The following is a 71,555-nucleotide window of genomic DNA, read 5'->3' as shown; positions in this document are numbered from 1 at the left end:
TTTCTCCACATTCACACTTAGGTGCTTCTGATCACAGTTTGATCTCTCTAAAACTAATTTCTCATTCTTCTTCATCACCTGAATCCCCCTATTATCGAACCTCTTACAACTACAGTAAAGCTGACTGGGATTCTTTCCGTGATTTTCTTTGTGATGGCCCTTGGGTAGAAATCTTTTGTCTTCTTGTCAACAAATGTGCTTCTTACATAACTTCATGGATTCAGGCTGGCATTGAATCTTTTGTTCCCTCTCGAAGATTCCAGATCAAGCCTCACTCTCCTCCATGGTTTTCCTCACGCTGTGCTGCTGCGATTGCCAATCGAAACCGTTACTTCCATATTTATCAGCAAAACAATTCTCCAGAAAACAGACGTCTGTTTATTACTGCTAGAAACAATTGTAAAAAGTTTTGTCTTACGCCAAAACCCACTAATCTCAGGTCATGAAATCTCGTATCTCATCGCAGAAATTAGGCTCTTGTGACTTCTGGAGAATCTTTAATAGTATTAATAATAAGGGCTTGTGGTCCAGACAGCATACCTGTTGTAGTCATGCAGAAGTGTTCTCCGGAGCTGTCATCTATACATTCAAAACTATTTAACAAGTGCTTATCAGAGTCTTGTTTTCCATGCTGCTGGAAAGCGACATTTGTTACCACTATTTTCAAAAATTCTGGAGAGCGATCTGACTTGTCTAACTACCATCCCATTAATCTTCTTTCTATCATAAGCATGGTTTTTGAATCTGTAATTAACAAACACTTAATCTTTCATCTTGAATCTAATAACTTACTTTATGATCATCAATATGGATTTCAATCTTCTCATTCTACAGCTGATTTGCTAACAGTAATAACCGATAGGTTTCATCGTGCATTAAATAGAGGTCGAAAGGTTAAGACTATCGTTTTTGACATTTCAAAAGTTTTTGATAAAGTTTGGCATGCTGGTCTTCTCCATAAGCTTTCTTCATACGGTGTATCTGGTAACATCTCTAAGATTATTGAGTCCTCTCTTTTCTATCGTAGTATAAAAGTTGTTCTCGATTGATAGCCCTCTTCCTCATAGCCTGTAACTTCAGAGGTTCCTCAAAGTTCAATCCTTGGCCCTATACTTTTTTTAATTAACATAAACTGTCTTTCAGATATTCTCACATCTAAGGTGGCATTGTTTGCTGATGACACTACCATTTATTTTTGTCATGATAAGAAGCCAACACTTTCTGGTTGCTTTGAGGGGGCATCTGCTTGAAAAGGATCTCACTTTTGATACAGCTTGGGGCTCACAGTGGCTGGTGAACTTTAATACAGATAAAACTCAATTTTTTTCAGCTAATCGTTATTGCAATAATTTAGATCTTCCTCTATTTATGAACAGTGATGTACTCGATGAGTTATCTACCCTTCATCATCTAGGAATAACTCTTACTTCCGACCTTACTTGGATACTGTATATCAAATCCATTGCAAAATTAGTATCTGCTAATTTTGCATCTCTTTATCGAGCTCGACACTTTCTTACTCCGGATATCTCTATAAATTTCAAATCCGTCCTTGTATGGAATACTGTTGCCATATCTGGGGCGGGTCTTCTAATGATGCCCTTTCTCTTTTAAACAAGGTGCAAAAACGCATTGTATGAATAGTTGCACCTGCTCTTACAGCCAACTTCCAACCATTATCTCATTGTCGTAATGTTGCTTCTCTTTCTCTTTTCTACAAATACTATACGCAACCCTGTTAGCCGCGCCTAAACAACTATTACATCTATAGGACTACACTTCAATATCAATAAGGATAAAAATTAAAACGTTTTTTTGCGTACAATTAAGATTTTTATTATGTAAATATTATTTGTACGTACATACAAATAATTTTAGCAACGATGTAATGAGAACGTACAATTGTACGTGTGTACAAAAAATGACCTGCTTGAAATAAAACATTAAAATTAAAAAAAAGCTCTTTGAGTAGGACTTGAACCAGCAATACTATCAAAAGAAGAACGTTATAACATACATAAATTGGTGACGTAGCAAATAAAAATCAAATTGCTTGATGACGAGTTACTCGCTGAAAAGTTCTGGACAAGAAAAGATCATAAAAACCGCTATTACAAATTCATAGCATTAAAACAAAAATGAAGTAATTGCAACATAACAGATTCAGACCTGATTAGGTTAACCAAGGACGTTTTAATAGATGGGCCTTTAATGCATTGTTTTGGATAAGAGCCAATCGCGCGGGTTTGAATTCTTAGCGTCATTTTTTGAAATAATTTTACAAAATAAACCGACATTTAACCGATATTTCTGTTTTGCTAAGTTCTTTATTACTCTTAAATGTTTTATTACTCGTAAATTACTAACTTTTGCAAAATATTAATGCATTTTATATAATTAAGAATGTCTCATCTATTTGAAAATATTTTATCAATATGCAAGCTTTGTTTAATAATAAGTTTTTTGTAAAAAAACATTGACGTCAAAACTATTGTTTGTGTCAAAATGCAATATATGATATACTAATATGAATATTGTAAAGTAAAAAGAATTTTCTACGTGTTGTAGGTCATATCATAGATCATTTAAAGATTGAACTACTCCCTACACTTTGAATTTATTTTCTTAATGATTTAAACTTCTAATTTTTAACGGAAATCAAATTGTTTTTTGTCTCACAACTTTGTTTTGGTTCTAATCTAGTTGAGTTCTAAAATGACTATATGATTTACAAAATTTTTGTTGTATATTTATACCGGAGTTATGCAAAGGTGATTGAATAGATTGAATATTTTTTAACAAAATCGTAAATGATATTAATCACTTTGCATAATAAAGTTTTTTTATTTAAACGGATAGATAAGAGACTGTTGTCGTTTTCATGAATAATCATATAAAAGTTTTTCCACGTGCCGCAAAATGTTTCCTATTGTTATTGTTAGCTTTAATAATTGCAAACGCGCATATCTTGACTTTCAAACAAGAAGTTAAACGTCCATCTATTAAAACATACTTGGTTTAACCAAGGATTAAATTAAGTTAAAACATCAGTTTATGGTAATATTATGGCGTTTAAACTTATCCTTACACAATTCTTTTTGATATTTAAACAAGGATGTATTAATAGATGGACGATTAGCCGCTGATAAAACACTAATCTTCAGCGAATTATTTAAAGCCGAGATATCCGCTCTACCAATTGTTTTAAATAACAATTGATAGAGCGGATATCTCTAACAATTTATATATACTTTATATATATATATATATATATATATATATATATATATATATATATATATATATATATATATATATATATATATATATATAAATGTTAACTCTCAGAATCATCATGTAATGAAGAACAACACCTCAGATTTCAAGAAACATTGCAATTGCATTATTAAAAGCAATTGCCCTTTAAATCAATAATGCCTTGTAAATAACATAGTTTATCGTGCTACTATATATCCAGGCACTCCGGACGGGTATGAAAAAGTATTTAATATAATAATATTTTGGATTTACTGAAAGCGTATTCAAACTTAGCTAACCATACAAAATCTATTAATACCAAAAAATATAAAAACGATACTGAATTTTCTAAAGAAATATGGAGGTTATAACTCCACTTAAGTGGAGTAAACCCTACAATTAACTGGAAAATTGTGTAACGTTGTAGATCTTACAATACCACGATAAAAAGATGCTACTTAATTCTATATGAAAAGTATGATCATATAACTTTAAATAACTTTATATTTTAATAGCTTTTTGTTACTTGATTTGTATTACATGGCTTATGATCATGCCTTTAGGCATGAAACGTTTAATGGTTTACTTCATCATACTTCGAGTCTCAAAATAATAAATAGCAAAAAAATTAGTGTACCTTATTTTGTTTATTTTCATAAAAAACGTCACATTGACGTTGCTGTATTAACGTTTATTTCGGGCCTTTGAAATTTAGGGCTTCTTCATTTAACAAGCTATTAATTAAATCTGATTTAATAGAGAGAATCATTAAGTAGCATGATCGCTCTTCGTCAAATGTGTAACAAAGATAATCCTTAATAATTGTAAGCTTTCTAAAAGATGAAAAAAAAGCTTTGAAAAAGTATAAAATGCAGTCTGATTGCATAAATTTTATTTAGAACTTCAACAGGCTTTTTGCTAGCTCAAAAATATATTCTAACATAAAAAAATGACAAAATTCCACAAAAAGTTTATTTTTACTTATGTCTACTGAATAGAGTTTAACAAGATTCACAGCTTTTAATCGTAGTTCTTAGTCTTTTAGCAATTTTTGAAGACCATAGAAAAAATGCTACATTTTTCTTAAACAACTGTAAATCTTCTTCTAATTTGTCAAGTAAGATTGTCCATTGCAATATTGATTAATGATTAAAAGGTTTTGGGTCCTTTTTCGTGGTTTTAAACAGCAGTTTTATCAGTGAGTTTCTTGCATTCTTAGAGTTTTTGCATTTTCTAGTCAAAAAACATTGTTTTAACAAATTGAAAACTCTTTGCAGCTTCTGTTGTCTTTACTACAATCAGGTCCCATGACAAACGGATTGAATCCAAATCCGTAAAAAGGCCCGTGAAAATTTTCATTTTATCATCAATAGGACAGATTAGGATAAAGAAAAAGACTCACGTTGTTATATGCTGCCAAACATTTAAATCAAAATGTAATGAAAACTAAAAACTAAAAGGTATTCATCCACTTAATTAGATAGTGCAACTAAATATATATATATATATATCATTATTCCTTTCAAATAGATATTCTAAACCTTTTAGACTATGTAACTCTTTCAAGATCTTTGTTGGGTTTTTTTACAAGCGGCTTGACTGATAGCCCTGTCTCCTTCTGAAGGACTTTCCTACTAGCTGGACTGAACAAATAGTTTTTTTTCTTAATATTTTCAAAATAGGATTTTATAGGAGCTGTTGATTTAATTTGAGTTATTAGTTACGATGAGTAACGCTTTGTTGGTGACCTTTAATGCGATCTAAAAGTTTACTCTTATTTCCACGTATATCTACATGGAAATCCTTGAAAACAAGACAAGAAGATGGATAGAACACCTGGACTAGTTAAACTATGCAATCCAAAAAACCACAGAAAACGCAAGAGAGATATCACGAACTACAGGGCTGACTACGCGGGTTTCAAAGTGAAGGGGCACAATCGTCAATTTTTAAAAAAAGTCATCATCATCAATATCTAAAATTTTCTTTTTCTTAAAAAAAAAAGTACCACCCTATAATTTTTTGTGCTAGCTATAATTTTCTGCTGCCTAATCTTATATGGGGTAATAGCGTGGGGTACGCTATCACCCCATATAAGTGGCGTTCTTGAGTCAGCTAGGTTGGCATTACCAGGATCTGTGCTGACCGTGATTTAATGGCAGATTTTGAAGTTTTTTTAGAGACCATTATTAGGATTTGTGCTAACCGTGATTTAATGTTTTGCATCATACAATAAAAAACATCTTTAAATTATAAATTACCACAAAAACTTTACGTGAAAATACATAAAAAAAAGAAATTAGTACCACCAATCTGTTGAGTAACATAACTTATTTAGAAATGTTCTAAACACTACTCGATTTATATTACTGTATTTATGACATTTAAGAGATGCGTATCCCATGTTGATTGTACCAGCATGCCCAGTGAAAAATAAAACCGCGTCCCTCATGGGTTCCGCGTGGGTTTCGTGTGGGATTGATGGGATTTACGTGGGACGGATGTGGTATCCGTATGGAAATTTGTGGTATCCATATGGTATCCGTATGGAATGTATAATCCATGTGGTATCCGTATGGAAATTTGTCACCTTAAACCCATATGGGCAATCCTACATGGATTACATGTGGGAACCATATGTTATTTACACACATGGGAAATCCCACGTGGGTTTCCTGTGGGATTTGCATGGGAATTAATTTGAAAGCTGGAAACTTAAAAATTTTTTTTTTTTAAAAACTAAACAAAAATTTTTTGAATCGACATCGCATTGCGTTACGTTTATATTGTGTGAAAATATTTTATAATAATATAGAGAATGGCAAGCAAGTATGTAAGTACCACGAATAATGTTTATCTTTCTTTATAGAAATAAGATTAAGATTTGTGCAAATAGACGTATTATTAGGATAATATAATAGTTATTTGAATATAGATCTTGAGTAAATTATTTGCTAACAATTAACTGATGCAAGTTGAAATGTTGTCAAAAACTAATCTTGTATGCATGGGACACTGCAGTGTCCCACAAAGAAATGCAGGTTTGAAAGTCAAAGAATTCCCAATTTTCTTTATTAAAAAAAGAAAAAATAGGATGGAGATGGGTTTCTGTAACTTTTTTTATGCTCCAAAACTTTTAACTTTAGATATAATAAGGTCCTTAAGACTAGGTACGTGACAATTGCGTTTTACGGAACCGAATTTTGTGCTAAAATTTTGTGCCACGATTTTCGCAGTCTCTTCAAAGTTAGCGTGCTTGAGGAAGGCTTTCTGAAATAACTTTTTAGTATTCGTTATCAACATAGAGTATTTTTAGAAAGAAGAATAGTTGAAGCTCATTATTAATTTGGTTTTAATTATACTCAATTGATATATTACCGAGTTTATTGATGTCAAAGTTTTAGTTGTACTTCTGTGGTGAAATTAATGTCCAGGATATAGTCTATATTTTATCTATTCAATTTTTATTTTTAAGTTATTCATTTATCTATGCACCTGCCAAATTTCGTTGAAAAATATTATGTAGCAGTCACCCTATTTCTTGCTGCACTTTTGTTACCTAATTTACATTTTCCCTGTTGTTAGCGCGGGAGACAGAGGGGTCCATTGATTATTTGGAATCGAGTGTAGGGGAGAAATACTCCTATTGAATTTTAAAAAACCCGTACCGCGTCCCGCATTGCGCATAAATCTGTGATAATTTTACATAAGTTATTTTTTGTAAACAACATGCGTAATTTATTCAATGATATATTAAGAATATTCTTATTCTTATTATATCATTTATTTAAAATATTTTTCAAAATATAGCCTAAACAATAATAGTTTTTTAATTATAAAAAATATCCACATTTTATATCGGATTTTTTATTGAGGAGATTTTTTAGAATTAAAACAAAAAAATGCAAAAAAACTTTTTTTCTCTATTTTTTTCTAGAGTCTTTTTTTAAGAGATTATTTTTTCTTTAGGCAAAAGTTTTGTTTATTTGTTTGTTAGAAGGGGCGGATAGGGGGGGGATAGGGGCGAACGTTATACCGTGGATACTCTACTTTTTGTAAATCTATAGAAGAGAGTGGTCTAAAACGGGCCTCTCTGTTAAGACAGGCCCCCATCTCATCTAATCTTATGCTTAGCCAAATATTAATGAAATTTAACATTCGTATGTTGTTCAGCTAACCATAAGAAAACTATTCCCGGAAAGAAAAAAGCCCTGTTTCACCCTCACTGTTAAAATTTTTTTTAATCTATTCTTTTATAAGCAATATTGAAAATAATGTTTTTAACAAAATGTTGATCAGATATTATAAAAAGGTAACAACTAGAGGAGTACCGGATATGATATCCGACCGGATAATTCGGTCAAATGCCGAATAATTGTATATCATATATCTGGCCGGATATATCACTATAATATCCAACCGGATATATCATATGAATCGATGTATACAAAAATGTTCTAAGTCATAAAAACTGTTTTTTCGGGGAACGAGAAAAAACTTATTAAATCCAAAACTATTACTTTAATAATTTCAAAAAAAAAATTTGGGTGCTTTTTGACATCTTTAAATATTAGATTTGTTAAAGTATATATATATATTTTTGTTATTTCAGCTCCCCAAGGCCCAGAAGGCCACTACAGATGAGGAGGCTACTTAATTGTGGTTATAACCCTCTCTCAACTCTATAACTACGAAACACGAACCTTGACAAACAAGGCCGCTGCGCGGAGAAACAAGTTGATATATCAAAATTTGTGATATTTATATCAAATATCAATATACATATATCAAAATTTGTGATATTTATATGGGTTATACATAGTTAAAGTTGTCTGACTTAAAAATTGTTTTTATGACTTAGAACGTTTTTGTATACATCGATTCATATATCTTAGATAATCTCTCATCCCACCTGTACACATGTTGTTACGCTGAAGTAGTTTCTATGACTCAGTTACAGAAGAGCTTTGAGCACATTCTGTCTTAATTGAGTTTACTTCGAGTGTCAAATTTCTAATATGGTTAAGGAACAGATGATTATTTATTACTAAAATATAAGTAACTGTCAGTTCTTGATTAAAACTCGGGTTTTATACAGGAATTAAATAAGGAAACCATTTTAGGCTAACACTAGGGTGAAATGGGCCCCTGGCATCTCTCTTTTTATCGGTTGCTTCTTAACGTACGGCATATATGCACCTTTAATTTTCAGATAACAAATTGTAGAGCATAAATTAAATATCCTTAAAAAAATTGTTTTTAGGTTTGTGTGTGCGAGGCTAGTTGATTATATCATTTTTTGAAAAGGGGGATATTTTAGACCACTCTCCCCAAATATTTAATAAATCACGTTGTTTAAAAACTGAAACAAATTAGGCCTATTAAATAGGCTATTTAAAAATGATATTTTATTAAATTTGTTAAGTTAATGCCTGATTCAAAACTTAAAAAACAACTAGAATTAGACAGGTCCGTACCGAGCCAACTTAGCGCTTCGGGAAAGCAAGAAAAATTGTGCTCCCTTCCTCTTAAAAAAATTAAATGTTTGTGTCTTTAACTCTGACATAGTTTTTATTTAAAGAGAAGGGGGCGCAATTTATCTCATTTACAGAACAAAAGAGCGCTCTTTTGTTCACTAAATGAGCTTTTATTAATTAGAGTTTATGTAAGGAGGCGCAATTTTAACTATTTTTCGTATCGACATCAAAGAGACTAAATTTATGCGCCCCCGTCCGCGGCCGGCCTCGCCCTCAGTACGGCCCTGTAATTAGAATAGAATGGAACTAGATTTTTCATGTCATATAATGTTTTTAAAACGATTTGTGGCTATGAAAATAGCCGTTTTTTAAACTTGATAGAGTTGTATCATTGACATTGGAAAGTATCACTGACATCCGCATCTTTGATTGAAATGTGGGCACACTCGCAATGATACCATTGTGGACATTTTGTGCATTGCAACCAATCGTTCTTTTTAGAGGATGTGTTCTTGCAAATCTGTAATAATAAAATATTAAATGTCATCCTTGTAATCACTACTACAATATCTATTACTCTATCAATTTCTCAAATTTCATAGACAGCTATAATTTAGATATAACTGTAAACAACTCAAAGAAACAAGGAAACATGTGTTTATAAGGATAGGACCTAAAATGCAACAACGGTATATATTTATTTTTCGCCAACCAAATCGCATTTAATTCAAAGTGGACGAACAAAATAGTAAAGGAACAGGTTATTCCCTAATACAATATTGGAATAAAAATTTCAGCTTATTATTATGTTAAAATAAAATAAACACTTGCCCTGCAAATATCGTACAAACGTTCAAAACCACTTTCAAGGTTCTTTAAACACCTACCGCATAAAGTATCGTATATATATTTACAAAATTGTACTTCATTAAATGGATCATTGATATTTTTTTCCGAAAACACAATTTTAAAGAAAGTTAAATAAAATAGAAAATAAAAAATTCGTGTAATGATGCATTTTTAAATAGTCGCAGACAAATTATAAGTTATGCAAACTCTAACTAACAATTATAATTTATTGAACAATTACAGAATTAAATTTATAGTTAATAATGCATAAATGAATTTATATATGCAATCAATTAAATATAAGCAACATAATAAAAAATTAGTTATAAAATCGACAACTAAAAAAATACTAATATATAAATATTACACAAGATGCACTCTGTATGCAGAATGCATATTGTGTAAAAATAATTATACCTTCACAAAGTTGTAATGCATAATAGCATATGTAAACACCACAGTTGTAACTATCCTTCTGTAAACAATGACTTGGGGCTGAAATGACGGTTGGGTTTAAAATGTTAAATTTTAGTCGAAAAAGATCTTTAGCAACAGTAATGGATTTATTGTGTGATAAATTATTTGGCATAATATTGCAATGGAGTGGATCAAGTACAGTTACTTATTTTGTTATAACTTTTAGATATATTAAAATCCAATGAGAATTAGTTGGGTTAAAAGGAATAAGGACTTGTTCTATAACTTTAGTATCAACATCTCTCCATAAAAGCCATAAACTTTTTGAACAGCTTAATGCTAAACAGATTAAGCAATGAAGAAAACTTCCTATGACTTCATCTTGAAGCCAGTCTTTTTGAAAGCCTGGAGTGCTTTTTTTTAAATTAAAGGAAATGTCAGATGGTATATTGTTTTCTAATGTCAAAAGGGAAATAAAAGATATTTGGTGAGAGCCATGTCTAAATATATCAATAAATTAAAAAATAAATAAATAAATATATATATATATATATATACACACACACATATATATATATATATGTATATATATATATATATATATATATATATATATATATATATATATATATATATATATATATATATATATATATATATATATATATACACACACAAATATAACTAATATACTAAAGGAAATATAGTTTATTGTTTTATTTACTGTCTAATATATTATCCATAACATCAAATTACCTTAAATAAGAAAATTTATTTAAAAGCTAAGATATTCGTAGAAAAATTGAATAGTAGCAAGTATTCGAAAATGTATTTAATTAGCTTACGTAATGAGAGTGTTGGTAAAGTAACAAGTTTCAATCTTATCGCATATTATTGTACTTAGTTTATCATGAATTAGATCAACATGTTGCTGAGACAATTTCAGAAATATCTCTTCTTTTTGGTTTTGTGCAGGATATTGATATGGTTTTGTTTCCTTTTTCCTATTTTCTTTTCTTGTTCTCTTAAATTCATTAGGCTGCCATTGATTATCCAACTTCTTATTTGGTTCAAAATTTAAAAGGTTATTGTGTGGCTTTACAGGTATCTCAATTGAATTCATATTTTTGATGGCTTCAGCTTGACTGATCATGTCTTCCAGTTGTCTGTTCATTGAAGGAAGTTGCAAACTTATTATCATGGGATGAGAAATTAATGTAGATATTTCATCAATATTTTTTTGAAACCTTTCAGTCTCATTAATAAATGTTTTTGATTTTTGCTTCACTTGATTATTACCAGTATTAACAGCTTAAGATACTTTTTCTTGAGTTCTTAAAAGAAATGATCGTAACTTATGAACATGCTTGCAAAGGATTACGATGTCATTACAATTACACCTATATAAATGCTGACACAAACCATTACTGGTGGGATTTAGACATGATTCTAAGCACAAACTTTCCTTACAAGTGTCAGTTAGAATGTCAACATTATATGTTACATCTTTTGATTGACTTTTAACTGTGTACTGAGTTAATGAACATTTAATAATACATTTATCTGAAATCAACATTCCTTTTTCATGTCTTTTTTTGTACTTTTTTGGGAGAGATATTGTTCCAAGATAAATGGAACAATATCTCTCCCAAATCTTCCTCGATTGTTAAAAGTAAATTGATTAAATCGTCTAACCTTTTATTAGGTGGTCTTTCCATATAAAGTGTTTTCAATTTGTTATGAAATGACTCACATAACATATTAGTATCAGTGTCAGCATGTTGAAAGTTGCGATAACAAGAAGCCCATTTTATATGTCAAGGAGCATAGTATGGAACAAAGTAACTAATGAAGTTAGGACATTTATGTTCATATGCCTTTACAAACCCATTCATAGTTGATAAAAAAACATCAGGGTTTTTTTCGTCAATGATTGTCTCTAAGATCCTAAAAACTTCTTCTTGTAAATTAGATGGACAGACTAAAGGAAGTTTATTGCGCCATGCACGTTTTACATGCCATTTGCATAGCAAGTGGCGCACATCTCCAAAAACATTATTAAAAGAATTCCAGCCTGACAAATCATCATCTGTCATAACAGCATTAACTTTTACAGAATGATTGCATCTCCTTTTTATTTCCTCTAAGAATGGTGTTATGGTTTGTTCATCTGCATGGTTAGATATAAGAAAAGCTACTGGATAACCCCTTTTAAAATCATCTCGAACTAGTAAAGTTACAAGAGGAAATGCATACTGATTGGTGCAGTGTGTAGCATCAATACAAACAATTTGTGATGAATGCTTTTTAAACATTGATAGTTGATGCTTTGTTTGTATACCAACCACAAAGGAATCCTTATTAAGGTCAATGTCGTCATACACTTTTGGGCCGATAACAGTTTGCTGTCCTTGTGGCTTATAAACCAGAATGCTATTAAAATTTTCAGACTTCAACTTTTGAACAAGTAAAAAAGTTGAAATGCTATCATCAGGGTGAAGTCAACATCCCTTTTTTACTGCTCTGTTGATATCAGAAATATTCTTTTTTGTAAGAAGATGTGATTTAGTTAAAACAGCATCTTCATCATTTCTATTTTGTCTGTCTCCAAAACTTTCCCAAAGACACGATAAATCATATTTACAGATCAATTGATGACAATGCTGAAAAAAAATAATGTAATTTTTGTTTTTAATTCACCACAGAAAACCACTAAAAAGTTTCATAATATCAACAAAATGGTTCTTTTAACTATTTAATTTTAAAAAGGGGCGATTTACTCTCATATGAAAAAAAACCTTGAAAGAGGAGATTTATTGTTTAAAAAAAAACTTGACAAAAGTAAAACTTACTCTTATAACAAAAACTTTAAAAAGATGAGAATTACTCTCATATGAAAAAAATTATTAAGAGAGGAGATTTACTCTTTTAAATAAAACTTGACAAAAGTAAATATTACTCTTACAACAAAAACTTTACAAAAGGGGAGAATGACTCTTCCACACCGCAAAATAGGTTAATTTTATTAATAAAATGATTCTCTTTAATAATTTAATTTTGAAAAGAGGAAAATTACTCTCATATAAAAAAAATCCTTAAAAGAGAAGATTTATTATTTTAAAAATAACCTGATCAAAGTAAAACTTACTCTTAAAACAAAAACTTTAAAAAGGGGAGAATTACTCTCATATGAAAAAAATCCTTAAAATATGGGATTTATTGTTTCAAAAAAACTTGACAAAGGTAAAACTTACACTTTTAGCAAAAACTTTAAAAAGGGGAGAATTACTCTTCCACAAAACACCACCAAAAAAGTTCATTTTATCATTAAAATGGTTCTTTTTAATAACTTAGTTTTGAAAAGGGGATAATTATTCTCATATAAGAAAATCCTTAATTTAAGGATTTTTTTATATGAGTATTAAAGCTTATAAGAGGAGATTTACTTTTTTATGGGACTTACTCCCACTATCGATATTACATAATAACTCAAAAAACTAAAACCTCTACCTTCATAAGGATTTATTTCTGCAGCATTAACAAATGATAATTTATCACTAAGCTTGTTAAACATTTCTTTGTTTAATTTCACAATAAGTTTATTTACTTTAACAACACCAGGAATTCAAAAACTTTACTATTCACGACAAATTTTCACGATTAAAAAATGCGACAAACTTTATGCAGGTCTATTTACGGGCTAATGTTTACGTCGGGAGTATTTCTCCCCTACGTAAAATTCGATTATTGGTATTTTTTTTATATATAACATTCATATTAATAATATTATTAGCAATATTTAACTTATTTCATAAATTGATATTATAAACCTTGATACTTTATAGTGAAAATATGATTTAAAAATATGTAAATTTAAACAAAATTGTTTTATTAAAAGGATTTTTAGTAAATAATAAAATAAGACTTAAGTTTTATATTTCATTTAGAAACAAAATGGAGAAAGAAAATAAAGGTTTTACATAGTATTTTGTATCATATTCATAATATAGTTTATATATGAATCAAATTAGTTATGGATCATATTTAATTTGAAGTTTGAACGTTGTCTTTATTTAACAAGGAAAGCCTTTAGGTTATAATTTATAACTAATAAATAAGTTATTTTTATATAAATTTATTAAATTAATTTTAAATTATTATTTGGCCACTATCTAAACCTTTATGTATAACTTAAATATTTCTTTCGCTGTTTTAGATGCTCTAAGTTGTGAAATGGCGTCAGCCAACAACATCAGTTAGTTACTTTCTTTTTTCAATAGCTAGGTAGTTATTTTTATTATATATATATATATATATATATATATATATATATATATATATATATATATATATATATATATATATATATATATATATATATATATATATACACACAAATGACTTACTATATGCAAATTTTTATATTGCTTTGTAAAAATAAAGTTAATTTAATTTGTTTAGATGAACTTGCTTTACAGAGGATCAGTCAGTTATATCCCTATTATATGAATTAATTTAGTATTTAGTCATTTACTATTAGTTTTCAAATACAGTTCTTTATCAAATACAGTTCTTAGATCAAAAAAGAATAGGACTGTTGACTATCTAGACACTCTAGATTTAAGTTTAAGAGAAAAGATTGTTAAATGGTCAATTAATGTAGCACGTAAAAACAGATTTACAAATCGACTCTATCGATGCAAAGTAGGAGATGAGATTTGCAAAAGACAAAAAATCAAGCGCCAAAAAATGGATGAAAAAGAAAAAAGAAAGTTAGAGTGTGACCTATCTAAATTAAATTTTGAAGAGATTATTAATTCATATAAGCACTTATCCAATGACCAACTATTTGATTTAGAAGATGTCATGTCAGATAGAATTGTTGGGAAGAAACTAGAACATGAATGGTACGATCCAAAGACATGCAAAAGTGTTTTATATCGCGGCAGAGTAAAAAAAGTTAATAAAAGAAAAAATGACTTCATTTACACCATTTCTTACTGGAAAGATGATGAAACTGATAATGAAGCTGTTAACTATTGCATGAAAAAGATCCAGCTTGCTGCTGATGTTGTTTCCAGTGAGTTACAATTTAATTAATTTAATAACACTGCAAGTGTTGTGACTTGCCAAAAATGTATTGCAAATGTTGTGACTTGCATAAATAATACAGCAAGTGTTGTGACTTGTATAAATTATATAGCAAGTGTTGTGACTTGCCTAAATAATACAGCAAGTGTTGTGACTTGCCTAAATAATATAGCAAGTGTTGTACTTGCATAAATTATATAGCAAGTGTTGTGACTTGCCTAAATAATACAGCAAGTGTTGTGACTTGCCTAAATAATACAGCAAGTGTTGTGACTTGTTAAATTTTTTGAAAGACGGCTCTGGCTTACCTTCACGTGGTGTCTATCGTTAAAAATGGTTAAAACAGTTTCATTTTTGGAATTAATTATTTTAATCATTCACTAAAAGCCAAGACAAAAATATATTGTATTTTCTTTAAAATAGTTTTATATTATTATTATTTTTTAATATTTTATTTATTTTTTATTTTGAAACAGAAAATTTGTTTGTTAACCAAACAAAATGGCTAGCTCGTTAACTATACTGTATGGTCCTTACTTCTGTTAATGTAATAATCACATGAAAGACTTTATTATATGTTTTTGCTATACTTGGTTAGAAAGATGACATGTTTTGTACAGGTGGTGGTTTGGTGCCCCCTCTGTCCATCCGATACACCCGGTGGTTAGAGTTTAACATAAAGTTGTAACCCACTCTTACACCTATCTTTTGACACCAAGATATTTGTATTTTGATAAGAATTGGCAAAGTTATGACAATTTAAGTGAAGAAAAACATTATTTTGACCACAGTTTCTTCAACAAATCCATATATAGAAAAAATCGCTACTTAAACCATCATAACTTTTGAACCAATTGTTCGATTTTGATAATTTTTTCACCTTTAAAATACTGTAATAATCCTCTTTCTAATGATATGTAACATTATAGTATTCAAACAATTTAAAATTTTTTACTCACGTACCTATTAAGACTTGAGGGAATTACGAACTACATTGAGGAACAAAAACAGGATATTTACAGAAACTTTTCAATTTTTAATCTGGAGTACCACAGTGTTTTTGGGAATAAAGCCTCTGGGTCCAGTTTTCAAAGTAATATGATCTAAAGTAATGTTTAAATAAAATAATATGCTTTAAAATGCATATAGTTATACATATAACTCCTGATAGTTAACTATATGTATAACTAGTTATACATATAATTTGATATAAAAACTTATTTTTTAAGGTTATGCTTGAACAAATTAGTACCAATTAATTCAAATTCAAGATTTAGTTAAAGTTCAAGTTCAAGTTCTTATTTATTCATTGGTTTTGTTAATTTTATATTTATTTGTTCAAATTTATCAGTTAGTACTATTTTTTACTACAGTAAGAATGTTTATCATTGTTGAACGTGATTTTATTAGTAACTTAATTTTATTTTCAACATATTTTGACAACACCCTTTATATTTTAAATGATGGCAGCTTTACTTTTCTATTGATGTTAAATTTATTACGTTTCAATAACTCAGATTGAATCTTAACTGAATTATTGTAAGCTTTGTAGGAGTTTGTTGCATATCAAATGGTAAAATAAATGTAAATAAGTAAAAATAATATATATATAAGTAAAAATAATATATATATAATATATATGTGTATATATATATATATATATATATATATATATATATATATATATATATATATATATATATATATATATATATATATATATATATATATAACATTAAAACAATAAAATTGATGCAAAATTTTACTTTAAAACGAATACCATTAACATTGTGATGATAATAGCATTAGGAAACTAGTATTTATGTATTATTATTATACTATAAATAAATAGTTTTTTAATTCATTTTATAAAATAGAGACTGACAACTGATAATAAATGGAAATAAATACAAATTATAAAAATCATGTAAACTTCATTTATTATTTCTAAATACTATAATAATGTTAGTCTACAAAGTTAAAATCAATTTAGAGCATTGTTATTAGTTCTTTTGCGATTCGCACTTCCGCTTCTGTCTCTCAAATTTATAAAATAGGTGGTCAAAGCTTGCTCAATTGGTAGGTTCTCAGCATAACAATGCTTTTTTCTTACACTTTCTAAAGAGAAATATTGCAAATTGATTACTTATTTTACCTAAATCATTGGGTCATTTATGCATAATGATGTCAGATGATGACCCATTTATTGAACACCTTCACCCTTTATCAAACTCAGTCAATTTTTTGCCATCTCCCATTGAAAATAATGTCAGTTTTTGTTATCATATTATGATGGTATATCTGAATTGTTAATTTAATATAAAAAATGCATATACCATCGATTTTTTTCTGGTTCAATTATACATTTATTCTCAACAGTACTAAAAGTAAAAAAAAAAAACATAAATTGTTCTTTCAGATAAGCAAGCTAATTTCTGAATTTAAATTATTTTTCCTATGATCCTCTACAGTTTTAAGCAACAAAAGCAAGTAGTTTTTAGACCACATTGTTGGTGTAAATACCTCTAAAACCTGCTCATAGCTAGCATAAATTGTTTTACTTTTAAATAAAATATGTTACTTTTTTTTTAATTCAATTTTTTAATTGACAATATTTTGGTCTTAACATCCCCTCCCCATTGTCAATTATTGTTAAACTCACACTGCCCCTCTATCTACTGGCATCATTTATGGATGATCCCATAGCCTAAATACTATATATATATATATATATATATATATATATATATATATATATATATATATATATATATATATATATATATATATTTATATGTATATATATATGTATATATGTATATATATATATATATATATATATATATATATATTTATATGTATATATATATGTATATATGTATATATATATATATATATATATATATATATTATTTTTATTTTATTTACAACACCATTTGATATACAACAAACCCTTACAAAGCTTACAATAGTTCAGTTAAAATTCAATCTGAGTTATTGAAACGTAATAAATTTAACATCAATAGAAAAGTAAAGCTGTCATCATTTAAAATGTAAAGGGTGTTGTCAAAATATGTTGAAAGTAAAATTAAGTTACTAATAAAATCACGTTCAACAATGATAAATATTCTTACTGTAGTAAGAATTAGTACTAGTTAACAAATTTGAACAAATAAATATAAAATAGTGAAAAAACAATGAACAAATAAGAACTTGAACTTGGACTAAATCTTGAATTTGAATTAATTGGTACTAATTTGTTCAAGCATAACCTTAAAAAATAAGTTTATATAATAAATTTTAGGTATAACTAGTTATACATATAGTTAACTATCAGGAGTTATATGTATAACTGCATGCATTTTAAAGCATTTTATTTAATTTATATATTACTTTAGATCATATTATTTTGAATACTGGAATACTTTATTCCCAATTACACTGTGGTACTCCAGATTAAAAATTGAAAAGTTTCTGTAAGTATCCTGTTTTTGTTCCTCAATGTACTTTGTAAGTCCCTTAAGTTTTATAAACCTTATTATATATAAAGTTAAAAGTTTTGAAGCCTAAAAAAAGTTACAGAAACCTCCCTATCTCCCCCCTATTTTTTTTTTTTTTTTAATTAAAGAAAATTTGACTTTCAAACCAGCATTTCTTTGTGGGACACTGCAGTGTCCCATGCATGCATGCTTGGTTTTTGACAACATAAGAACTTGCATCAGTCAATTGTTTGCAGATAATATACTCAAGAACTATATTCAAATATCATATGAACATGTTAGAGAATGTTCATATGATATTTGAACATCACAAATTTAATAATATTGTTGCGATATGTTATATAAATAATACCATAATAGATTATCATATGAAAATAAGATAGGATATGAAGGCAATGATCAAAGAATAAATTTACTTATAGAAATTTAGATGTTTGTTTATTAGTTTCAGAATATTATATTATGTGCGACCACGGCCTTCTATAATAACAGGCCTTGACATCGTGCAACAAATTGTTTACATCTCAACTACAACAAAAATATCAATTTATACAACTACAATATCAATTACAACTACAACAAAAATATCAATACTCAACAACAACAAAAATATCAATTTATAAATTCCCGAAGAATCTAGAGGAGAGAAAAAGATGTAGTGAAGCTATCCCAAGAACTGGTTTTATTGTTACAGACTATACAGCAGTATGTCAACTTCATTGGCCAAATGAAGTACCTTTTGAAAGCAAATATGGGAAGCAACGACCTTTAAACCCACCATCTGTTTTTAAAAATATTCCGCCTAGTTGTTTAGCCACACCAGCAAGTAAAGTTAGAAAAACTGTAACTTTAAGCGGTTTTCGAAGCATTTTACCAGATGAGTTAAATGATTTTCTCTAAGAGGATGAACTTATATTTGACGATATTCAATCTTTGTTAAGTGATAATAACGATGTTATTGTTTTCCAGCTTAATGAAAAAAGTTTACACATACAGTCAAAAATGTACAAACTTGGTGTTCCATTATTTATTTTAGTAATTTTCAGTGATTATTCATTTGTAGCTAACCATAATGGCACAACTTGTAATATTTCATCTTTAGCTGTAAACAAATTAAAGTTAATAAAAACGAAATCAGCTTTATTTGAAGCAGTTAGATTTTTAAAAAATAAAGAAAGTTCGCTTCAGTCAAATATTCTATACGAAGTTTATATGATTGTTTGTGTATTGACTACAAGTTGCCAAGTATAAGGTTTTTAACACGATTGACTTCAAAAATAAGCTCAATGGAGGACCTAAGTTTCATAAATAGTATTTTTATGAATTTAAATCCATTGAAAAGAACTTCCATACTACTAATTGATGAGGTCTATGTAAAAGCTTCATTACTTTACCAAAGAGGTGCTTTGTTTGTTCAAGCAGTAAACTACCCTGAAAAGTTAGCTAAAACAATTTTATCATGTATGATTAAATATCTTTTTGGAGGTCCAGAATTTATATGTAGAGCTTAACCTGTTGCAAATCTTTCCTCTGAATTTCAGTTTGCTTAATGTCAACAAATTGTTGATCGATAAATAATATTGAAAATAGTAAGACACTGGTAATAATTACTGATGGTAACCGTGTAAATCAAAGATTTTTTGGAATGTTTAAAACAGTTGATAGTAAACCATGGTTAACAACATCAGGTATATATTTATTGTATGATTATGTGCATCTCTTAAAATCTATACGAAACAATTGGTTGACAGAAAAGTCTGATGAACTTCAATTTTTGAACAATAAAGAACTGGCTTTGGCTAAGTGGAGTGATTTAGAAACTTTATATAAAACTGAGTGCAATAGTCTTTTTAAAATCTCTAAACTTACAGCTAAATCAGTTTATCCAAAACCAATAGAGAGACAATCTGTAAAGTTTTGTTTGTCTGTTTTTTGCGAAGAAGCAGTAGCTGCATTAAGAACGCATCTAGATATTGAAAATAAAACATTTGAAGGTACTGCTGTATTTATTGAAAAAATAACTTTTTTTCGAATGTTGTTAATGTCAAAGCACCTGGTGCTGGCATTCGGTTTAGAAATGAATTATGCGGAGAAATCCAGTTGGTGATCAACAGTTACAACTGCTACGAGATATTGCTGAACTGTCAAATTTTATGAAACCTACAGGTAAGCGTGTAAAAGACCTTACGCTAGATACTAGCAATGCAATAGCGCATTCATGTTATGGCTTTATTGATCTCGTAGAAACTTTGTTGAGTAATGGAGCAAAGTATGTCTTATTAGGTTGGTTTTCAACAGATCCACTTGAAAAAGCTTTTTCTAAGCTTCGACAGGGATCTGGAGGTACTTACTTTATAAACGCTAAATCTGTAATTGAAAAAATTAATATTCAACATACTAAATTGATATTACAACTTGACATTCCTGTTTATGGTATCGATGGTCATACTTATGACATATGTTTTAGAGATATTTCTACTGATGAAAAAGAACTTCTGGATAATATACATGATCTTGAAAGCTCAGTTAATAAATCTACATTAGTGGCTATAGTTTACATAGCTGGCTATGTGCAAAAAAGCGAAATAAAAATTTATGATGATTCTACCAATTATTATTATAAATATGGAAGTAATTTGTATAGCCTAAACAGAGGCGGACTTGAAATTCCTTCTGATACTTTTGTCTAATGGTCAATATTTTGCTTTTTTTTTTCAAGGTGCTACTGACCCTTTATGCAGAACATTTTGTGTTACTCAGTTTCAACTCATTGCTGCTAAATATAAATTTAAAATCACATAAAAACAATGCAGAGTATGTTCTAATATTCTGCTAAAGAATTACTCACTAATTACCACTCCCAAAATACTAAAGCTTTCATAATTTATGTGAAAATTAGTTTTGTAATTTATTATGCTATTTACTTGTTATGTTTTTTATTTTCTCATTAGCCTATATGTCTCTCAATATGTTTGGATATGTAAATATTTACCCTGTTGAGATATATTGATAAAACTTTTTTTTTGCTTGAATCAACTTTTGTTGGTGTTTTTTATTGTTGGTGATTTTTATTGTTACCATTTTTAGCAAAAAAAATTAAAAATACAGTTATCTTTCTAATATATAGATATATACTTTGTTATGGTTCTGTTTGTTATTGATACTATTTAATATTACATAAATATTATTAATGAAATTTGAAATACGAAAAATATGATTATCTTTTAACAATTTTTTGGTTTTCTTTTTATATTTCCGTCTTTACTAGAGATTATTATTAGAAAACATAGACTACCATTACACCCTACCTAATATAAAAATGTATCAATATAAGTAAAAGCGAAGTTTTAATCGGCCTTCAGTTTTTACGGCATTTTGCGCGATGTCAAGGCCTGTTATTATAGAAGGCCGTGTGTGTGACGAAAAAGTAAAGATACTTTTGCATCCAGTGGCTATTGCACCCAACGTCTACATCATTGAAAAAGTAGGTTTTTACATTTTTGTTTAACTACTTATCCTAATTGATCACTTTTTTTTCAGGATTCTCCTCATGGGTTCAAGCTCATAACGCATAATATGTGTTCAATTACCCATAATACGTTAGTCATTGTAAGTAATAAATTAGGAAATAATTATTTGTGAAATATTGTAGTCATTAATGACTTCAACCTGGCTAATAATAAAAATTAATATTAAAATTGCTCTCTCTCTCTCTCTCTCTCTCTCTCTCTCTCTCTCTCTCTCTCTCTCTCTCTCTCTCACTTACTGTCTCTCACTCTCTCTCTCTCTCTCTCTCTCTGTCTCTCACTCTCTCTCTCTCTATCTCTCTCTCTCACTCTCTCTCTATATATATATATATATATATATATATATATATATATATATATATATATATATATATATATATATATATATATATATATATATATATATATTTATATATTTATATATAATTTTATTTATATATTTTTTTTTTTAGAAAATGTTTGAAGAAAGTTAGAAGATACTAAAAACCTTGGTATTATGCAAGCCGAAGCGATATAATTAATTCAATCGACAAAAAACGGCGTGTAAATCGCAAAAGAAAAAATAATATTTTTAATTTTCATTTTAGATGTATTGATTAATAGCATTTATTTTAAAATAAATTCATTTTGCAACACGTTTTTTAATTTTATAAAATTTCGTCATAATAGTTTAAGGTAAATCCCACATAGTTTATAGGTGGAAAACATCACATGTTAAAGATCAAAAATGCTACACATTTTGAATACCAAATGGGATAAAGAAGCAAATACCAGATTAAGTTCAGCCTCTCTGAAAGCTTCGATGATTAATTTTAAATTACTATTTAAGTAATTTTTAAATTAAAAGAATTTTAAAAATTATCATAGAAGCATTCAGACTTTCATTTGTCTAGTATTGACTACTTTTATACCATTTGGATTAAAATGTGTGGAATTTAAGATCTATAACATGTACTTTTTTCCACCTATATTCCATGTAGGATTTACCTCATAAAACCCATGTGGGATTTACCATATGAAACCCACATGGGACAAAATAATAATCCCTATATGAGTTACATATGGTAAAAACCCACGCGTATCCCATATGGGATTTACCATATGAAACCCACATGGGACAAAATAATAATCCCCACACAGGTTACATATGGAAAAAATCCACGCGTATCCCATGTGCGCTTTTTCACTGGGTGGGGCCTTAGAAGCTTATCTCCGATGTAAACGTATAAATTTCCGTATGTTTTAAGATTTTTATATTTTTTCATTTGAAAAGAGTTATAAGTATGAGCAGTACAGCTACGAACACAGGACATTTGACACATAAAGGTTAATTTATGCAACTCTTAAAAACTTGTTATGTGACTCTATGCATAAGATGTATGTATTACAACAGAATGCTGAAAAGTTTACTCCACATCTCTACTCTCTATCTCTCTCTCTCTCTCTGTATCTCTCTCTCTCCCACTTTTTTTCTCTCTCTCTCTCTCTCACTCTCCCTCTCTCTCTATATATATATATATATATATATATATATATATATATATATATATATATGTATATATATATATATATATATATATGTATATATATATATATATATATATATATATATATATATATATATATGTATATATATATATATATATATATATATATATATATATATATATATATATATATATATATATATATATATATATATATATATATATATATACAGGGCCTATTCTAGGAAAAAAAATTGGGCGGCGGTACCCCATCTTTCCGGCGAACTTTAGCAAAAAAGCAATATTTGCCGTAAAAACCTAAAAAATAAATAAAAAAAAGGTCCTCAAATTTTAATTTGGGCGGCCCCCAAATACGGTCGACGCTATCGAAAACGGTCTAGAAGAGCCCCTGATAGATACAAAAAATTAGTAAAATAATTATTATTAAAAAAAAAAGTATATATATATATATATTTTGGTCTAAAAGATATATAGATATATATAAAATATATATATATATATTTTAGACCAGTTCAAAAAAAATATTTTTTAATAATAAAGTGGCTGGATGTTTAAATGTTGTTAGTTTATGAAAAAATTTAAATCATTAAAGTTCCAATATTCAGGATCAGCTCAATTAAGTTTACTTTTCAATGGGGTCCTAAAATTAAAAAAAAAAGTTCCTTATAAGTAGGTCAACCTGGTACTCAAAAGAAGCAAAACAATATATAAATTTCAAAAATAACAATTGTTTTATAAAAAACAAATTAAAAAATTCTTATTTTTATTAAAAAATTGTAAAAACGCACTTTTTTTATTTCTAGTTAAAAAACCATGGTTTTTACAATTAAATCTAAAATAATAATTGTAGTATGAAGTTATCATTTTTTTTTAATTTTTATGTCACTACTTTTAAGACCCAACATGACATACTTTTGAAAAAACTTCTTTTGTCAAAATAATAGGGAGCTGTTAAAAAGTAAAGTTAATTGAGCTGTTCCTGAAACACATTATTTAAGTTTGCAATTTTGAACTAATTTTCCTGACCACAAACCACATCAAATCAAAGGGTAGCCCAAATAAAGTTCAAAAATAATTTTTTTTAAATACAATTTTGAAATGGTCTAATATATATATATATATATATATATATATATATATATATATATATATATATATATATATATATATATATATATATATATATATATATATATATATATATATATATATATAGGCCCGTCTTTACACATAGCATAGGCGGCCAGGATTTTTGGAGGGGCTAGCCAACAAGAAACTACTTTTTTTTTAAGTTGATAAAACAAAAAAAAAATTAATTATAAAAATTAAAATAAAATGGCAAAATATAGTATTTTTATATCTTGCATCTATTTTTTAGAATAAAAAACCAAAATACAAAACACAACAATAAACACTTTTGTATGCATTTCAATAAAATAAAAACCGTTAGCTGCATTGTTTTTAATTTCTTTTTTTAAGTTGTCAATTGTGTTTATATATTTGTATATATGAGCTATGCGTTTAAACTTCAAGGTAGCCTTGAAATAGCTGAGTAATGACAAAACGCATGAGCGGAACACTATAGTAGAAGTTAGTAGACCTCTCAAAAATGAATTGGCTGAAAATATTCGTGATGATAGTCATAACGAATGTTTTCGGCACAATTATAAAAGATTCAACAAAAGGATCGAAATACTTTAAGCTGTTGAAATTGATTTAGAAGTGACGAATAGACTGTATAGCTCTCGGTTTATTTTCGGACAGTAGATTATATCAATTTTGAAAAGTTTGAAAAGAAGCTATGATATCAGTGGGCACCCACAAGTACTTTGTAAAAAATAAAGAGGGTGCGAACGCCAACAAGAAAAATGGGCGTTTATTGAGAAATCAGACATCACCGGCTGAAGAGTTTTAGTTGAACTTAAAGGCGAAGCCAAGTTTAAGTTCTACTTCTCTCTCGTTTTAAATTCCTCGTCTATCTTCTAATTATGGATTTTTTTGCAATTACATAGCACACCCAAAAACTTTTATAAATCTACCTAAGCGATGAGAGTATTGATTTTCCCACTCGATTAAAATTGGTACCAGTGAAACCAGAAAACCAAATTACTTTTAGTTGTGAAATAAAAAAAACTTAAATCTACATTCCTTTATGTCAATGTTGTTTTAAAGATGTTTCTCCATGCTGCTTTTGAAAATTATACTGGAGAAAGATATAAACTTATTATACGTCTTATTATACGGAAGATTATATATTGTATATACTATGCGGAAATATATACATCGTATTATACGATTTACTACTTATAATATATTGAGTTTTACTATATAATTTTGACCTTGAAATTTTTAACTTGTTACATAAACTGAAAGTGACAATGTAAACGGGGATCTGCGATAAGAATATATACGACTTCTCCTTGCTCCAGCCATTTATTACAAATGTACGATCTTTCTTATTGTAAATTTTATTAAACGGCAAAGAAAATAAAAAAATAAAATAAAAAACAATATATATATTTTAAAAATCAGAAAATAATTTTTAATTTACACTTTTACAAGTCTCTGTTATAGGCTGACTAAGCTTCAGCTTGAGCTGAAGTTAAAGCTGTTCTTTAAAAATCAATCAGTTGCAAATAAAAGGAAAATTTTTGAACTATTTTGTAAATGTGCTTTATGGACTGCTCCTCTAAAACTCTTTAAAATGTAATTTTTTAAATTTTCACAATAAGTTTCTTCCTCGGAATAAATCAAGTGATAAAGTCATTGTTCACTCGTTGAATTAATTACTATAAGAAAAAACATTACAACACTATTTTTTCGTAAATGACCACGACGTATCTTTGACAACAGTATTTAATTGAAAATCTCGTCATTCTTCTAATACGATATTAAAGGAAACTGAAACATCGATGTATGTTTACAATTTTTTTAAAATACCGTAATAAAAATGTATTTATTATTAAAATAAATTTTTATTGTATTTATGTAGATGGAGTTTGTATTCTGGTTTCCGTCGTGTAACTACAATAATAGGTAATAACTAAAAAAATACATATAATAACTTTTTTTATTAATATGAAATTTATTTTTTTATGATTAATCAAGGATATGTTGGCTTTTTTAAACAAAAGCCAACATAACCTTGCGCACTATTTAAAACTATCTTACATTATAAATTCTTTTCAAAATACACTGATAATTTTTTCTCTAAAATATTGGAGTTTTTAATCAAATTTTTTTTGATTAAAAACTCCAATATTTTACTGTGCATAATTATTTACATAAAAATTTTTAGTACTTATAGTTTTTGATCAAAACACATTGTTTTTTGAAGAAAATGAAATGTATATAAAAAGTTTTTTTTATTGTTTTTTTTTTGATGTCCTTATTTATTTTATTTGTTTTTTAAGTAGTGACTGTTTAAGCTTAAAACTGGTAGAGGAAGCAACATATTTGGTCAAAGGTTATGTGCCAGTAAAGCCAGAATGTTTTTGACAAGCCCCATATACAAATTTTGATGAAAGTTATAGTTTAAAATTTATATAACTTAAAATTTTTTTTTGTAAAAATAAACTTTCCAATGAATTCAATTACATTTAAAGCCCAAAAAAAAAAATTAATTTTTAACAAATTAAAGCTTTCCTTAATGAGTTATCTGTGCTAATAAATATGCAAATCGAATCATTGTGTTGTGTCAATGATTGATTTGTGTTGCTTGCGCTACGATGGGTTGTTAGTGTCTAGTTGAATTTGTCAAAAATCATAGTTCCTAGAAACTTGAGTCGTGCTAGTTTTATAACAGTTTCTTTATGATATTATAAATCTACATTTTTTTTATATAATTCTATTTGATTACTAATACATTAAAAATTCATTGTAATCTTTTTAACTAATTAAAGTTCTTAAAATAATTATGTGATCAAATAAACTTATAAAATAATATTCTATTAATCAATCACTGATATTCAATCAATCATATCAATCAATCATATATATTCTGAAAAAAAATTATAATGGCTATTTACAAATAGTATTGAAATACTAATCTCAAATAAATACCTTAAAAAAATAGTTTATTTATATAATATTAATATTATTAATAATAATAATAATAATAATAATAATAATAATAATAATAATAATAATAATAATAATAATAATAATAATAATAATAATAATAATAATAATAACAATAATAATAATAACAATAATAATAATAATAATAATAATAATAATAATAATAATAATAATAATAATAATAATAATAATAATAAAGTAATTATAATAATTTAAATAAATCAGTATTACTTTTCATACAGTAATCGTTTTTACTTACAAAGTTACAGTTACAAACTGTAATAAACTGACAAAACTTAAAAACTAACGATGACATAAAAATGACTATTGCTAAAAAAATTATAAAGATTTAGTAAGTATATTAATATAATCATAGTTGTTATAATATAATAATCAAAATATATTGCAAATATTATGACCAAATAAATAAATACAATATAAACAGTAAAACACTGAGAAAATCAAAGCAAAACAAAAGTTACAACAAACATTACAAACAAAACAAAAAATTACCTTTGGCAAAAAAAACAACAAAAAAACAAACAAACTTAAGATTAAAAAAAAAAAAATATACGGGGTAGAATAGAACATATGTAATAAATGGCTAAATTGAAAATAAAAAAAAATAATATATAACTGTATAAAAAAAATTTATATATCATTAAAAATAAATAATAACTAAAAAAAAATAAATAAATGACTAACAAAAAATAATAAGTAAATCTATATATGCTAAAAAACTGGAGAAAAATAAATAAATAATAAAATAGATAATCCTGAGAAATATATGAAAGAAAACTAAAGAAATATATGAAAGAAAGCTAAAGAAATATATGAAAAAATAATAAAAATCTTAGTTTGCCGATCGTGGTTCCGATGTTTAAATAGTTTTTTTTTCTTTCTTTGCCATTCTTTTTATATATTTCATTCATTAACGTTTTTTTTATTATTTCTTTTTCTTTTTTTCTTTTAAAACGTTTATTTATTCTTCCTTTTTGTTGATTTTATTTTTCATTTAATTTATAAATGTTTTCATTTTCCTTTTACTTTTTTCCTTTCAAAAAGTTATTTTCAACCGTTTGAAAAAAGCGTCCGCCATTTGCGATGTTATTGCAAAGCTCCAATCTTTAGTTATCATATATCAGATATTGATTAGAAGTAATTTTTAAAAATTACTTATACTAGATATAATTAAGCAAATAAATTTGCTTGCAGCCTTTAAATTCTCATCAATTATAAATTTAAATAAATATAAAGTTTGTGTTTTGATTTATATTTACTAGAACACATTTTTTGCATAAATAAAGAACACTTATTGCATAAACTAAGAACTTTTCGACATTTAAAATAAGGACCTGTTTATAAAACCCATTTTTGTAACCTAAATGATTTATACCTTTAAAAGGTAACATCTTTATAACCTTTATAATCATCATTATTATTCAATATTTTTGTTAATTCCCTTTTGAGACCATTACATTGTATATTTTCTGGAAAATCTCGCACACATTTTTGATAGTTACTATGAAAATCTGAATCTTATGGTAAAAGCATCAAAAATGCAATAAAGATCTAATGGCCTTAACTGTATATTCATTAGAAAATGAATTATGTATGTTTCATGCTAGAAAATGAATGTTTATATCTTTGTAAGTTAGTTGCCCTTCTTCCCCCTTTGATAGGTGCCACCCCAAACCCCCTCCCCCTCACCTTAGTGAGTGGATGGGGGGGGGGGGGTCCAGACCATATAAACACCACTGATTACCTATTACAAAATAGAATTTAAAGAAATAATGGTTTCATTTTGAAACTAATTTAGATGTTTAGGTATTAAGTACTTAAATATCTAAATTAATTTAGAGACCTTTATTTGAACCATAATGAAGGTCTCTAAAAAGTTACTGTCCCCTTTATTTGTGCCCCTATCTACTATAAAGACCAGATCAAGGAGAGGACAACCAACCATATCTTTCCTTTTATTAAGAAATGACTTATAATTAGTTGCACCCTTTACATAGGCCAGTTGGCAGATTAGAAAGACACTGGTTTCTAGTAACACATACAACCGTTGATGATTGAAAAATAGGGTAATTTAAAAATGCTGGCATTTTTGGTGTGGATTTGACAAGTTTATAATGTTTTCATTTTCAGATAGTTAGGTCTAATGGTCTTAAATGCTGTTAATCTTAGATCAAAACAAAGTGTTAGAAAAATTTACAAGCATCTCAAAAGGGCTGAAAATTGGACTTTTTAGGCAAGTGGACATTTTGCTTTTAGATATATTTAAGTTCTAAACTGCAACAAGCTGCCTATATTTTGCCTGTGTATTGCAGACAGTAGTAGCTAATCAGAAAAGTTATCTGTAAAGACTTGTGGATGAACAGAAAAATGCTACAGTTAGTTTCAGTTTGGCATATTTTAGCAATTTTATTATTTTTTCCAAATTTGAGGAGATCAGAATTTTTCTCTAATTTAACACAAGTTAATTAAAACCACCTTTTTAAAGAGAGAACTATTCAGAAAATAGTTCTAAAAAAAAAGAGACACTTGTTGAAAGTGAGAAAAAGGTTATACAGCTCTAAAGTAGTCTGTTTTGACCATTTGTAAATCGAAGGGGGCCACTGTGTCCTGTTTGGCTATAAATTCTGAACCGTTGTACTTGGAAGTCTAAAATTTCAAATTTAACCTATCTACATGATGTACATAACAATATGTAAAAACCAGAAAAATCAGAGATGATACCCCACAAAGTTTTCTTTGAATTGGTTGAAATATGATGACTTGACCCCAATATCAAATATTTTAAAATATTTTATATTAAATTTAATTATTTAATTTAAAAAAAAAATAAACATTCTCTTCTAGTAATAATAAAAAAGTTGTTAAATAACATTTAACTTATTTTGCGGTAAGTAATATTATTGCAGTAATTTAAAAAAGTTAATTTCTTTAATAAAATAAAAAATAAAGAGAAGTTTATGATGTCAAATATCGCGTTAAGTTAATGCCTTAAGCATTTTTTATTAAAACAAGACCTGTATGTAAGAATATATATATATATATATATATATATATATATATATATATATATATATTATATATATATATATATATATATGAATATATACATACATATATATATTTATATATATATAGAACCCTTATATGTTGTCTGAAAGTTTTTTCCATATTTTGTTGACAAAAAGTAAAAATTAAAATGCAAGACCGGAATTTTTTTTTTTTAATAATGATAGACTGCCTGCCCCAACCAAACCCTCAGTCGATGTAGCAGCACTCCCTTGCAAGTCAGGCTATTTGTCAGTTGATGTAGCAGCACTCCCTTGCGTGTCAGGCTATAAGATAGTCGATGTAGCAACACTCCGCGCATGATTTACAGTAAAAAAAATAAAAATAAAAACATTTTATTAAAAAAAATAAAAATTAAAACATTTTTTTAAAAAAAATAAAAATAAAAACATTGTTTATATTGTTAAAAACATTCAGAATGTTTTTAAAAACATTCTGGTCAATTAAATTTGCGTTTTTGTGGTTTTTTCATATAACAATTAATTTGTAATTAAATTAATGGTTTTGACTTTCGTCCAACACGAAAATGTTGGATGAAAGTAAAAATTAATTAAAAGTGACGTATGTGTTGGCGTAAGAATCACTTTTTTCCTTCCGCTCTTCCCAAAGAAAAAAAACTATATATCTCTCTCTCTCTCTCTCTCTCTCTCTCTCTCTCTCTCTCTCTCTCTCTCTCTATAAATATATATATATATATATATATATATATATATATATATATATATATATCCAAGTTAACAGGATTTGTCAGTTAAAATTAGAAAGCAGTTTTATGTTTTGTATATATATATATATATATATATATATATATATATATATATATATATATATGTATATATATATATATATATCCAAGTTAACAGGATTTGTCAGTTTAAATTAGAAAGCAGTTTTCTGTTTTGTACAAATAATGAATTGAAAGTTATGAAGTCATTCCTGCTAACAGATATAATGGAATGTTTACTATTTTGAAAATATGTTCGTCCAAATGAGAATAGAAATGTAAAATCAACAAATTAAAACTTGATAATATTTTGAAAAATCAAAAGTTTTAATTCACAAGATTTTGTATAAACATAAGATTCCTTTGCTTTATTGTTTTTAAAATGTCACACAACTTTTGTAAATAAAAAAAATATTCTATTTTGATTTTTAACTCTTATTTTTCTTAAATTAAGTTAAAAGCGTTTCTGTTGTTTAGAACGTCTGCAATCAAACATGTTAATTTAACTCTAAAAGAAAACAAAGTTATGTTGTCAACTTTTAATAAATGGCGACATTTCATTGTTTTTTAATTAATATCAAAGAACATATTTTTCTGTAGATAGACAAATGCATTAGCTAGTAAACCAAACCAGTTTTGTCTGATTTCATGGACTTCACAGTAAAAAAATTGAAACATAAAGTTGTCCACCTTTCTCTTGTACGCAATGGTACACTTTTAAGTGCCCCCCCCCCTTCATAACTGCGTAGGTAGTTTATGGGTGGCCCCATTGGGAACCAATTTCCAACTCTGAATATTGCTCTCAAAGACTTGATGCTGAGCGCGCATAATTGTGCTCGTTAATAACATGTTTCTGTTTTACAAGTGTGAAATATCGCATTGGGCGATTTTATTCATCACATGCACTATATATATATATATATATATATATATATATATATATATATATATATATATATATATAAATATATATATATATATATATATATATATATATACACATATATATATATATATATATATATATATATATATATACATATATATATATATATATATATATATATATATATATATATATATATATATATATATATATATATATATATACATATATATATCTATATCTATATATATATATGTATATATAGATGAAAGATGCCTTAGACAGAAAACCAGAGATTTCTCTTTGAACTTTAGCGAATAAATTTGAGACAAGTGCTTCCACTATACAAAGAGTGAAGAGAAATTGTGGCTATATTTCTTATAAAAAGAAAAAAATTCCTCGTCTTAAAGAAAGGTAAGAAAATGTTGCAATTCGTTGTTCAAAGCTACTCTATAAAGAATTATGTGCCAAAAAATCTTGTTTGATTATTGACGATGAAACTTATTGTGCTGCATATTTCCGATCTCTTCCAGGACACCAATATTATTCAACAGTTAATGGCAAGAAACTGAATTCCAATTGTAAGCAATTTGTGAATGTGGTGAAAGAAGCTCTTGTTTTGTGATTATGGGAATAAATAGCACCAAATAAACATAAAAGAATGGCTCAAGAAACGTTTTTTGCCGTTTTTAAGAACACACGGGTAACCTGTTATTTTGGCCCAATTTAGCATCATGTCACTACTCTGGGACAGCTTTAAACTGGCTCAGAGAACATAAAGTAGATTTCGTTGAAAAACACTGCAATCCACCAAATTGTCCTGAACTACGTCCTATCAAAAGATATTGGGCTCTTGTCAAAAGAAAACTAAGGTTCAATGTAAAAAAAGCCAAAAACATTAAAGACTTCAAAAATAAATGGATTAAAGCTACCAAGAAAGTCCAACCGAATACTGTGCAAGAGCTGATGTTGAGCGTAAAATGCAAAGTGCATGTGTTCTCACGTACAAAACTTCACAAACTTTCTTAAGTAAAATTCAAGAATATTAATATATGTTTTTACAAAATATATATAACATTCAATATCGAAATACAATAGTTAAATAAATATCCTTTAAAATGTCCATGCAAATTTTTTCTTGCACATGTATTATATATATATATATATGTATATATATATATATGTGTATATATATATATATATATGTATATATATATATATACATATATATATATATATACATATATATATATATATATACATATATATATATATATATATATATATATATATATATATATATATATATATATATATATATATATATATATATATATATATATATATATATATATATATATATATATAGATAGATAGATAGATAGATAGATAGATAGATAAATAGATAGATAGATAGATAGATATAGGCTTGGACAGGAATGGCGTGCAATTGTATGCTGTAACTTACCATGCTTACGTGTTATTTTCTTTACAGTTTGACCATGGCTGTTTTAGTGTTTTAACAATTTAAATGCAATAAAATAACTGTTACTTTATGAATAACACTTAATTGTTGATCTTTTTTATTTTACGCAAAGGCAAAATAAAAAAGATCAACAATAAAAAAGATCAACAATTAAATGCTATTTATATTTATTTTTGTATAAAGTAACAAAAAATGTTATGTATAAATTTTTTTTATGTAGGCATGTATTTTTTATAAGTTTAAATGTTTGAAACTATTTTTTCATGTCTTTCTAAAAACTTTTAAACAACTATTTTTTGAAAGATTTTTTTTTTTATGTTACTTTAAAATATGAATTAGTTCAAAACATTTTGCAACTAGTTGCTAAGAACGAGTGTGGAAATATTCTATATAAGTTATATAAGAATATATAGTAACTTTTTTTACTTGCGTTTTGTTGATTAATGTAAAAGTTTTGAAGTATTTTGTAATGTTTTTATCTTACAATTTTTTAATTTTTTTTAATTTTCATTATTTAATTTTTAAAAGATTTTTTTTTACTTTCAGTTACGATAGACATGAATAAGTTCAAACTATTTTAATTATTTTTTAAATAAGTTCATTACTATTTTATAAACACTATGTTATTTTTTAAACAAGTTTTTTTGCAACTTTTTTGAAAAAATAAATGTTTAAGCAATTTAAAAATAATATATGTAACAGTTTTAAATAATTTGTGAAAGGATTTTTTTTTTAATTTTCTTCCTAATTAAATTTAGTTCAGCATTTCATTTTTCAGCACATTTTTGAAATGTTTATAGCATCAAAACATCTAAACATTCGTGGTCAAGTTGTCAAACCTTCAGTACATACGCCGACTATCTTATAGCAAGCTGCCACAAAGGAGTGCTACTATATAAACTGAGGGTTTGGCATTTCCTTTTTTTTTCTGAAAAAGCTTTATGCTATAAAGATAAGCAAAAATAGTAAGCAAAAGCTTGTATATATATATATATATATATATATTTTTTCATTTTATTTAGGTGCCCTTAGAAGTCCTTACGGTCTTATCACAGAGCACCGCGGATGAGCATTTAATTGAAAGTTCATGCCTCCTTCCTAACTGATGTCGCAAAAATTTGCCCAGAGGTGGGGTTTGAACCACAGATCCTTTGTTTCTGAGGCAAGTGTGCTACCACTGTGCCACGGCTTCTTATATAAACAAACTCCCCATTTAAAAAGTATTGAGAAAGTATTTGTTGATCATTAACAAATGTCTTTATTTAAAGCAAACAAAAAAAAAATTTTGTATAAAAAATTACAAAATGTTTTGTTATGAATAAATTTTAAATAAAACAATTATAATATAAATTTTTTTAAATTGCTTAGTTTCATTTGCTTTAAATAAAGACTTTTATTAATGATCAATAAATAGTTTCTCAATACTTTTTAAATGTGACAACGCTGGTTTTTCCACTGAGGTCTTCATATATTTACATATATATACATATATATACATATATATACATATATATACATATATATACATATATATATATATATGTATATATATATATATATATATATATATATATATATATATATATATATATATATATATATATATATATATATATATATATATCAGGGCTTGAAGTAAACCAAAAATATCTAATTGCGAAAAAAAAAACAACCTCTGGCACCACTTTGCGGTAGGGGGGCGGGTTATTACATATTATTTTAAAAGTGTATTGAATTGTTATTGTAAAAAACTAAAACAACAATAAAACAACTTCATGACATTGTTTTATTGCTGTTTTATACAGTTAATAACTTTAATATGATTAATTGTGTTTAAAATAAAGTATATCAATAAAATTGTTCTAATTAATAAATTAAAACATTATTGTCATAAAACCTTAAGCTTCATACTTGCATTAAAACATACCTATAGACTGTAAGAGTCTACAATCTATAGACCAAACAAGTAAAATCAAAGCAAAAAAACATTAGATACCACATTTTTTATAATTTATTGTTTCTTGATCTAGCATACTATTAAAAACTTAAGTATAATTATTTTTTTTATTTAAATGATTTTTAAGTTGATGTTTTCATTCAATTTTTTCATTCAAATTGTTTTGCAATAAAAAGTGAAAGAAAAAAGTTTGGTCTAATAAATCTAAATATATTTTCTTAAGTTTAAGTGTATGCTCAAATTATTTTTTTTAGAGAGAAATTTCTTTGAACTTTTTTTGATTTATGTTTTTTATAACTTATTTTTTTGTTTAACATTTGCAATAATCACTGGCTTAACGTTTGCAATAGAATCTTTCTACTTTTAAAACTATTTTCAGTTTTTCCAGGAGACTTGTGCGGCTTTTCATCTTGTATCTCCACGCATAACTTTTTTATTTCTTTGGAAAAAACTAAATTTCAAAAACAAAGAAAGAAAAAGTAAGAAATTAAAATAAATTAAAAAAATAAATAAATAAATAAAAATAATCATATTTTTAATAATTTGTGTAATTTTTTTTTTTGTTTCTTTAGGTTGGTTGCTATTTTAAGCAACAAAATTGGCTAAGGCAAAGCAAAAAAACAAAACAGTTTTAAGTCAACATTGAAAATAATGATTTTCCTATATTTAATTTGTTTTTTTAAAGGGGAAAGCGAAAATATGAACTGCTATCTGTTTGTAAAATATATTTGTTTAATTTTAATGTAACAAATATATAATGTTACATTTTAGCAATATATACTTGTTACATTAAATTATTGTGCATATGAGCGTATGTTATTATACACTTGTGTTGGTTTGTTCATCTATGCACTTTTTCAATATATAGTTATATTTATTTGTTCAATATTATAGGCTTGTTTAACTTATTTAGATAAGACATTTACTTCATAAACGGAATGTCTGTAGTTTAAATCCCACCACTATCCAATTTTTTATTGTTTTTCTTTTAAATACCTTTTCTAATATATTTGCTTTGTAACCATTTATCATTTCTTTTTTCCATATAAGGTTACTTTCTATATATATATATATATATATATATATATATATATATATATATATATATATATATATATATATATATATATATATATATATATATATATATATATATATATATATATATATATATATATATATATATATATATATATATATATATATATATATATATATATATATATATATATATATATATACATATGTTTGTGTGCCACAAAATTTGAAATCAATTTTTGAAAGCTTTTTTCTCAACCAATTTTGCTCAAATTTTGCACACTTAATCATTTTCGATGACAATACAAGGAAATGGAAAAATTTGACCAAAAAAAGTTAATTAAGTTAACAAAAGTTTAATTTGTATTTTCCCATACATTTTATTTATTTGATATGAATTGTGTATTACGTCACAAAAATCATTGATTTGCAAATTATTTGCAGTTTCAAAGACATTAAAGCGCAGCGATTCAAAACCTATTGTTTTTTAAGTCTTAAGTTATTAAGTTAAAAAACAAAAATTTAGTAAAAACAGTAATTTTTAAATTAAAAAAAAAAAAAAACAGTAATTTTTCCTTCTACAAAAGATAACAAAAAAAGAATTTCTAGGCCCAATAGAATTCTGCTTGCATAAAGCATGGATTTGAAAAAAGATTTTTTTTTTGATTTACTAGTTGTATATAAAATTTTTTTCTGTTGTACATCTTTGAATGATACATTTCTCTTCACATTCAGACTTCTTATCTCATTTAAGCCTCTTAGTGTATTTTCTAAGTGAACACACAAATATACATAGTTTTTTAGCTTCAACTATGCCATGCTGTCTACACATTTTTCACATTAATTGTTTCATATTACCTTTCTATTTCTGTATGTTTTTTATCCCCAATCTTTTATCGCTTTGTAATTTTGGATACCTGTTTCTTTATAACATTCAGCTCAGTGCACTTAGTTCTACCTGCCCCTTGCCTATTGTTCTACTTGGTTATTGGTGAAATATACAAAAACAATTATTAATAATAAATTTTTGCTTGTATTTTGTGCTTTTATGTTAGACAACTATCCAACACCTTTTAATAGTTTTTAACTAATTTTTACTCATACATAATCTGTTTATGTTCCACTAAAGTAACTAGTTTTCGAGTCTTGTTGCGAATGATAAATGGTAATGTAACAAGTACATGCATTTGTCTAAAAAAAATTTGCACAAGTTATCTAAATAAAAAAACTTATGCATTGACAAAAAACCGTACGGGTCTCCTGGGAAGACTTGAAAAACTGTAAGTTTTTTTGCTGAAGTCTTAAGAAAAAAACTTACATTTTTTGGCAAAAACTATAAGCTATTTGCTGTAGAAAATGTTTTAGCGAGATTATAAAAAGAAGATTAGGCAAAAAGTTTGCTAAAACTTTGTATAATCTTTTATTTAATGCAGATCTTACAATTTGATCTGCATTAAATAAAAGATTATACAAAGTAATCTTATCATAACCTCTAATTATATAGCCTAACGAAATAATGCAACATAAAACAGTTAATAGCTTTCTGAATGGGTACAAGTTTATCCAATTTCGAGCTTTGAAGGCATGGTTTTGAACAGAAATTTTGCTTCTTGCAAATTTCCTTTAATGAAACTACATCGTTTTGCTCTAAAGGAATTTATACATTATAACATATGACATCATAAATAAGAAACTTAAAGAAGTTTGAAATGCTAAATGCAAAATCCTTACTCCATTCATTGACTTAGTTATAAATTTTTTTCAAGGTGCACAATTAGTTTCCAGACTTTTATTCCTAGATCTAGATCAGATTAGGTGGGTTGACCATTCAGTTCCACACTACTCTAGGCATTACTTAACTTTTTTTATGTTAGAGTCATTTAAATCCACACCTTGTTCCAAGATTAGATTAGGCAAAATTTATTTTGCATAATGCATTAAAAAGCCATTTTAAATAATCATAGTTTCACACTCTCGCACTTGTCTTGGTTAAGTTACCTCGTCAGCAACTCCATAACTAAGAATAATAAAAATTGCCAGATGGAATTTTGAAATGTAAAGTAAATTACATCTTAATACTAGTATAATATTTCTCCTTAGGCAGCTGCCTAATATGCTGTACCCTTGATCTGCCTCTGATATATATATATATATATATATATATATATATATATATATATATATATATATATATATATATATATATATATATATATATATATATATATATATATATATATATATATATATATATATATATATATATATATACATATATATATATGGTTTTATCTAAGTTTTCATTAACTTATTCAATTGGTTTTAAAATATTCTTATTTATTTGGTTTTTTATTTTTGTTGTTGTTGTTGATAAATCAAAATTTATTTTGCTTTCTTAGGTAGAGGGTGTTTATTTAATATCTTTACGACATCTGGAATGAACATATACTTTTTTGTGCTGGTGTTAAAGCCAGCTAAATAATATGGATCTTTATATAAAAACTCTTACTGGTACAGTTTTTGAATTGCGTGTAAACCCATTTGAAACTATTTTGAGCATCAAGGCAAAATTGCAGAACTTAGAAGGTATGTTTTATAGATTTTTTGAAATGAAAAAATGATAGTTGGTAAAAATATTGTAATATTTTTATTAACTAACCAATTTAAATAAGATTTATGAAACTAATACATTTTATTTTGCTCTATGTCAGCTGACTGACATAAAAGGTTCATAATGAGCAAATTTTAAAAATAATTACAAAACTAAAATTATTGCGCTAAATATTTAAAAAAACCATACAAATGATAGTAAACTATTATAAAATGTAATCATAGAATATTAAAGTTTTTTGTATTACTTATTTGTTTAAGTAATAACCAAGTTTAATAAAACTATTTAATTATTTTTTGACTTATTCTTTTTCTAATTTACTCAAATATTTTGATAAAATGTTAATAATAGAAATGTGAAATCCAAAAAAAGATTGATTTGTGAATCACTAAGTCTCTAATTGTTTCTAAAGATGTTGTGATGAACTCATAAAATGAAGATTATATATATATCTCTCTCTCTCTATATATATATATATATATATATATATATATATATATATATCTCTATCTCTCTCTCTCTCTCTCTCTCTCTCTCTCTCTTATATATATATATATATATATATATATATATATATATATATATATATATATATATATATATATATATCTATATATATCTATATATATATATATATATATATATATATATATATATATATATATATATATATATATATATATATATATATATATGTATATATGTATATAAATATATATACATGTGGGGCAGAATATGGTGCAAGAGAAACAGTCGACTCTCGTCCATCTGAATAACGACTATTAACATATGTTGGATTTACATCCACTAGTTTGACTTTATTAACAAGATTATCATTTTTGTTTGTGCAAATTGTCTAAGAAAGAAAATGGGACCAGGAGTTAACCAAGAGGGTAAAGATGTTCCACAAGATGAGTGCCAAGGAAAACTGAATAATTTTTCATAAGGTGTACAACTAGTTGCAGTTGATAGCAGCAAATGGAATTAGCGAAGGGCAACAGATAGAAAACTTCCCAATTTCTCGCTAAACAATAATTAAGTGCTAAATAAGTGGTTCCAATATTTAAAAACTTTAGGAAACACTCTGTCCTCTTCAACTATTCTAGGATTATTCTTCTATCTAGTATTAGTTTTATCATATAAAATTATTAAATCATATCTTTCTAATCACAATATAAAAGTTATTCTTAAAGGTCTACACATTTATAACTTTACACCAAATAACCCTTTTAAGGAGTAACCCAGGGTTCTATCTTTGCTCCAGTATTGTTTCTTATCTACATTAATAATCTTCCTGACAGTTTTACATATAAAGAGCTCTGTTTGCTGACAACTCAACTTTATACTCTTGTCGAAAAGTCTTTACTTTTTGATTTCTTAGAACAAGCAGCCAATCTGATATCTCTTTTGTAATAGCTTGAGGCAGGCAGTGGCTTGTGGATTTTTACTCCAATAAAACTTTGTTGTTTACTGCAAACAACTATCACAATATTGTTGGTATCCCTATATTGACAAATAATAACCCTCTCACTCAGACAAAGTCCAACAGCACGTTGTAAATGTAGCTGGACCTGCTTTATTTACCCAACTTGAGCCACTCTTCTATCATTATAAGATTGCATCTCTCCTTTTTTTTCTTTTCTACAAATGCTGGCTGCTCAAACGAACTATCATATTTTAAACTATCATATATTAAAATAAAAATAAATGTATACAAGAGCTATCGCTGTTTATGACTCTAAAGATTTTTAGACTTAGGCGGTCGTTGAAGATGTAATAATATTTTATTTTACATTGAAACTAGTAAATAATACAGTTTAGTAGTTTTCAAGTTTAGTGCATCAACTCCTTTTATAAATAAACATGAAATTTCTTTCTGGAATATAATTATTACATCAGTTAATCTCATCTTTAATTTATAACATAAGAACTTTTGTCCTATTTTTAATGGAGGTTACACTTCAATTTTGCCCCTTCTACAAAGATTCATCATGTTTAAACTTTTGAAAAGTACTAAGATTTTTAATTTTGAATATCACATGTTAAATTCTGAAAAGAAATTTGTGGTAATTGAACCACAGAAAGTTTTACATTTTTTGAGAAATGGCTGTTAGACATAAAAAATTAGTTATTTTGTCTTTTTACTTTGATGCTTTTTACCTAAATTGAATATTTATAAACAATAAAAGTCAACACATATTTAAATCAGTAGAATAGTTTTAGATGGAATTATGTGAACTCCATAAAGCTATACATTTTCTAAAAGATATCTTTTTTAAAAAGATAATCATATATCTTTTTAAAAAAACTATATATCAATAACTTTTGGCACAAATATCTTGTGATTTTTTTTTGTTGCTAATTGTACTTTTGAGAATCCCATACTTTAAATAGTAGGTATGTCTATTGATACACTTTTTTATACCCTTTTAAGAAGTTAAAATGTTATAACTTTAAAAAACAAACATAACTTAGGAATTTTTTCTTTAAGTTGCATGTACATACTTTTATATTTAACCTCTATCTCTCACCCACATACATTTAAGTACACTGTTTGCAGAACTGCCATTCCCTTTTGAGTGCACAAACCTTACTGACTACCCCTGAAACAAAAATTTGTTAATCTTTGCTAAGTTAAAGCCAAACCTAACCTTATTATTTAAAACATAATGCAAGCAGTTTTGATTAATGGCTGAACTCTGGCATGATTTTTATGAAAGTGAAATGAAGGCTTTCCTTGGAATGACTATTGCAATGACAATGGTTAGTCTGCCAGAGTTACATGACTATTGGCGTCAAGATGGAATTTTCAATGCCTTGTTTTGCTAAAATAATGAGCCGGGATCAGTTTTGCCAAATTTTGCAGTATCTTTATCTCGTTGATAACAATGCACTTCAAATCAGAGTTGTTAACAAGGCCAAAAGTAGCAAGGTCAAGGCCACATATTACAAGGCTAAGACCAAGGTCAAAAGTTACAGAGCCAAGAACAAGGCTGATGCCAAGATTTTTAAGGTCAAGGCCAAGAGTAAGAGTTTTAAGGCCAAGGCCTATGCAAACATTTTCAAGAACAAAGACTTAAATTTTTGCCTTACGTTAAAGCCAGTTGTTAACAAAACTGTAGTTAACAGTTGCTGTGACAATAAAACCACATGTTGTAAAAATAAACCAAGATTATGCACAGAATTCAACAAAGTCAATAAAAAAATGTACTTGTATATATATATATATATATATATATATATATATATATATATATATATATATATATATATATATATATATATATATATATATATATATATATATATATATATATATATATATATGAAAGCCAAAAACAAAAATAAATAAAGATAAAGAATGAAAACTTTTAATTCTTTAATTTTGTGTATTTTTTTTGAAGTCCAAGGACAAGACAAACAGTTTCAAGGCCTAGGCCTTAATTTTTGGCCTTAAGACAAGGTTGAGGCCAAGGCCAACAAGGACTAACAACTCTGCTTTAAATGGATGAATTTTCTTCAAAACTTTGGAAGTTGGGTCAATTAATTGAGGTGTTGAATGATAAATTCAAAACCACATACTATCCTTCCAGACAACTTTCTGCTGACAAACTAATGAAAGGTACTAAGAGTCGAATAAGTTTTATCCAATATATGCAAAAAAAGCCAAAGAAATTTGGCATTAAAGTTTGGGTTCTGTATGAAACAGTAATAAGGTATTGCTTGCAGTTTCAGATATATACAGTAAAATAAGACACTAGTCAAGAGTATGGCCTAGGGCATAGAGTTGTGTTTTGACAACCCTATCTTGATAAAAGTTTTCATGTATATTTTAATAATTTCTTCACAAGCTACAAACTGATATACAGTTTACTTCAACAACAAACATATGCATGTGGAGCAATTCGTGCAGAATGTGGAAAGTTCTCAAAGGAATTTACTGCAACAATCCAGAAGAGTGAAATAATTTTCCTGGAATCTAACAACATTGATGTTGTCCATTGGAAGGACAAGCAGGATGTTTATGCTATGTCGTCCATTCAAGGCACCTCTTTGCAAGTTATTAACCGTTGTGGAAATCAAGGGCCCGTTGAGAAACCTGACATAATATGCCACTATAATTTATTTATGAATAGAGTCATTAGATGTGAACAACTTCTTTCCTATTACTCTGTTGGTTGGAAATCAATTAAGTGGTGGAAGAGTTTTTTTAAACTTCTAGAATTGTGTGTTGTGAACATTAAAGTGATTTACTTCAACAGTCACCCAGATAAAAAGGCAAACTTAAGTTGTCGTAAAGCTTTTTGAGTTGAGCTTGTATATCTACTGGTTTAAGATTATTTCAATGGTTTGGAAGGGAATCGACCATAAAGGGGTAGAAAACCCATTTCTAATAATATCAGAATGAAAAGAAAATATTTTTCTGTAAGCCTTTGCCCTCAGCGACAAAGATGCGGTGTGTGTAGTTACCAAAAAAGTTGTTCTGTGAAATTGAAAGATACAAAAACTTCAAATTTTTGTGAAAAATGCAATAAGTTTATTTACAAGAACAGTTTTGAAATTTTTTATGCAAAAAGTTATATATAGAATGTTCTTTACTTATATTGACTTTTTTTTTTAGTTTTATAATTAGTTTATATTGGTTTATAATGTCTGATATCTTAACGATTTTTAGGTGATTGAGTACTCTATTTGTATTTATTTTTGCTTGCAGAATGCACTTTTGAAAGTTTTAAGTCTTGATTAGCATTTCTTTTAACTTTAAATTGTTCCAAAGTTTGATTTTTGTTTAAAATTATTTTTTCTCAAAAGTCATGTGATATTTATATCCGCCATCATTATTAATTTAATTTTTTTAAAGATGTATAATGTCTATCTATTTATCTTTTAAAAAATATATAGTTTTTGGGTGCAAATATGATGCCTTCTGTATCATAAAACTCTATTTTTTGGTATTATATTTAGTTTGATTTTTTAGTGAATTTCTGAAAAATGTGGTCCTGGCTAATTTGTTGATATATTTTGATATCTTAAAGATTTTTAAGTTTTTGCCCACTCTATTTGTATCTATTTTCCTTACAGAATGTACCTCTGCTAGTATTTTTTTTTAACTTTTGCAAAGCAATTAAGTCAGACTTTTAAATTTCTGAAATAAAATTAAAAAAAATTGCAAAAGTCACGTGATCTTTGTGTCCACTGTAATTGGTATTTCTTCTTTTTTTTCTTCTTCAAAGAAACACCTTACCTATTTACTTATCTTTCAGAAAATATATAGTTATGGGGTGTAAATTTAATGCCTTCTATCCCAATTATATCATTTTCAGTGTGCTTAATTTTTACTATTTACAAATATTAAATATAGGTGCGAAAGAGTTAAAGTACTATTAAGTTTAAACTTTTGATTTAATAATTTAAATAGGATACGTAATGAATCCAAACATACTTTTGTATGACTCCAATCATAAGTTTGTTGGTATATTTCATAGAAAATGATAAAAATAAGATATAAATCCACAAGGTCTCATTTTTTTTTTTTTTTGTTATTTTTTTTTTTGTTATTTTTTTTTTTTGTTATTTTTTTTTGTTGTTATTTCACCTTCTCAAGGCCCAAAGGCCACTACAGATGAGGAGGCTACTTAATTGTGGTTATAACCCTCTCTCAACTCTATAACTCCGAAACACGAACCTCGACGAACAAGGCCGCTGCGCGGATGAACAAGTTGAGCGCGGTACTACCAGGGATGAGGTGGGGATCGAACTCGGAACCTCTCGCTTATGAAGCGAGCCCACTACCACTACACCACTACCGCATATTATTCATTAAACTGATAATGTGAGTTTGATGACCATGTTTCAAAAAATTTATCTTTAGATGCCTTAAAAAATTATAAAATACATATAAAGTTTGTAAGGTAGTGTCACAAAGCTGGTTTAACGCTATGATGTTGGCTAAAGGTTTGGGCTCGGGCAGGTACTATCTAGACATAAGAGACATTTATTACAGCAAGTAAAGTTTTTATTTTTTTCATTATTCCTTTTTTTTGTTTTTGTTTGGAAAACTGTGAGTTTAAATCATTTTAGATTTCTAGTTATGCAACATTGTGACAGTGTACACCTAAATCCGCTAAAGTGTGTCTTTTACTTTTAAAATTTGCAGTTTCTCTGTAAAAGATGATGAAATTAGAAATATTTTTATATTGTCACTGCCTAAAATATTAGTAGTAAGCACAAAGTTGCATAAAAATATCAAAATTATAATATAAAAGTACCCTTTTTTGCAATATCAGCAAGTAGTAGTGGTGAATTAACCACTACTACTAATCTATATTTAACATCATTTCAACAAGATTATGTTTTACTGCAATACAAATATTAAATGCAAGGAATAATAATTTTTAAAATTTGATTTTTTGAGTCTATTTCCCTTCACCTTGCAATTTTTATTTCAAGAGTTACTAAAAATTGATAGGATTTGACATTTCTGGTTAAATTATTGGATTATTTTTAGGTATACCTATTTCCCAGCAGCATCTTGTTTGGAATGCTGAAGAGTTGGAAGATGAATTTTGTCTTTTTGATTACAAGTATATCTCCAATTTTGTATTCATTTTTTCTTGTTTACATTCTTTACTGAGTACTTTAGCTTTTAAATCTTTAAACAAACAGTATTTCAAGTGGTTCAAGTCTGCAGTTAGTGCTTGCGATGAGGGGAGGACCTATAAATATGCGAAAATGTAAGTTGCATGTTATATCTTAGTTACAAAAGCAATTCGTAAGAGATTCTTTATTTACAATATTTATAATAATATTTTTTTTTAGTGTCTGTTGAAGAACCTTTTATTAAAGAAATTGAAGAAGTTATAGAGAGCAAGAAGTATGTTTTATTAGTAAAATTAAACTGGCATAAAACAACAGGTGATTTTACAATGATGTTTTATTTAGAGATGAAGTATGGAATCAAATAATGAATGATGATCATCAGTTCACACTTGTTGTTTTCAGGTTTTAAAATTGTGCTTTATGCAAAAAAAATAATTTTTTGTTGACAAATTGATTCTAAACATCGTATTAAATATTGCACTAAATCATTATCATTATTCCTAATATTATTTTTCAGTATTTTGTAATATTTTTTTAGAGATGGAGAAAAGTTAAATTTTTTCAGAGTTTATGATTATTCAGATGGTAGCAACCCTTCACATAGTGAATCTTTAAGGTATTTACTTCTTTTGCAGAGTTATGAATAAATGTGAAGACAAAAAAATAATGTTTACTAAAATTAGGAGAATTGTTTTTAGTTTTATTTTAAGCTTTTTTTAGGATGGTAAAAAACATGTTTTTTTAAAAATTATATGCTAAGTGGCAGTTTTATACATCTGTGCATTCTGGTTTGGAAACATATTGCAGTTTGGTGGAGAATTGCTTAAAAGTATGACAAAATTTTTGTTGTGAACCTTTATGCATCTAAGAAGATACATTACTCAAGATTTTTGAATAAAATCAGAAAATAGAGATTGAAATTGATTATTTTATGAAACAGAGATTGAAGTTGTCAGTTTTACTTAGATTTTATATATATATATATATTTATGTATATATATGTATATATATATATATATATATATATATCAGGGATGCGGAGTCCCAAAATGGACTTGAAAGGACCGATTTGAAAGTCACAAAAAGATTACTTCATCCTAGTTTTTGGTATCCAGGAGCTCTAAAAATATAAATAAGTATATGGACTACTGATAGGAAAAAAATTAAAACTTTTAGATTAGAGGAACAATCATTTTTTGAACCCGGAGTCCGTAGGTATAATGGCGGCAAGGACTCCGGGCTTAAAAACAATAAGTTTCAAGTCATTAAATCTTATGAATTTTTTTCTTATAGCAGATCATAAGTCAATGAGTTAAAGTGTAAAATCCTTGAAGCATGGTCCGAGTTGGATCAAACTACACTTCAATGACTAGTGGAGTCAATGAAAGGCAGAATTTTTGAGGTGATCCAGTGAAATGGAGGACATACGCATTACTAATTTCCATCTTTTAATGTCAAAAATATGACTGCGTCTATAGATATATTCCAAATAAAAAATGTACTTTTGTATATCAAACATACTCTCATGTTAATAAAGACACAGAAAAAATTTTTTTGTGATTTTTATTAGCCCACAACACAACAATTATTTTGATAATAACTTGCATGCATATCAGTTGACAATTCATAGAAAAAAATTAAGACAAAGAGAAAAAAATTGATGCATCTAAACGAATATGCCTCAGTGTATATATATATATATATATATATATATATATATATATATATATATATATATATATATATATATATATATATATATATATATATATATATATAGATAGATAGATAGATAGATAGATAGATAGATTGTTGCATTCGGGAGTACGGAAGGAAAAAAATGATTCTTATGCCAACAAATACGTCACTTTTAATTACTTTTGACTTTCGTCCAACATTTGGGTGTTGTCAGAAAGTTAAAACCATTAATTTAATTACAAATTAATTGTTTTTTAAAAAAACCCTAAAAATGCAAATTTAATTGACCAGAATGTTTTTAAAAACATTCTGAATGTTTTTAATAATAAACAATGTTTTTATTTTTATTTTTTTTTAATAAAATGTTTTTATTATTATTTTTTTTACTGTCAATCATGCACGGAGTGTTGCTTCATCGACTGACAAATAGCCTGACTCACAACGGAGTGTTGCTACATCGACTATCTTATAGCCTGACTCGCAAAGGAGTGCTGCTACATCGACTGAGGGTTTGGTTGGGGCAGGCAGTTTATCAAGTAAAAAAAAAAAATTCCCGGCTTATATTTTAATTTTTTCTTTTCGTCAACAAAACTTTCTGACAACCAGTTAGGAGTTATATATATATATATATATATATATATATATATATATATATATATATATATATATATATATATATATATATATATATATATATATATATATATATATATATATGTATATAAATATATATATATATATATATATATATATATATATATATATATATATATGTATATATATATATATATATATATATATATATATATATATATATATATATATATATATATATATATATATATATATATGTATATATATATATATATATATATATATATGTATATATATATATATATATATATCAGGGAAAAAGACTCCGGCTTTATATCTCTACTTTTTCCAAGTTTTAAATTGGTGTGCGGCTGCTTTAGCGTCATAAACTTTTCTTGATAGCATTCCCCACACGTTCTCGATTGGATTTAAGTCTGGGCTACAAGCTGGCCGTTCAAAAACCGGGATGTTCTGGTCTTTAAACCATTTCATAGAATGCCTAGATGTGTTAATTGCAGCATTATCTTGCTGAAATATGGCATTATCGTCCATGTTTTCATCCATATAAGTTATGAGAACATCATCCAACATTTCTGTATACTTTATCGAGTTCATTTTAGGTAAACCACAACACAGAGTCAATTTTCCTGAATAAGAAAATCCACCCCAAACCATTAAACTTCCTCCTCCGTAATTTCGTTTTGTTTGTGGGTCATTTATTCCTCTTAGATCATGCCAATAACAACTGTAAGAGTCCGGACCATTTAAATTGAACTTTTTTTCATCTGAAAATATTACGTTTTGTCACTCATGAGTCCAATGCATATGGTTTTTAGCAAATTGTAATCTAGCAATTTTATAGTGATTTTTTAACATTGGTTTTTGGTGTGGTTTCTTCCACTTTACGTTTGGTATTGTACATAGAATATGTGCAACATGTTTATTGGTGACAGGCAATAATAATTTATCCTTTATTTGTGTTGCATTCAATTTATTTTTGGTTGCTTTGAAGATAATTCGATTAATTTGCCAATTTGTTAATACTTTGTTGCCGTTTGTTGCTTTTTTTACACTGTAATTGTCACCTTTTGCAATGTAGTTTCGCACAACATGGTCAGATCTTCCAATTTTTCTTGCTATTTCTCGTATAGAAAGTGCTGGTGAGATTTCTGAGCCACGATATAAATTAATTTGTATTTTTTCAGCATCTGTCAAATACTTTCCTTTAGGCATTTCGTAAAATGCAATAAAAATGATACTGGCAGAGCAAAAGATCAAATTAAACTAAAATTTATCAATTTATTTGTGTAAAAGTGATTAAAAATCAATAATTACCGTTATTAACCTGATTGCGTCTATAGATATATTCCAATTAAAAAATGTGCTTTTGTATATCAAACATACTCTCATGTTAATAAAGACACATAGAAAAATTTTTTTTGTGGTTTTTATTTGCCCACAACACAACAATTATTTTGATAATAACTTGCATGCATATCAGTTGACAATACATAGAAAAAAATTAAGATAAAGAGAAAAAAATTGATGCGTCTAAACAAATATGCCTCAGTGTATATATATATATATATATATATATATATATATATATATATATATATATATATATATATATATATATATATATATATATATATATATATATATATATATATATATATATATATATATATATATATATATATATATATGTTAATACATAGATGTAGGGTAAATATCACGAGGTAGAAAATAATATTTATAAAAATGCAATTTATTAATATTTATGTTTAATTGTTCTTATCTTCTCCAGTTTTATCTTACCAAATGTAAATTTACAAGTACATGTTTTATTGTTATAATTAAAAACACTTTGACTTTAAAGACTTTATTTATTAAAATGTCTATGGCATCCATTATATATCTTTTAATGTTAAGTTTCATATTGTTATAAATAAGAAAATAATAAAGGATAATACTGCTTTGGTTGTTTGGTAGATTGATTTTACAACTATTTAGTATATAACAATAAATCATTTATTCATATTAAATAATCTTGCAATCTCTTTATAAATTTATTATCTATTTATAAATTTATTCATATTAAATAATCTTGCAATCTGTTTATAAAGTTATTATCTATTTATAGATTTATTCAGAACTCAACTTTTTCGTTAAATAAAAATTTAGTTATAATCTAGGTTATCAACAAGTTTAAAAAGTTCTTTGCCTTAAAATCATGTACAAACAAATAGGAAAATTATACTTTCTCAAAGTGCTTGATATAGACCCCTGCGAATCAATTTGCAAATCAAAATTCCACAAAATGGACCAAGATCAATATTAAATGGACAACAGATTGAAATTTTTGTCAGCAACTTGTTGCGTTGGCTTGACAAGGTTCTAACTTATTTTTTTATATTAGGAGAATAGCAAATAAATCTTTTTTTTAATGTCTAAATAAAAATATTTATATGATTATTTTTTATTTATGTATTTTTATACATCAACCAAAAAAAGAATACATAAACAAATAAAAAAAGCAATAATATAGATAATTTTAATTGAACATTAAAAAAAATAATTTTTTACTAAATTCTCCTAATATAAAAAATTTAAGTTAGAACCTTGTTAAACTAATGCAACAAACTCTTGTCATCATATAAATTTTTTATTTTTAAGAAATTATTATATATTTTTTTTGCAAATGCAAGGCATAATTTTTTATTTTATTTTCACTAACAACCATTTCCAGGTTCAAAATAGTAATCAGTCAAAATGCTTTTGATCTGGTATAAAAATTTTTTTAAACAAAGAAAAAAATATTTATCAGAAATTATAGTAAAAAAAATACAAAATTTAAAATAAAATTAAAGTTAAAATAAAAGTTTGATGCAATCTTAGTTAAGCTCAATCTCTTTAATACACCCCGAAGTCCTTCTTAGTGTAGTAAAACACCCCCGAAGTCCTTCTTAGTGGAGTAATAAGTGGATCTGAACTGCACAATAATTTTCACATGACATCATCTTTAATCAATTTCTATGAAAATTCTCGTATTTTGAGATTTTTATCTAACCCAAGTACATCAGCAAACACTTTATAGGAGGGTTGGGAAAAAAAAGCTTTTTTTTTTTTGAAAAAACATAACAAAAAAACAAACAAAAATTATGGGTTTTTTAAAAAAGTTCCTTTTTTAAAAAGAGGCTACCGTGATGTGAACTAACAAAGTCCTATACTGTAAGAAAGTCCTAATGTAACAAATGATAAATTTTGTATATTATAAAATAAATATTTTGAGAAAATACTTTTTGTTGTTTTAACTAAATGTTTTTGAAGAAACTTTCCATAAAAAAATTGGTTGGATTGGTCGAGAATTCGGCCAATCAGAGTATTTATTCTACTGAGATGTAAATAGTCAATATAATCTGGTGCCATATTGAACATTGCGTCGAAAATTGTATGGTGAAGAGTTAGGTTTTTTATTGTAAAAATCTTGTTGTTAAAAAACTATTTTAATCAATAATGGCACATGAACGTGGTAAGTTTGGAATTTGAATGTTAAAACGATCGATTCACACGTAAAAACTAATATTTTTACAAAAAATTTGATATGACTTTCTTTTTTCCTTTTTTTTACTGTATACAAAAGAAAGTCCTAGCCTTACAAAATTAATTTCATTTTTTGTTTTAGGCCCAAAAAGACCTTACAAGCCATATTCACAACAAGATATGGATGAAGCATTGAATAAAATAAAAAAGAACACTATGACAATATATGCAGCATTTAAATTTTATAAAGTACCGAAGACAACTCATGTTCAATGAAAGCAAGGTCAAACAAAAAGTCAAATAGGGTGTGCAACAATTTTTGATAAAACCGTAGAGGTTAAAATTAAAAATTGGCTAATTGGTATGGCCAATGTTGGTATGCCAGTCACAAAGAAACTTCTTCCTAAGGGTGCACATAAAATAAGGACACATAATTTTTTCAAGAGACATTCAACACTTTCGAAAGGTTCAAACACTTCTAAAACATAGAACACTAGTTTCAAAACAAGGTATTAGAACGTGGTTCTAAAAAATAACAGAGTACATGGATAAAAATGATTTATTGCTGTGTTTGAGGATCCTAATCAAATTTGGAACCTTAATGAGTTATCTTTTGATCTGTGCCCATCTATTAAAAATGCAATTAGACAAAAAAAAAACGATTGTATAACATCACTACAAATAGTGATAAAGAAAGTTTCTCAATTATGATAACAGTAAATGCAAGTAATTTATTTGTACCACCATTGGTTTTGTATCCATATGAATGGCCATTCATATGGATACAAAACCATTCTGGTTCCACCAGAAATTGCAGCTGGCTTTCCAAAAGATTGGGTTATGGGTAAATCAGCCAAAGGTTACCAGATGTCCCAAACATTTTACGATTATATATCTGGACCTTTCATAAAATTTTTAAGGAAAACTAATGTCCTATTGCCAATAATTCTATTTTTAGAAGCCCACAAATCACATTTGACCTTAGATTTGGGATAATTTTGCAGAAAAAATGTAAAATAAATATATAGTAAAAAAAATACAAAATTTAAAATAAAATTAAAGTTAAAATAAAAGTTTGATGCAATCTTAGTTAAGCTCAATCTCTTTAATACACCTATTGCCAATAATTCTATTTTTAGAAGGCCACAAATCACATTTGACCTTAGATTTGGGATAATTTTGCAGAAAAAATGGTATTGTCATCATTTGTTTGCCACCTAATTGCACCCATTTTGCCCCACCATTGGACCGAGTTTACTTTCATGTTGCAAAAGATATTTGTGACTGACATAGTCACAAAATGGAGAACGCAAAACCTTAGAGTTGCTCTACCAAAAAGGACATTTGTGCCCCTGCTCCAGACTCCAATTGCTAAAACACAGGAAAATCCAACTTTAATACCAAATGGATTTAAATACTGCAGTTTGTGTCCTTTTTTACTGAAAAATTTGGATCTTACAAGTCCCGTTAAGTGTACAAGAAAATGAAATTCAAAGGGATCTCAAAGAAAAAGCAGCTAAAAAGTCTAAAACTAAGTAAAATTATACGTAGAATAAATAAATCTGTCAGAAAAATGTCTTTAGTGTATTAGTCATTTTAATATTCAAGAAATATATAATACTAAATATTAGGACTTTCTTTTATTCCAAACAAAATTATAGTACTTTTCTTTTGTCATCACCTCAAACTACATTACAGCTTAAATTAAGACTTTTTTGAAAGTATTCATGCCTAAAATAGGGTAAAACTGAAAATTTATTTATTATTCTACAATATGATCAAAAAGTGAGAATTCGAATTTATTATTTATTAGTATTAATTCGCTCTTATAAATTGAGATATCAAAAACTAGGACTTTTTTACGTCACATCACATCATATAACGTGTGTTTTTACTTGAGCAAATTATCTTCCTTAATCATAACAAAATAGCTTTCAGTGTTTAACAGTTGCTTTGCTTAAACTTTTTCAGTTGGAATGAAGTGTTGTCATGTTATCTATTTAAATAATTTAAGAATTCATAATTGATAAATTTTGAATACCTTTGCTGATTAATTTTGATCATAAGAGGTTTTGAACAAGTTTTGATATTGTATTGACCAATAATGGTATAAACTTTTTAACATATATATCTCTAATGAATAACACTTGTTTTTTGAAGAACATGTAGATCATGTTTGTCTTACTAATCTGACATATTTTACTACTGTTCTCAAACATTTAATTTCACCAACTCAACTAGCAAAAGCTGACTTGTATCTGATTTGTCTAAAAACCAATAAAATAAAAATACAGCTTATCTCCTGTAACAACATCACTTGGTCTTCATAGACTAATTCTGAATAGGGATGAATGTTCCTTATATCTGAGCTCTATCTTTTTGATTTTGATTGGTTAGTTTGTGTGGTATTCAACATGATGCCTAATTTCTTTTTTTAAGAGCATTGTGATAAATACAATTGATTGTAAAATGATTAGTCGATGTCATTGTTTATATTAATTATTAATTAATCAATGCAATAAAGACATTGTCATTATTCTAATTATTTATAAGATTATGTAATAAGATTAATCAATGTTTTTGTTTATGTCATGTATTGCATGAAGATTTTCTTCAATAATAGCATGCGATTTTTGATATTTTTTTGCTATATTTACACTTGTTCATTGTTCTCAGTTTTTTTATATATCTCCTAATATAAAGATGATTAAATAGGATTATATTTTGATTCCAATTTAAGCATTAGAGCTAAATATTCTCATAACTTGATGTAGAATTTGAGATTTGTAGGTATTGTGAATTGCACAAATTATTTTTCCTTATTATTGTACTATTTTATTATTACACACAGGAGATAAGCTGTATTTTTATTTTATTGGTTTTTAGACAAATCAGATACAAGTCAGCTTTTGCTAGTTGAGTTTTTAATATTGTTTATTTATAAATACTGTTCTATTTTAGTTTATCAAAATTTGTCTATCAAAATTTCAATCCTAGTTCATTAATATTTGTCAATATATTTTTTAATATTCTATAGAAAAAAGAATATGTTGCTGAAAATTATCTTTTTTTATTTAACAATTCTTTTAGCTTCGTTTCTCCTAGCTCGCCACTTGTCTAATTAGTTTTATAACTTATATGAAGGCAGCATTCAAAGCATCTAATCCATGCATGTAACATGCCCTTTCTAAATAAATTGAAACTGTATTTGAAATTTAAAAAAACAACAACAACTGGATTATTATATTTGAAGGGGCCAGTCCACAAATACTATATATAATACATTGAGTCTGGCTTAAAAGGAAACTACAGTAACCATTTTTCCATCAATTATTGTGCATTCTAAATTATATTTGATAATATAGTAGTTAAAGACTTTTTTAAGTTACTGTTTTTAAAGTAGTTAGTTTCTTGTGTTATGACCTCTGCACTTTTTTTTACATATTGAAATCGCACTGGATGACAGTAAAGTGTAGAAGATGGTTTTTTATTTGTCCAAAGCGAATTGCCAGATTCTTCAATATGATAACTGGTCACTTAACTCATCAAATTCTACATTGTGTAAAGGCTGAATAATTAGTAGTTTGTATTCCACAATGTGATATTCCGCAATATGGAATATTAAAGATATTCGCATTATAGAAATTATTGTACCTTAGCATCACTGAACCTTTTTTTCTCTTTTCATTTCAAAAAGTTCAGTAAATCATATAATTACTTTCAACAGCTTTTTTTTTGCTCTCTTCGTCATTGTTTTTTCAGAAGCTTGGGTGGTTGGTATGAAGTTCCATAATCAACTAAATAAAGTTAAAATATTAGATGTTTAAATTTATATAAATATATTTTTTTTATAATAATATAAATATATTTATTTAAATAGTATAAATGTTTTCTAAAACACAATTAAATAGTACTCTTATTATTTATTTTTAAAAAATGTCATACTTAAATGATGATAAAAAATGTCATAGTTAAATGATGATAAAAAATGTCATACTTAAATGATGGCAAAGTCACGGCTAAGTTTTAGGCTGTGTCCAGTTTATCTGTTTCAAAACGTTCTTTGCTTGTTTGTAGTTCTTTTTCTAACCAGATTTTGTAAATCAACTCAAATCTATCCTTGTGTCTGTTTACTTTATTGCATTTTTTGTTAAAAGGTTTAGAAAAGAATTTGAACAACAGAGATTTCCGTAGCTTTATAAGCATCATGATCAATAACTGATTTAATGAAGTTGTTTTCCAAAGTGTGAATTTTTTTTTTTGTAATTTCTCTATTTTCATCATGGTTGGAAGAAAGTTTCAATTAAAAAATATTTTAAATTCTTTTAAAGTTTTAAATTTAAAGTATTCATATCAAAATTTTAAAGTATTCATATTATAAATATTTAAAAACATAGTTTATAATTTACTGAAATAAGTTAAAGTTATAGGGAAACATTCTTACCTAAAGTTATAGGGAAACATTCTTACCTAATAAAGTGGGATAGTAGAAATGGTATTATTTCAAATTTGTACCTACAAAACCTACAAAATTTAAATCGGCGCAACTTTGTGCAAAATATTTCTAATAAAAAGATCCAATATTGAATAAAAATCTCAACTCTGTATTGGAGAGACATGAGTGAAAAAAAGATCTCAAGCTTTTTATATATCTACTTATTACATTTTGTCATATTTTGTTTGTCACATTTAAATTTACAAAAAGAATCTTCAAAAAACATGCTTTTTTCATGCAAAAAACATGCAAAGTTTTCTAAAATAAACAGGTATGCTACTATTGTAACTTTTTCAATGAAAACTGTGCTAACTAGATGAATTCAATTTTATATATTTTTTCACTTTTTTTAAAAAAAGCTTTTTTTAAATGAACGAACTTTAGAACCTTCCAATGACTTATTTTTGTTGTTGTTGGGTTTGTGTTCTTTTAAAACTTACAAATTACTCATTTCTTTTGCTCAGTTTGCTAAAATTAAAAAAAAAAAAAATTTATTCAATCATTAATATAGATTTCTAATAAGAAAACATGCAGATTTGAACCTGTCTAGTGATGACTTTATGGTCCAAACAAAATTGCTATTATAAAAAACAAGAAAATAAAAACATTTTTTCAGAACAAAATAAAGCAGAAATTAGAATAAGCTGTTGCTTTTTTGTATTTGAAAATATCTTATCGTTGTAATAACTGTTCACATTGAATTTGCTTCGAAAAATTACTTAGTTTTTTCTCAGCTATTTAATTTTGAGATGACTGCATTCCCATTAAAAATTGCAAATCATTAAATGCAGTTTTTCATATATCATATGATAATTTGTAAGGTGTTAATTCTTCTAGCTGTTTACAAAAATATTTTTTAATGCTATTGCATTTAGCTTAATGTATATTTACTGTAGGATTAACAAGTTGTTTTTATAAGCAAATTGAAAAGCTGGAAGTTTAAAAAATTATACTCGTTTTCTCTGACAAATGCCAAGACATTCATAACCTATAAGAATTGATTTCTTTAAATACAATATTTCGGAAGTAAAGTGTAAAAGTTAAATCTAGTAATTAGATGTGTATGTTATATTAAAAATATATATTGATATATTTTTAATATAACATACACATAAGAATTATTGAATCTCAAATCTTTGCAGGAGATCAGAAATTGCTTTGTTTTTTTGAAGCCTTTAAAATCTTGTTTTAATTATTTAATTTTTTTTTCTACATTTTAAATTTTAGCACTACATCTCTATGTAATGTGGATGAAGATGAAAGAGATGATACTTCAACTTCCATGGTACCTATGTTTTATTTATATATAATCTGTATTTAACTTTGTAATGTAATCTTTATAATGATCACATATTTTTAAAATTGCGTAAAAGTGTGTATATTTTTTAACAATTATTGATTTTTTTCTGAAACCAAATGATTCACTTAAGCAGATGAAGTTGTCCTATTTTTAAGAATATATATCTTTAAAGTTTATCTAATAAGTTGTTCTACACCAAATCAACATGGTTATTTAAACATGTCATTCCCATATTTTTTAAAAATATCTTTGAACTCCCAATAGGTATATATTTAGAATTTTTTCTTATAAGTAAGAAACAAAAAAAATTTTGTTTTTTAAAAAATTTTAAAAAACAAATCTTTCAGACTCTTATTAACAAAATCTTCAGATAGTTATTGACCAAGTTCTCTGAGTAGCATAACCTTTTTGCTTCTGATATGATCAAACTGAAATTTGCATCATTTAGAGTTGGAGACTCAATTGCTATTTTAGCAACAAGAAGGAGGAATTTAACAGTCATAAAAAGTGTCAATTCTCAAAAAATTTTCAAAATTTTACTTTTAGTAATATATACAAATCCATTTCACAATATATTCCAGGCACTTTTTGTGATGCATTGTTAAACAAAGTTTCAGGAATTAAAAGATTGTAGAACTTCCCCACCCCTGTAGCTTACTTAACCATGTTGAAAACATTATAACAAAATTTTAATATTCTTTATTAGGCTAAACATGTTGAAAATGTAATAACAAAAGACAAAATGCATACTCTTCGCAAAAAGATTGAGTTATGTAAAAATAGTGTAAGATTTTAATTCTTTTTTTTTTTAAATATTTATAAAGATAATATTTCATCATCATGTTATTTTTTGAGTTTTTAATTATTTTTATCAAAACAATCCTTAAGATTTTGGTTCAGGTTTGTTGTTATATTTTTTAAATCAGAGTTTATTTATGACAATAATTTGAAACTTTAGCTGTCATGATAATAGTAGTTGAATGTTTTTTTTCAGAAAATATCACATGAACCACCAGTTAACCTAAGGTACTCTCGTTTTTTTGTAATCAATATATATATATATATATATATATATATATATATATATATATATATATATATATATATATATATATATATATATATATATATATATATATATATATATATATATATATATATATATATATATATATATATATATATGAAGGGCTTATTGTGAAACAATGACAAGCCACAAAAAAAAATATTAGAGAAAAATGACTTTTAAGTTTTATTTAAATCTATAAAATCAGTGCTTACAGTAAGATGATTTTATAATTATAGCTCCAATTTTAAGAATTTTGCCTTAATATCTTTTTGGCTATTAAATATACTATTTATGATTATAAAAATGATAATAACTCATTTTTGAAAAAAGTGTGGCTTGTCATTGTTTCACAATAAGCCCTTCTTATATATATATATATATATATATATATATATATATATATATATATATATATATATATATATATATATATATATATATATATATATATATATATATATATATATATATATATATATATATATATATATATAAATATATATATATATATATATAAATATATATATATATATATATATATATATATATATGTATATATATATATATATATATATATATATATATATATATATATATATATATATAAATGTATGTATATATTTATATATATAATTTTAAGTCAATAAAATAAGTTTGTTACTTTTTTATATTTAGAGTTGATAGTTTTTATAAACATCAGTCATTTAACCTACAGGCTGATCATGTAATTCTTACAAAACAAGAAAAATCAAATATCAATAGTACATCCAGCGAGCTAAATTTTTCATCAGATAAATTATGCAATAGCATAACAAGGTCTTCTTTTATAAAGCACCAACCATTACCTCCTGTTATGAAGCACCAGCCATTACCTTCTGTTATGAAGCACCAACCACTACCCTCTGTTAAAGCTAAAAGCAAATCTATGCTAAGTTGTGACACAACCTTTATTGATAAACGTAAAATTGATCCTAGTAATGTAGATCTTCTAAAAAACTACAGCCATAAGACCCAGAGGAACTATAGCCATGGGAGAACATCAAGTGAAAATGAAATTTCTCTGCCATTTCATAAACAGTATAATCATTTGCCCAGTTTGAATGAAAAAATAAGTTTACACAAAGATATTTCATGTGAGCGTTTTTCATCATCTGAATCTTCTAAACATGGTAGTGTATTGAAGTCTTTGAGCACTGTGAGTAAGACTGAAACTAGAGATTTTTTATATAGACCTAATAAGTCATCTCACAGTAGTATTACAACTCTAAATGATAATTTTTTTAAAGAAGATACAATTGATTTAGTAGATAATGAAAGCTACAAAGCCCTAGTGCAATGGATGCAACCTCAGTTAAAAGAAACAAAGAAACATTTACCTAGAGTACTTAATGCTGTTCAAAAGGTATAAACTTTTTGCATATACTTTCTTTTCAATAGAGAGTCAAATTTTTTCAGACATTAGACATAAATTAAACTGATTTTTTACTTTTTTAAAATGATAATTCACATAGGCATGGAATTATCATCAAGGTAAAAAAAAATTTCTTCAGAAAATTTTTGTACTAGGTCTTAGGTATATGCATGGAGATAATTTTCACAAATTTAAAAAAATATTTTGCGACATCCGAGAAAGTTATAGTCATTTTAACTTTTTTGTCAAAACCCTAAAATACTGAAAATATTTATTTTCTTTATTTTCAAAACAAAGGTTCCAAATTGATAAAACTTTAAAGTAAAATAGTTTTCTTGGCTTCCAGTCAAGGGAAATATAGCAATACTACCAAAACTTTATGGTTTTATGAAGGAAAAAAAAGTCAACTTTTATGTTTTTTAACGTTCTTAATTTTGCATTTGTCATTTCTGTGAAAATCCAGACTTGCAGTAGCGCATAAATATTTGTTGTCCTAATCTATTGTCACAATGCCTAACAAGACTTTATGCCTAACAAGACTTTTTCACAATGCCTAATAAGACTTTAGCATAATTTTCAGTGTTTTTCAAATACTGAAAATTGTGCTAAAGTATGTCTGGTTTGCTTTCAAAAAGAAACAGATATGGTGCCAGCTAGAAGAGACTCGATACTTCCAAGAGTTCCTTGAGAACTATAATCCCAATGAAAAGCATTAACTTTCTGCTATATGTGCTAGATGTAGACTAATTCTTAAGATTGAAAATGGGGAGAAAACAAATAATGATCTGCCTGGTCTTTTTGATTTTTCCAAAGTTGTTTTTACAACTCTGACAAAATCAAATCCTTTTTACTGTTCCTTTATTTATGAGGTTGTCCATTTTAATCCAATAGGAACAACCCAAGGATCAGCTACGGCTGTTCCTTTCCAAGTAGGAAGACCTCCAGTAGCAGCCAAAGATTTTTTACCACCTTTTGGGCCAGCTAAAGTGTGGTTATTGGCCAAGTTCTCCGAGTAGCAGAACTTATTGCTTCTGATGTGATCAAACTGAAATTTGCAGCATTTGGAGTTGGAGACTCAATTGCTATTTCAGCAACAAGAGGGAGGAATTTAAAAGTCATAAAAGTCAAAGCACTTGATTTATTCGAGAATTCTACAATAATGGACTTTGATGTTTCCAATGGTGATAAACAAAGTGAAAAGCTCAGCGTTCAGTTATTTTTTGTAATGACGTTTTTGGTTGAACACATTGCTGACCATGCAGATGATTGTATGATGAAAGTAGACATTGATGGAGGTGGTGGGTTTCTCAAGGTTTGTATGAATATATTGATAGTCAAAATTATGATCAATCAGGATCAATCAATCAAAATCAAGATCAGCTCATGATCTTGGCAATTTTTGAGTCTGTGAAAGAATCTTATGAGAACTTGAAGCAAATTTTTGAGTTGCTTTGTCTTGAAATTGTTGCTTTTACTGCAACTGTGGACATGAAACTTGCAAATACTTTTTTTGGATTAGGCTCAGCTGCATCTACATATCCCTGTCCTTAATGTGAAACTTCAAAGAAATATCTTGGAAACCAAAAAAAGACAGGGCATTTAAGGACACTTGGCAGGATTAGATCCAATACCAATAATTATAAGAAAGATCAGCAAGCTACAAAAGTTGCATGAACCTCCCTTCTTCATCTTCCAGATGAAAAAAAGTTCTTGATATTTTGCCAATCATGGAATTGCATATGGTTTTAGGAATTACCATCAGGTTATTTGATCATTTGATAACTATCCTTAGCAAATCCAATTCTTGTTCTTTGAAAGCTACTGACTGGTCAAACAAACTAAGCATCTAAGCTTGCAAATGCCAAAATTGAAAATGAAGGAGAAAAAACTTCTTCTTCCATTTAAAACATTTGATGCAATCAGACAGAAATGCTTTGGGAATGTCCTAGTTTCCTCTTATAGAGGTTCTATACTTTCTTTTGAGAGAGCATACAAAGCCCTTGGAATTTCAATTACACCTAAAGTTCATGCTGTCATCAAGCACATACCTGAGTTTATTGACAGGCTGAAAAGCATGATATTACCAAGCAAAGGCATCTTCAAGCTCTGCGAAAATTTTTTTAAAGAGGTCTTGGATTTTTGAGTGAGCAAGCATCAAAATCAGTTTATTCAGATTTCAACAGGCTATGGGAAACAGGTACTTACAAACGAACTTTAAAGTTAAAGAACCCTGTAAAAAAGATAATAGCAAATTTCCAAATTTTGATGTAAAGAATATAGAAAAATGTAGCCTTTTTTATTTAAAAATGTTGTGTTCTATAGTTTATTAATATAAAGAATAGCTTTAATAACTTGATGTGAATAAATAATATTATGTTAAAATAGAAAAAAATAAATTTACAATGAAGTTTTTTGGTAGTTTCTATTTTAAAATTATCTCTAGGTAACTAATGTTTAAGATGACTTTGTATTGTTCTTTGTATATGAGTCTGATTTGAATTATTAACAAAAATTGAAAAAAAAAAAATTAAAATTTTAAATAGTCCAGAACATTGTTTGCAAAATAAAGCAGCCGAAAAATATAGTATTTTCGAAAAATATAGTATTCTCAAGGATTTTGATAAAATCACTAAAATGACTATAACTTTCTCGGGTGTCGCAATAGATTTTTCAAAATTTTTAAAAACCATGTTCATGCATATACCTAAAATCTTGTACAAAAATTTTTTAGGGAATTTTTTTTTACTTTTTTGGTAATTCCGTGCTTATGTAAATTTTAAGCATTTAAGGAACATTCAACTCATTAATAGCACTATCGTTTTTTATATAATCAGATTTGTTTAGAATATTTTATATGGTGCATCACTCTTTAAAAAAAAACATAAATATAACATAAAATTTATGTTTTTAAAAATAACAAATTATTATACAGAATTTCATTAAAAACTAATTTTTGTACATACCTCAGAGATAATGTGTGTATAAAACGTATAATTTTTGTACATACCTCAGAGATAATGTGTGTATAAAACATAATTTGTGTACATACCTCAGAGATAATGTGTGTATAAAACATATAGAGCTGTCATAAAAATATTTGGGTAGTCAAATGTCAGCAAATATGGCTTATTTACAACAGTTAAAAGAGAGATAAATTATTAGCTTCATTAAATTACTTAAATTACTAGTATTATTGTGTTATTTGATTTACATTTTGTGACGTGCATATTCAACTAAAAATTTGTATATTTTTATTGAAAAATAATGGTTTTTCATCCATGTTTACTAATGTTCAAAATTTTTGATCAAGTATTTTTAGTTCTTTTAAGTGATTGTTTTAAGTTATGCTTTTTTATTTATATATCAATGAAAATATTTTGATTAGGTTTCTGATTAATAAAACTAGAAATTCATTACATGAGATATCAAAATAATATCTGAAGTGAGAAATACTAAAAATATTTGAATAATATGAAAATATAATTTTAAAATATCTGAATAAAATATAAAGTTCTATTTAGTTTTTTTTTGTTGTTGCATTTTTTACTTAATGTTTTATTTTAATGATTTAAAATTTGAGAAAACTAATTACTTTACCAAAATATTTTAGAATACATCAAAATCTGAAGTTCTTGAAAAAGTTTCATGTCTTCCTTCAATAAATGATAATTTGTGCACAACTCTTTCAACAAAAAAGAAAAGACTGAGGTGCATGGTTTGTTCAAAAAAGCTGGGCTTAGCAACTACTTATGAGTGTCGGTTAGTTTAATCCCAATTTTTTTTTTAATTCATTGGAAGGAAAAAGGCATGAACTTTCTGGTTAAATGCTCTTCTGCAGTGCACTGTGATAAAACCATTAGGTCTTATCAGAGCACTTTACAAAAAAAGTATCCTAAAGAATTCATTAAAATAAAAAATTTCTATATAATCTATTAAAATAAAAGAATCTTAAAACATTTATTAAAATATTTGTTGTAACACTAAATCTTTTTAAATCATCAGAGATTAGGAGGGAAACATTTTAAACTCATTATTTATAAGACATCAATTTTCTGTATATTACATATTTACAAAAAGGTCTGTTTTTACTTTAGTGTTTTTTACTTCATTTTTTTTTAAACTAATCAGGTTTATCACTATCAAAAAATTTTTTGATTATTAAAAACCTTATAAAGTTTATATTTACAATAAGTTTTTCAGATTGGTATTTACTAAAAGTATTTGAATGTTATATTTAAAAAAATTTGACACTTGATAATATTTTTTTGTAAAATAAATAATATTAATTATTTCAAAATTTTGTGTGATGGAATTTTTTAACATAAACTTCAACAATCATACTATTTGAAAAAAATGATATTAGAGAGTAAAATTTTATATAATTATAAACTTTATATAATATGCCTTGGAAATTGCAAGGTTTTGTGAATTAGAATTTATAGGAAAATACCCATTATGCGAATATGTGTTGATAACAAATTATGCACCTATTCCTGGATTTATCCATTTGTTTATTTTTTATCCATTTGTTTTAGCCTCATATTTGGTAAGATAAAATGGTTTGCTTATTACAATCCAGCTTTTATATGAATTAAGTAGCTGCATTTAAAATTTTAAATTTGAAGTCATCAATTAGTTTCTCTGACATTGAATAAGCATTATTTTGTCAGCAGTTTCTTATATAATTCTTGTTCAAATAGCTGTTTTACTTAAATTTTAATTTGGCTCACACAACTTTAAATTTACTATTTCAGAAACTGCAAAGACCAAAAATACCTTAAAGAATTAAGTTATTAATGCAGTAAAAAAGATATTAAGATTTTTCTTCACAGGCTCATCAGGTAGGCATAAAAGGTTAACTCTAGCAAAAAATGAAAGTTAGAGCTGATCCTAAATTAAAATTTTGCAGATTTTTTTTATTTTTAATGGAAACAAACTTTAAACTGACATAACTCCAACCCTCGGAATTAGGGTCGACATTTGGCAATGCTGACCTAACTGCTGACCTGAAAGTATTTGATGTCGGCAAAAATTTGCTGACCTTGTTTCTATGACCTTTGTATCAAATAATTTTTGCCAACCTGATGCCGACCTCAAAAAGATTAAGGTCGGCAAATTATTGCCGACCTCATTTTTCCTAATTCTGAGGGTTGTAACTCTGTTGTTTTTTTATGTTACAGATAGCTTAAAAAGACTCAATAGAAGAGAAAAAAACTTACAATTCAAAATTATAATCATTGTTTATATGTTTTTTAGATCAAATTTGTAAGTTGAACTAAAATGTAAAGAAGTATATATATTTTTTATTTATATCCTAACAAATGCTTACAAATATTTTCAATAGTTTAAAAGTATTATAGTTTTCTCATCAAATTTTCTCTGACAATAACTTTAATAAAATAGAAAAAAATAAAGAAGATTATAAAGACGCTTATGAAGAAAAAGTAAAGGAGATTAAAATTTATGAATAAAATCTTGTAATTTATATAGGTACAATTTCTTTATCTTTACCTACTATTAACTGACTATTATATTAAGTTTTTTTTTATGAGAAGGATTACTTTCAGAGACACTGAACCTCTTTCTTCTTTTTTTTTAAATTTATTTGCCCAAGGAAACAGAGAGAGCACATTACAACCAAAGAGTTGACACACTACATTCAAAGAGTTGACTTACTGCAGTCAAAGAGACTGCTAAATTTTTTTTGTTTTTTTTTTGTTTTTATTTGCAACTCTCTCATATTCTATATTGCAACTCAACCCTAAACTCTAAAAAACAAACTTTTAACAAGGTTGCTGTACAAAAAAGCAGGTTGAGCACATATTCATGTAATGACATTGATGTTGAGCCTATCTTTAACATAATATTTTATGACATCAGTGATTTTGTAATCATAATATGGATTAAACGTCATTTCAAAAAAGCTCTCAGTCAATAAAAATAAAATAAATCATCTTATTAAGATCATGAACTATGTTACTAATATGTTACTAGTATGTTAATAAGTATGTTAATAAGTAACCTATTTCAAATCTTAATACACTCATGGCACTCCAGCGGTGGTACAGGTATCATGTATTTTAATGACCTTAGAACTTTCTGACAATTAGTCCATATAGTCCTTTAACATAATAATTTAATAATTTTTCTTATCTACTATTCTTAATTACTACTCTTGATACCCGTGTGATAAGATATTCATAGTGATGCAGCTCTGGTAGAGATATAGCAACTAAGACCGAGCCTATGCTCTCATCAAGAAGACATGGATTAATGATATTGAAAAAGCTCTGCATTAGCAATTACCAAAAAGCCCTGCATTAACAAATTGTTGATACTGATGGGCTAAACTCCAAAAGATTCCGAGTTCTCCTATTGTGTCTTTTGCACCAATTCAATAGATGTGTTTCCATCATGTGCAGATGGTTCTAGCATGATATTGATAAGATCTGAAGCTAGGAATTATTTTTACTTTTGCTGTTTGAAAAGGAGTATAGTTTGGGATAAATTGTAGCTGCTTTTTTTAACATGTTGGACAATACCTAGTAATGCAACTTTATTTACTTTTTTTTCAGTTCCTTAGTTAATCCTCAAGTTGTTCTGAATAAAAAAGATTCATAACATTCTTAATTGACTCTTGGCCCCTGTCAATGCTGAATCTCACAGTTGCAATATCTCTTTATTTTGATATTTCATCAAAACACTTTATCTTCAACATATATGCTACATCTTTTTGAACTTCTGTATGGTTAGCTCCTGCTAAAATGATTTTTGCTGGAATTAATAGGAGTGGTCTAGTGAATAAGATCACCTTATGCTTTACATTACTCTCAAATCCTGATCGACCAACATCTTTTCTTATTTCGGTCAACATGCTTTTAGTTACATATTCAGAAAGATTTTGTTAAATGATCATGGTTTTTTTTAATTTGAAAATAAAGAATAGAGTTAAAGAACAAGGAAATGGTTGACAGAAGACTTGAAAAGTTTAATATGATATGAGTCATTATTTTGAAAGGATGAAGATGGGAGAGAGTTCCTAAGGGGGAAAAAATAAATCGAATAAAAGTTTTTAGAGCATGAAAAAATAGATTTAGTAAAAGGATGCAATGTTGCTGAATGACAAGTCAAGAATGTGTTTTTGTTAATGGAATTAGATATAAAAGCTTTATTCAGCATGGACTATGATAGCATTTGTAGAAAAAAGACAGATGCAATCTTATAATGATGGGAGAGTTGCTCAAGTTTAGCAAATAAAGCAGCTCCAACTATTTTACAATGCGTTTTTGGACTTTGCTAGAATAGAAAGAGCATCATTAGAAGAACCAGCCCAAATATGACAACAGTATTGCATACATGAACAAATTTTGATTTTTTGAGGCTGAGAATGGAATCAGGAGTAAGATAAAGGCAACCAAGATAAAGAGAAGCAATCTTAGCAGATGCTAACTTTGCAATGGATTGTATATATGGTTTCCATGAGAAACCAGTAGTGAATGATAATCCAAGAAAAAGTAAAGAATAGGATTAAGTGAGTAGGTTGCCATTCATTATTAATAGGGACTTCAACAATATTGCAATAGTTGTTTGCAGTAAATAACTGAGTTTTTTGGATTTAAAATTCACAAGCTACTGCAACCCCAAGCTGTTACAGAAGAGAGATCAGATTCAAAGTCGGCTGCCTGTTCCAAGGAATTGTAAAGAAAAGACTTTTTGTATAGACAGGAGTATAAAGTTGAGTTTTTAGCAAATAGAGTCACTTTTGATGTAAGATTGTCAGGAAGATCATTGATATAGATAAGAAATAATACAGTACCAAGAATAGATTTTTGATGTACCCCAGAAGTTACTGGAAATGAAAAAGAGTGTTGGTCTTCGAGGATGGTTTTAATTCTGCAGTTAGAAAAAAAATTATTTAATATTCTTTTGATATTAAATACTGTTTCTGAACTAATATTTTTGGAGAGATACTCTCTCTAAGGTGTGCATGTATGTACACCTTGGAGAGATATTCCACTTGTTTATAGTTTAACTTTATCTTTTTTTTCATCAACAGTAATTAGTTTTTGAGACTTTGATGTTACTAACTGAGAGAATTTAAGATCTATTGACATAAAACAGTTTTCTCTATGTTTTTACAATTGATTTTCTATTGCAGGAGTGTCCAATACCTTTTCCTACATATCGAAAAGAATCTCCACACATTGCGGTATTAGTATTAGAGCTTGAAGTTGAACTGTTTTTATTTTCTTGTAGTAAGATTGAGAGAATGTAGTCGATTAAATTTAGCTTTATATTACTTCTAGTATCATTTCCTAGGCTACAAATAGGACACTTACATAATTCAGACACTACTTTGATTCTGCCAAGCATTGAAATAGTAAATCTTTCCCTTGACCGAGTAATTTAATTTTTTACAGTTTACCCCATCTGTAAAAAAAATGTATACTTTGCATTTAAGAAAATGATATTAGTTAGACAAAAATTGATAGATTTAAAATGGAGGATAAAAAAGATAAATACCTCTTTCTTGTAGATTGTAACCTTTTTGGACACAGTCTAGTGCAAAAAGAGTACACTTAAACATCAAAACCTCCATCTATAGGCTTTCCTACTAGATATTTAAAGCGATCTGAACTGGTTTTTGTAGGTTTATACATTGTTTATTCTTGTTACAAGATCCAAAACAGGCCTTTTTTTGTACTCCAGGTTTCTTATCTAATTCATTTTTTGAATGATCTCTGAAAATTTTATTTTTCCTAATAAAATACAGAAGCAAATAAAGTTTTAAATATAATAAAATATTCTTAAAATAAATGCATTATCATTATTTTACATTTTTGGGCTATTTTTTGCAAAGTTATGGTGGTATAGAGTTAATGACCATTAAAAATAAAAAAACTCGCAAAATTTTAATTTAGGAGCGGTTCCGATTTTAACTTTTAGCTAGAGTTATCCTATTATTTCCAATTTTATGAAGTAAAAACCCAGGTGCTTTTAACCTTTCCTAGAACACTGAACGCCATTCTACCCACTGTATACAATCATAAGTTTTCAACAAACACTTGAGTTTTAGAATAAAATACAATGTTTTTTAGTATTAATTTGTATCTTACTTCGTTTTTATATTTACTTTTTATAATCTAGATGTTCTCAAAAATTTTGCTCCGTTCATCGATATCCAGAAACGCACACATGCTCCTTTGATTATAAATTGGACGGCCGAAAGTTGCTGGAAAAAAACAATCCAATCGTTGTTGCGCCTAAACTACCTAAAATATAAATATTTTCCATTTTTCTTATTTTTATACCATTATTATTTTTTAATGCATCGATATCTTTCTTTTCTATGTTTTTGTAACCGCATTTAAACTTCTGGTTATAAATAGAATAAATTCATTTTTTTTTTGGATTTTTGGTGCTGAAATTTTTTTTACCTTTTGTTTTTTTGTAAAATTTCTTTTTAGCTCGAATAACGCTTGTAAAGTATGTGTTATTTTTATAAAACAAAAACTTATGAAACCTTTCAGTTACTTGAAAAACTTAGACAGAATGGCTAAATCGTTGTTATGTAAAAAAAAATCAAAACTATAATATTAATTTTAGTGCAAACGGTAATCTTATTAAACAAATTTGTTATTAATGATATTCAAGAATCCAATATTTCGTTGTGAGTTTAATTGTTAAAAATATTGCTCGTTTTCTGGACTTCTCGTAGAAGCTATTGTTACGTGACAAGCTAGAACCCCAAAGTAAGCCATCTTATTAAAGTAAAAAGACGATGAAAAAAAACATATTTTTTTTAATGAAAATCATAACAATAAGATATAAAAATAAATATTTAGCATTTAAAAAACAAATTAGTAGAAATAATCGAATTTCTGTCTAGTTTATTGTATTTTAGTTAATGGCCTTTCAAAATAAAATAACCCAAAGTTCATTGCCAATAAACTCAGAGTCTTATTTGAAGTTTGCTTTGATATCTTTAGTGAGCAATCAAGTTTGCGTTAAACTAGACAACGGACAATTAATTTTATATACTTTATGTTTTCTGATCTTAATATAATAGTATTTGTCAAATAATCGTCTTTCAAAAGAGAATTAAAAAAGTCCAGCATTTCGAAGTTTCATTATGCATGAAAGATGCATAATGAAACAAAATTTTTACAAACCTTTACTATGGCCTTTGCGACAAACATATTTTAGCAATAAATAACTAGATAGGGTGCGGTTTTAAGTAATGGAAACTTTTAAACAATAAAAAATGCAAGTAAAATGAATTCTATTTATTGCTAGAGAATCTTTTACAATAAATAATATAAAAAACTAAATCTTTTCTGGTAAGATGCTTAATGTAAAACTGTTGCAATTTTCTTCTTTTTGCGGTAGGGGAGAGTGTGTATGAAAGAGCCAGTTTTAAAATGGCGTGAAAAAAACTTAATTGTAATAACTTTTTTTTTTTTTAATTCAATAATTACATTATTGGGTAATATTTTAAAACTAAAATAAATCGGATAACAATGCTAATAATATATCATACACCTGTTTTAAAAAAAAAAAGAAAACAGCTCTTTCATAACATTGTGTCAATGAAAGAGCCACCTCTGTACCATGAATAAGCCGTAACTTTTTTTTGAACACTATTTAAGTCTTTTAAAAATATTAAACTGTTAAATAGACTTCTAAAAATCAGATTGGACAAAAAGTTTTATAACTCTATGATAATCAATGATAAAAGAAATGATAAAACAGCTTTAATAATAGTTTTACAAATTATGAGAATGAGAATAATAAAATAACATAATTATAAAAATACATAATAATATAATAAATACATAATAGAATATAATAAAATGAATCAAACAATACAAAAAAAGTTTTAAAAAATTATTTAAACTTTAAAAAAAAATAAAAGACTTTTTCAGATCTTTGACTTTTAAAAACTTTATTAAATATTATTTTAAATTCAAACGGAGCTATGTTTTACAACTTCAGGAAAGGTCATTAAAACGATGAATAAGCTCAATGAAGCATTGCGAAAAATATAAGAAGTCGTTAAAGCGCAAAACGATTATTTAGTATAAAAAAAGGTAAATAAAAAAGTCGGCTTATTCAGAGCATAAACAGTCGGCTCTTTCAAAAAATTGTTCGGTCAAATACATAACCTTAAATTAAACAATTTTGACAAAAGCTTTAATCTAATATTTTTTGTGTAAATGAAGGGCAAGTATATATATAAAAACAGTGCCGGTTTTAGCACTACCAGCGCCCTGGGCGAGATTTCTACGGCGCCCCTAGCTCAATTTAACCCCATTCAAAAAAAAGGCAAAGGGTAAAAAAACCAAT

The 71,555-nt window shown here is 26.8% G+C and overlaps 2 protein-coding genes across 5 annotated transcripts; both read left to right on the top strand.

The window, feature by feature from the left end:
* The first annotated feature begins 13,878 nt into the window (after positions 1 to 13,878).
* LOC136088665 (uncharacterized) lies at positions 13,879 to 22,752 on the top strand. Of its 3 annotated transcripts, XR_010642381.1 has the most exons (4): positions 13,879 to 14,094; positions 14,218 to 14,285; positions 22,133 to 22,201; positions 22,572 to 22,752. XR_010642381.1 is itself a non-coding variant. In XM_065812953.1 (2 exons), the coding sequence occupies exon 1, from the start codon at positions 20,677 to 20,679 to the stop codon at positions 21,280 to 21,282; it is 606 nt and encodes a 201-aa protein (XP_065669025.1). In that variant the 5' UTR covers positions 18,040 to 20,676; the 3' UTR covers positions 21,283 to 22,076; positions 22,572 to 22,752. The 3 variants fall into 3 exon arrangements, 2 of the variants coding, with proteins under 2 accessions (XP_065669025.1, XP_065669024.1); XM_065812953.1 differs by lacking the exons at positions 13,879 to 14,094; positions 14,218 to 14,285; positions 22,133 to 22,201 and adding an exon at positions 18,040 to 22,076; XM_065812952.1 differs by lacking the exons at positions 13,879 to 14,094; positions 14,218 to 14,285 and having other exon boundaries at positions 18,040 to 22,201.
* Positions 22,753 to 26,466: 3,714 nt separating this feature from the next.
* On the top strand, positions 26,467 to 69,731 carry LOC100199825 (AN1-type zinc finger protein 4). Of its 2 annotated transcripts, XM_065812950.1 has the most exons (15): positions 26,515 to 26,541; positions 26,620 to 26,663; positions 36,227 to 36,326; positions 39,285 to 39,471; positions 46,005 to 46,080; positions 46,163 to 46,230; positions 46,316 to 46,370; positions 46,439 to 46,498; positions 46,635 to 46,712; positions 57,657 to 57,714; positions 58,436 to 58,513; positions 58,724 to 58,755; positions 59,474 to 60,200; positions 63,820 to 63,968; positions 69,357 to 69,731. In XM_065812950.1, exons 4-15 carry the CDS (start codon positions 39,369 to 39,371, stop codon positions 69,490 to 69,492), a joined length of 1,620 nt encoding a protein of 539 aa, XP_065669022.1. In that variant the 5' UTR covers positions 26,515 to 26,541; positions 26,620 to 26,663; positions 36,227 to 36,326; positions 39,285 to 39,368; the 3' UTR covers positions 69,493 to 69,731. The 2 variants fall into 2 exon arrangements, with proteins under 2 accessions (XP_065669021.1, XP_065669022.1); XM_065812949.1 differs by lacking the exon at positions 36,227 to 36,326 and having other exon boundaries at positions 26,467 to 26,541.
* The last annotated feature ends 1,824 nt before the right edge of the window (positions 69,732 to 71,555 follow it).

This window comes from Hydra vulgaris, chromosome 12 (assembly GCF_038396675.1).
Source record: "Hydra vulgaris chromosome 12, alternate assembly HydraT2T_AEP".
NCBI lineage: Eukaryota > Metazoa > Cnidaria > Hydrozoa > Anthoathecata > Hydridae > Hydra > Hydra vulgaris.
The sequence above is the reverse complement of the archived record's forward strand: the minus strand, read 5'-3'. Positions and strand labels throughout refer to the sequence as shown.

Excerpts from the sequence above, each read along its gene's own strand:
- LOC136088665 (XM_065812953.1), top strand. The coding sequence starts at position 20,677 with ATGCGGAGAAATCCAGTTGGTGATCAACAGTTACAACTGCTACGAGAT.
- LOC100199825 (XM_065812949.1), top strand. The coding sequence starts at position 39,369 with ATGGATCTTTATATAAAAACTCTTACTGGTACAGTTTTTGAATTGCGT. Across the intron at positions 46,231-46,315 it reads ACCTATAAATATGCGAAAAT|TGTCTGTTGAAGAACCTTTT; the intron begins GTAAGTTGCATG and ends ATTTTTTTTTAG. Across the intron at positions 60,201-63,819 it reads TACTTAATGCTGTTCAAAAG|AATACATCAAAATCTGAAGT; the intron begins GTATAAACTTTT and ends AAAATATTTTAG.